General features: G+C 39.6%; 1 protein-coding gene across 1 annotated transcript; it reads right to left on the bottom strand.

Annotated features, from left to right (window-relative positions):
• Positions 1 to 10,202: 10,202 nt before the first annotated feature.
• Positions 10,203 to 37,744, bottom strand: LOC143615184 (potassium channel KOR1-like). The gene is made up of 12 exons (XM_077088377.1): positions 37,587 to 37,744; positions 13,972 to 14,196; positions 13,839 to 13,902; positions 13,398 to 13,737; positions 12,946 to 13,241; positions 12,529 to 12,609; positions 12,208 to 12,306; positions 11,888 to 12,109; positions 11,581 to 11,769; positions 11,107 to 11,182; positions 10,527 to 10,821; positions 10,203 to 10,443 (listed from the first exon to the last, which is right to left on the bottom strand). Exons 1-12 carry the CDS (start codon positions 37,742 to 37,744, stop codon positions 10,350 to 10,352), a joined length of 2,139 nt encoding a protein of 712 aa, XP_076944492.1. The 3' UTR covers positions 10,203 to 10,349.
• Positions 37,745 to 72,089: the final 34,345 nt, after the last annotated feature.

The raw sequence follows: 72,089 nt of genomic DNA on the forward strand, positions 1-72,089 counted from the left end.
CTCTTCTTACAATCATGGCCATCTGCCATTGCAGATCCATTTCCTCCAGATCATCAGCATCAATCTGGTCATAGTCTTCATCCAACATAGCTGGATCAACAACCTTCCCTTGAATGTAGTTCTCATAGGAAGCAATAAAAGAAGCATAGAGACCAAACTGCTCTTCAGCAGACTTGACACTCATAGGCATCTTAGAGTAGTTGTTGTTGGGAATACTTGGAGAGCAACTACTCTTGCTTACCTGGGGTTGAGAACCACTCGATCCACCTGCTACATAGCAAACATCACCATTTGTGTTGACTGACACATGACCCTCATGTGATGAGTTTGCACCCGACTCTCCCTTCGAGTAGTAGGCAGCAGATTCAGTCTTCGATCCTGAGCTAGTGTTGACTTTAGCTCCATAAATACCTGGATCTTGAACCTGATCCATAGGTGTCTCCTTTCTGACCATGTTAAGCTCAAAGGTTCTGAGCTTGTTGACTGCCGTTTCTAGATCATATGTGGGAAAGTCTTTGTCTTCCCTCATCAGCACAGTGTACATCTCCCATTTTGGTGGGAGAGCATCTAGAAGCTTCTCAACTATTTCTTCTTCTCGGTAGGAAATTGAATAGTTGCTCAATTCAGTCATCAGATGGTAATATCGATTGATAATATCATCTAAAGATTCATTCTTCAAATACTTGAAGACTGAGAACTGGGTTTTGAGCAATTTTATCTTTGAAGCCCGGATTCCTACATTCCCTTCAAATCTGTTCTCAAGAGCTTCCCACAGCTCTCTTGCTAATGTGTACTTTCTAAACGTATGAAGGATCTCTTGTGGAAGAGCCATAGTAATAGCAGCATGAGCCTTGCTCTCGGCCTCATACATCTTTTTCTCTTCTTCTTCCATTTTGCTATATTTTTTTATTTGATCACGACCTTCATACTCCATAACTGGTGGAATATAACCATCCTGGATGCATACCCACATCTTCGCATCCTGGTACTTGACATATTGTATGAACCGATCCTTCCATGCAACGAAATCGGTTCCTTTCAGCAATCTTGGGGCCTTAGTAGCTGACCCTGCTTCAACTTCCATCTTCACTAACTCAGAGATGTTAATCGACGACATCTTTCCCGAAAAGTAAGAAACCCGAAAAAATCAAAAAAAAAATTTCTGAAAAGTACTGTAGGCGAAGTTACGGATAACTTCGCTTAAGCCTTAACTTCGCCGCTGATTAACTTCGCTGAAGAACTTCGCAGAAGATTAACTTCGCTTAAGGTAAGCGAACTTAGGAGGTAGGCGGAGTTGTAGAGAACTTCGCTGAGTTAGGCGAACTTGAGAAGGTAGGCGAAGTTGTGGATAACTTCGCTTAACCTTATATCTTCGCCGAAACCCTACGTATCCTGACGGCAACTTCGCCTGATGAACACGGACGTTTTTGCAGATATGAAATCTGGATTTTACGAGGTTTTTGACGGTGCAAAGGCTTGACCACGATGGTAGGAGGTAAGATTGACTCAAAAACACCGAAAACACGTCCCGCGAATAGTCGAAACGGGACGAATTCTATACCCGCGTGAATATCCCGAACCACACAATCGAGCAAATGCTCTAATACCAATTGTAGGTTCCCTGGACGGATCGCACGAGATATATCGGTCTACTCAGGTGCGGAATCCCTGCGTAGATCGTTACGAGTATAGAACACAAACCAAACAAACACACGAATAACCGAACACACGTTATATGTTATAACTCAAACACATGACGTAATATCACTGTTACAGACTCTCGTCCTCACGTTACAATGAACTCGAACTACTGAAACGAACTTAAACAACTTACTCTAAACCAAGCCGTAAGCTGGTATATAAATACACGACAACTTCGCCTGGCATGTTCAGGCGAAGTTGTCCATAACTTCGCTTGACTAACAAGTTCGCCTGTTAAGCGAACTTGTCAGTAACTTCGCTTAAACATACAAAACATAATTAAACATTACAGACTCGATAACAGACACTAGATTATGAACTACTGACACTATGCACCAACATAATGTCTCTATTATTAGGGTTTCTATAAGGAATGTCAGGTGTCAGGGCAGGCCTATAAAAGAAATAATTTAGGGCACGCCTTGAGAGAGACACGAGACACACATAGACCTAAACCTGATTGTGATTTTGATGGCTGACTCATTCCTGCACGGAAATCTTCCATAAAATCCAAACATTCCATTCTGAAAACCCTAATTGATTTTCGTTGTATCTGACTTAAAACTAATGGAAAACTTTTGAGTTATGGTATGTGTTTGTTACCTTTGTGTCTATTAAGCAACATTTAGGGTGTTAGTATGTCCGCCATTAATACTCTATTGTTCTTACCCTAAATAGTAAGTTGTTAACCTTCTTGTCAACACTTAATGTGTGGGTCGTTAACCTTTTCAAATGACCAATGCACTCATTGCACCCATGGGAAACTTATCCACAAAAAATCAACAACAAATTCCTATAATAGAAGAGCCAAGTGAGCATGTTGGTGATACACCAAGGAGTTTTGTTGCTGGAAGTTCAAGTAATCACGGTGGAGAATCAAGATTTAATTTCCAGCTGATTGATGACAATGACACATCCTCTAAGGCAATTGGGCATGCTCATTATAGTGGTGGCAATTCTAATCAAGTAAATGAGTACCAAGTCTTGTTCGCAATGTTTACTGATTCATATAATGCCTTTGTTGCCAAGAATCTGGCCCATACCAGTGTTGTTCCAGAGGACCTTGAGCAAATTGATGCAGATGACCTAGAAGACATGGATCTAAAATGGCAGGCTGCCATGCTAGCCTTGAGGAGCAAGAGATTGTTCAATAGAACAGGAAGGTCCTTTATGTCTGGTCCTAATGACAGGATTGGATTTGATAAATCAAAAGCAATTTGCTACAACTTTTAGCAACCATGACATTTTGCAAGGGAGTGCAATCAACCAATAAACTTCCAAAACAATCAGTTTGCTCAACCAGGAACCAGAATCAAGGCCAACAGAGTTTAACAACAACTACAACAACCAACAACCATATAACCATCAAGTTATCCCCCAACACTAGAACTTTCAAAGAAATAATCAGAACCCTCCACAAGCTCCTACAAACACCAACAGGAACAATGTCAATCATCCCAGAAATCAAGGAAATGTTGAAGTAGCTGCTCAATAAGAAGGTGAATTTGATTGGAGTGATCATGCCAATGATATTGAGAAGGCAATGTGGCTTTCATGGCTAAAATTGAAAATGAAGCTGAATCATCTACATCTCAGGTACTTTCAAACTCAAAACTTGAATTACTTGAAATGATTGACTCGCTAAGAATGACAGTTGGTAAGCTTGAAAGTGAATGCTTTAAGAAGCAGAGTATGATTAAAGTGTATGAGGCTAGTGACATGACCTATGAAGAAAGAATAAAAAGCCTAGAACAAGACTATATGGACAGTTACATGGTACAATCTAGGTATGATAGATGGGTTGAAGAAGATGTTTCTTTAAGAGAAAGTGAAGAATACCACACTTCAAGTTGAAAATGAGTTCTTGAAAAATCTAGTTTCAACTGGAAACATCTGTGGGAAGCTTAACAAGATCAAAGAAGAAAATAAATACAAGGTTGTTCCTCCACCTTTCAATGACAACTACTCATTGAAGGTTGACAAAGAAAAGAGACACGAGACACACCTAGACCTAGACCTGATTGTGATTTTGACGGCTGACTCATTCCTGCACGGAAATCTGCCATAAAATCCAAACATTTCATTCTGAAACCCTAATTGATTTTCGTTGTATCTGACTTAATTCTAATAGAAATAGTTTGAGTTACAGTATGTGTTGGTTACCTTTGTGTCTATTAAGAAACATTTAGGGTGTTAGTGTTTTCGCCATTACTACTCTATTGTTCTTACCATAAATAGTAAGTCCTTAACCTTCTTGTGAACATTTAACGTGTGGGTTACGAAAGTGGTATATTGAGTGATTGAGTGATATATACGGGACCGAAAAGTGGTATCAAAGCTTGTTCCTGCTATTTGGGTAAAGAATTGTTGCTAAATATTGCTGATTTTAAAGATGAAGAGTGACGTCAGCTGACAACTGTTCCATTGATTTGTGACGCCAGCTGTCATGTTCTTCATTTTTACCAGATCTGCAATATTTGTGAGGTTTAAAAGTGTCTTCTTTCTCTAATCTGCATTAAAGTTTTCATTTTTATTATATCTTGCTCTAAACCGACCAGATATATCAGATCTGAGGATTTCATCCACAGATCTGATTATTTTTCAAAAGAGTGTTTAAGATTTTATTTAAGTTTATCAACTTTTCTCTGTTTTTCAAAATATATCAAAAATACAAAAAGATGCCTGGTTCTCTGGATGAGCAAGAGGTGTCTACTAACAAGATACCTAAATTGTACGGACAGGAAAATTATTAAATGGAAAGTGTTGTTTGAAGCCGCATTTTGCTATAATGATGTTGATATGTGGCATTCAATCAAGAATGAACCCTATGTGCCATATGGAACCAACAATAATCAGACTGTTGAGGCCAGAATGAAGAAGGATGGCAAAGCCTTAGCCATGCTGAAGTTGGGATTATCATGGGAGATTTTGACTAAAGTTGCTCACCATACAACAACCAAAGCCATGTATGATGCTTTGTTGGAGATGTTTGAAGGAAATACGAAACTGAAGAATATCAATAAAGAAAGGCTGAAGCAACAACTTGATCGATTCAAGTATTAAGATGGTGATAGACTGATATCTGTATTGGAAATACTTCTGACTATTGTCAATGAAATCAGGACAACTGATTATGCAGTCACAGATTCTGATCTGAATATAAAATTACTTGTTGATTCAAAGATTTGACATGATATGACTAAGGGAGATTGGAATCTTCTCTACACTCCTCAGAAATGGCTAATTATGGATACCGAGCACACTTGGACCTCTTAGCAAGGATTACTTGTCCTATCAAGGTATTTTGCTCTTCGAGCAAAGTTATCTTCTTGAAGTCTTCTTAAGTGTCAATCCGAGCAGGGTCCACTTTGTCTAGCAAAGGTGTTCTTCAAGTCGAGCACAGTTTGTTTACTAGCAAACCCTTGACTAAACAAAGCTTTTGAAGCCAAGTATTTGGAAGATCTAGCAAGGTTTGATTAATAAACAGTAATCCGAGCATACTAGTGAAAACATGATCAAGAAATATTCTAAGGACTTTCTCTAGCAAGGTTCAACTCCTAGCAAGCTACAGTGTTCATAGCACAAGTCAAACAGTGTTCCTAGCACACTTTGGCTTGCTTAATAAGTTATTCTTTAACAAAGAGTTGAAGGGATTCATGAAAAACAGTTTGCTCGTAGGACCATATGGAGAAAAGTTTGCTATGGTCAAGAAGATTGAAGTCTGCTAGGTGAGTATTTTCTAAGGAAAATACTCTAAGTAAATTCTACCCGGAGAACTGTTTAGCAGCACACTTCAAGGTTACCAGGTCTGCTCGAAGAAGACAAAAGACACAAAGTCTACCCGGAAGACGTGTTTTTACGCTTAGAATGTTTTGTAATATGTTTTATGATTACGTACCAATCATTAGGGTTTCTAAAAGAAATGACAAATGTCAGGAGGCTGGCCTATAAATAGAATGATATAGGGCACGCCTCCAACGAACAAATTTTGCCACTTTACACTTTTCAGACATACTGAATATTCCTGAGTGAGTGTGACGGTTGTTCTAAGATTAGTACGGATAAACATTCCTTACAAGAAACTCTAATTGATATACATTTGTATGAAACATTCTATAAATGGAAATCTTTTGAGTTATTATTTGTGTTTGTTACATCTAATAATCTTTAGGCAACAGATAGTGTTTGTTGGTGATTCTGCCGTTAACTAACATCTATTCTTACCCTAAATAGCAAAGTCATCAACCTTCTTGTCGACACAGTTACTGTGTGGGTTGTGACATTTATTGTGTGTTTGAGTGATCAATACGGGACCGGCAAGTGGTATCAGAGCTGGTTTGTTGTTGTTTGGGTGAAGAATCGTTGCTTATTGTTGATTATTTGAAGCTGAAGAATGACGTGAGCTAAGTATTGTTCCATTGGATCCTGACGTCAGCAACTCTGTTTTTCTTCATTCTTCCAGATCTGCAATATTTGGTGTTTTCTTTCACTTGTTTTACTAAAAGTTTGCATTTTTATTATTAGATCTTGCTCCAATCGAATCAGATACATCAGATCTGAAGATTTATCTCTCAGATCTGATTGATTTTTTAAATTTGATTTTAAATTTGTTTAAACTTTTCTCTGTTTTTCTTTAAAATCAATTTACAAAGTACCAAAATATGTCTGGTTTTGAAGAGCAAGAAGTGTCTACTAACAAAATTCCAAGATTGTATGCAAAGGAAAATTTCATCAAGTGGAAAGTGTTGTTTGAGGCTGCAGTGTGCTATAAAGACGTTGACATGTGGAACTCCATCAAGAATGGTCCATATGTGGCTGAAGGTGCAAACCCTAACCAAGCCGTGGGAGATAGAATGAGGAAGGTGGATGACAGTGCCCTTGCTATGATCAAGCTGGGTCTGTCTTAGGAAATCTTAACAAAGGTTGCACATCATACAACAGCCAAAGCTAAGTATGATGCAATCCTTGAAATGTTTGAAGGCAATTCAGAGCTGAAGAACATCAAAAAAGCAAAGACTCAAACAACAACTTGATAGGTTCAAATATAAATATGAGGAATTGAAATCAATTCTTGATAGAAGCTATAGTGAATGATCTCAGACTCACTGATTATGTAATGACTGATTCTGATTTGAACACTAAACTGTTGTCATCAATGCCAAAGGAGTGGTATACAGCTAGCAAGTTCATTCTTCAGAAACCAAATTATGAACAACTCAAGCTGGATGATGTAATTTGCTTTCTTCAAGTTGCTGAGATAGAAATGATTAAGAACAAAATGATAAAGGAAGAGAAACCATGTTTCCCGGTGTCCAAAGCACTTATTGCACCTATGAGAAACTTGTCCACCAAAAACTAGCAACAAATCCCTATCATAGAAAAACCTACTGAACATGGTGTTGATACACCTAAAGCATTTGTTGGTGGTAGTTCAAGTAACCAAGGAAGCCAATCAAGGTTTAATGTCCAACTCATAGATGACAATGATTCTGCCTCCATGGCAAGTGGACATTTACATTATGTTGGTGGAAACAATGGTCAAGATAGTGAAACTCAAGCATTGTTCTCTATGTTTACAGAGTCTTACAACGCATTTGTAGCCAAAAACATGGTCAAGGAAGATGATTTGGAACAGATTGATGTTGATGATCTTAAAGACATGGACTTGAAGTGGAAGGCTGCAATGCTGGCACTTAGAAGCAAAAGGTTGTTTAATAGGACTGGAAGGTCTCTAGTGTCAGGTCCAAATGAGAAGATTGGGTTTGAGAAGTCTAAGGCAATCTGCTACAATTTCCAGCAACCAGGACACTTTGCTAGAGAATGCAACCAACCAAGAAACTTCCAAGTGAATCAGTACCATAACCAACGACCAAGGAATCAGTACCAATACCAGCAAAACTATCCAAGAAACAACAATTACAACAACACCAATTTTAACAACTACCAGCAGCCAGAAATGAACAATCAGCAAGTTGTACCTCAGAACCAAAATTACCAAAGAAACAACCAAAACCCTCCAAATGCTCCCAACAACCTCAACAGAAACAATTAAAATCAGCCCAGAAACCAAGGAAATGTAGCACTTGCTGCACAACAAGAAGGGAATTTTTATTGGAGTGATCATGCAGATGACATCACCAAGGCCAATGTTGCATTAATGGCAAAAGTTGAAAATGATGCTGAATCTTCTTCTTCACATGTACACCCAACCTCCACACTTGATTTACTTGAAACAATTGATGCATTGAATGTGAAAGTATGTAAGTTGGAGAGTGAATGCTTTAGAAAATAGAGCATGATAAATGGGTATCAAGAAAGTGATATAATTTATGAAGAAAAGATCAGAAGCCTTGACTATGACTGTGTAAATAGTTATAGAACTCAGTCAAGATATGTGACTGAAATTGATGGCCTTAGAAAATGGTTGTTGAAGAAAAGGTGAAAAATACCAAGTTACAAGTTGAGATTGAGTTTCTAAAGAACTTAGTATCTGCTGGAAACATTTGTGGTATTTTGAACAAGATAATAGAAGAAGATAAATACAAAGTTGTTCCATCACCATTCAACAACAACTATTCTCTTAATGTTGACAAAGAAAAGAAAGATGGATATCTTCAACAACTTGAGATGTTTTTCAAGATAAAGAAGAATTCATTGACAACTACAGAATGGTTGAGGCTAATAAAGATGGAGAGTTTGTTGTGAAGGAAGAAGTAACGGATGATAAGTCAATTGGTGTGCAAGTTTCTGAAGATGACTTCAATGATGATTATCTGAATGTGGATGATTGAAGTGACTTAAGTGATCAAATCTCAGATGAAGAAATCCAAGCTACAGAAAGAAATAGAAGACAGAAGAAACCTGATTCAATTGACAAATTACCTGTTCTGCCTAATATGACTCCCAAAATGATAAAAAATAATGAAAAGATGAGAAGAGAACATGCTTCTTTTGACATATGTGAAAGGTCAAAAGTAAGCTACAATGTTGTTAGGCCACCAAGCAAGACTGTTTTAAAATAATTATTTTTAATTAAAAACAATTTTTTTGAAGATTTTAGTAGAATATTTATAAATGCTTTTAGTCAATTGACTGTTTGACTAGTCATAGTAAAGTGACTACTATATAAAAGTGACCAAATAGTAAACAGAGAAATTGACTAGATATTATATTTTAATTGTTTTATTATCTTTTTTATGTTTTCTTGCATAAGATGAGTGTTGATTTTTTTTCTTTTACTACTTTTCACTTCGATTTATTAATTATATAGTTATAAACTGTGTCTAACTGTTTTTATTATATATCTTTTTGTTATTAAAAGTACTAAAAATATGGTATGTGTATATTGAAATTACTTAAAAAAATACTATTATAAAAGTAACTACAAACCTTTTATAAAATGTTTGTAGTCCATTCAATCTTTAACTAGTCATTGTAATAATGACTACTCTATAATTAGTAATGAGTAGCAAAAAGAGACATTGACGAAGTCACTATTTTTTTTTTATTTTAATTGTCTTTCTTTCTTGAAGAAGAAGAAGAGTTTCAACTTTTTTTCTTTTTTTTTTACTATCTTTGTCTTTGATTTGCTAATTTTTATAGTTATAACTTGTGTCAAATGTTTTTGTGGTATATCTTTTGTTATTTTAAATACTAAAATTTGGTTATTGTATATTGAAATTATTTGTGAATAGTTTATAATAAAAAGAACTACAAGTTTTTCATAAAGTGTTTTTAGCCCATCTAATGTTTGAAGTCATAATTGCATTGAATACTCAATATAAATGGGTAATTAGTAAAAAAAGAAACTGACAATACATTATATTTGGTTATTTTATATGTTTTCTTGTCTGTTTTTTTTCCTTTTTTTTTTTTTGCAAAGGTAGAGTTTTGATTTTTTTTTTACTATTTTTTTCTTTAATTTGGTAATTTATATAGTTATAAGTTGTGTCTAATTCTTTTTGTTATATATCATTTGTTATTTTAAGTACTATAAATGGTAAATGTAAACAAGAATTATTTATAAACATTATACAATATAAGGTACCTTGTATACATGAAGCTCTCGCCTCACACTTGAGGCTCTCGCGTTGATGTTTGGGACTTAAATGTTTCAGAGCGCCTAACGCTCTTTTACACCAAGTACAGAACCACAGTCACAGCAGCAGTCACTGTTTTAATTTACTAGATGCAACCACAACCTTAAACGCTTGTAGATAATCAAAATGTTGGACAGGTAATGGTAACGGGATTCGTCGAGGGTTTGATGCAATATATTGGCTAAGAATTTTCCCAAAGTTTTACATGAGGTATCAACATTGACTATGAGTGCAGTCCAACCAACCGACTATAAATGGGGTTACGAGTGAATGCAGGTAACTAAGATTTTTGGAATGTAATAAAGTTTTACTTTTTTCCCAAGTGTATGCAATGTAACCTAAAGTTTTACTTTTTTCCCAAGTGTATGCAATGTAACCTACGTATGTCGTTCTTCTATTTGCATTTCTGCTTCAACAATTCAGTGACATTATCGGTCATAAATTAGCAATATTACCAACTATCTAAAGGATATATAACTTCACAACACTAGAACTTGAAACATAATTTGAATACTTTTACAATTGATGGAATATATAGAGAGAGAAACATCATGCAATCTTATCTGATATTTCATCTTCAAGTATCTTTATTAGTTTCTTACTTCCACCCACTCGAGCTTCATCAAGAGGTGTGTGACCCCATCTACAACAAACCCAAACAGTTAGCAGCTACAATTAATGAACTATTAGTTGTTTATAAAAGAAAATGTGAAACTTAAAACATACCTATCCTTGGAGAATACACTTCCCCCAGCTTCTAAGATCAACTTAGACATTGAATACAAGCCATCTGCAGCAGCAATATGAAGTGGTGTACGAAGATCATAATTTCTAGAATTCGGATTAATTCCATTATTCAAAAGTCGTTTTAAAAAATCTATGTCCCCCTTTGCAACAGCTGTACAAAGACAGTCTCCAGCATTGCTCATTTCCAAAAATGCCCCTGCTTCCACAAGCATAGAAACCACCATATCGTGACCATTCTTGATTGCTTCAAATAATGGAGTATTTCCATGATTATCTACATTAGAGGTCGCAAATGAATCATTTTTATTACAACAACAACAACAACAACAACAATAATAATAATAATAATAATATATCTTTGAATTGAGAGATGGTATGTGTGCTTTGACAATACACATTTGGTGAGTATTTGACAACCCCATTTTAGTTGTAATGTTTTTGACCCGTTTTAGATAAAACACATCCCGAGTTGACCAGTTTATAACTAAATGGGCTAAATTTTCACCTCCATTTTAAATATTGTAGCAGGACTAATGCAACATTGCCAAGAAAACCTTACCTGTAGCATTAATTATTACTTCCTTTTGCAAGAAAAACTCAACGAGGTCTGCAAATCCTTTGATTGCTGCAATATGCTGTGAATAGATCATTAGTATGTAGTGTTAGATAATTGTTTATTTACTCGCATTGCTTGAGAAAAAAAATGTTTTCACTAAGCAACAAATTATTAGACGTAATTATCAAAGCTAAAATATTATTTGTTATCTGATATAAATCGACTCAATTAAGAAATTGATATATATTTGAAGAGAGAGAAAACTTGTACTTTTTGTGTTTAGCTTAAATATTTGAAGACTTTTCATGTATTTACTGTTGCATCATACAATAAACTGAGAGAGTGACCATTTCTTTAAAATGACATATATGCTTATTCTTCTATGATATTGTACGTGACTAATTATTTCACAGAAAATGAAAAAGTCTCTAAAATAACTATCATATTTTCTTTTAAAAATAATTTTGGAACTAATACCAATGGTGATCTTCCATCATAATCTTTATTGTTAGAATTTATCCCAGCTTCAACCAAACGCTTTACACGGTAGAGGTCACCATTAAAAACAGCAGAATTTAACCTCAAAGCCAACTCATATTCATGTTTTGCTACATGTAGTGTCAAGTCAGACTCCAATATCTTGTTGTGGAGGCGTGTTTGTTTTTCCTGATAACAAAAAAATGAGATATCATAAAAGAATTTCTAACTTAAAAGCTAATTGTTTGCAATTTCATTAAATAAATACTTCAGAAATCATTTACAATGTTAAACAGAAGTAACTGACCTCAAGGAGGTTATCTAGAATGATCCTCGCATCAGCATAATGTATCTCTAGTATATCTAACAGAGATTGCTTATGAATTCGTAATAGCTTTGACAGCTCAGCAACACGAACTGTATTAGGTACTGGAATGTTACAAAGAACTGACAATTCATTTAGGGAGCTACAAGTTTCCGATATCCTAACACATTTCTCTGCTTCATTCTCACTTCTTTCCACATCCTCCTATACAACAATATTATGCTACTTAGTGTTATATCGTTTTATAACTGACCCGAATCAACCCATTTTTAACTTAATAATCGTATAGCTAAAACTCATACCAACTTCCCATAACAAACTATGTATAGCTGGTCTGCTATATTCCCTTCTGCAATAATCACTTCTCCTGGAAGAAAAAGTTCTTCCTGAACTTTAATCGCCTACAACATAAAAGAACTAAATAAATTATAAGTGAGAAACATTAGTGTCTTACATTTTTGTTGGTGCAAATAGTTTTGTATAGGTGATAAACATGTAAATATTACTTTTTAAATTAAACATGACATGTTAATGGGCATCCAGATAACCCAACAACCAATTGTGTCATCAAAATGAAGAACAAAGTTTGCATCACACTGGAAATTTATTGACAAACAACTTACTATCTGTTTGATAAATGGAAGAGAGCAACCCTTGAAAATAGGAACTTTTGTGATATAAGGATCATATAACTTTTGTGATATCTGTAAAACACAAAACATCAGTATAATATATATATATATATATATATATATATATATATATATATATATATATATATATAACTAAGGAGTTTCCTATGAATGGTAAGAACCAATAGATTTTTTGCATGTGGCATTACAACCTATGGTGAATGAACAATTTTAGAAAACTATGTCAATTTTTGGTAATTTTAAATCTCAACCATTGATTAACATGATTCAATGACTGTGATTTATTCCTAGTCTTCCTAGGAAACTACTTATTTTTAGGATAACCCTCTCATATATATGTGTATATGTATGTATATATATATATATATAGACACGCATATATAACACCTTGGCTTTGAAAGTAGCTGGGATATCCTGAAGAACAACAGCTTCATTGTAGTTGGTCTCGTATTGTAACTGCACATGGCTTTTGATCTCTTTACTTATCTGCCTCCCAAGATTATTTTTGTTCATATATTTGATCAAGTCTGTCATTTTATCCCTAAACCTTTCTGTTCTTGATCCTTTCACAATAAGTGCTGCCATATTACCTAGTAAATAAGCACCAAGAATCATGTCACCTGAAATATAGATGATTATGAATATCATTTCTCTATTGTTCACAGCATGTATATCTCCATAACCTGCAATAAATGACATAAATCAGTTACATTTAATAAAGAACATTCTTTAATTTGCAGTTTCAATGGTAGAAGATGGTGGTGGTGGTGGTGGTGGTGGTGATGATGATGATGATGATGATGATGATGATGATGATGATGATGTGTTGGCTCACTTACCAACAGTTGCCATGGTGACAATGGCAAAATATAGGGAAGTTATATAGCGTGTCCACAAGTCTATATCTCTAAATTGGGAATAACTGTAGTCTCCCATCTTCAAGCTCCCAATCCATGTGTAACCTTCTTTAGTTGGAGGCAGTGTGGTGGCAAGGTAGTAGAAGATACATGCAGCTGTGTGTGTGCAATACAGTTCAACAACAAATAGCTTTATGATTCTGGTTAACAAGTAGTTGATTCGAATATCTTTCTCCAATGTTTCAAAGAACTCAGTCACTCTGAGAGCCCTACTTAGCCTGATCCACAGCAGGTACCTCACAACTTCTTCTCTGTTACAAGCCTGCTCAATTACACAAATATACCCACTCTGTTAATAAATCGAACTGAATACAATCGCGTTGAATTAAATCAAATTGAATCGTATTGTACTAAATCATATACCTTGTAAATGGCGTCCAAGGGCAAACAACCAAGAAAATCAAGTAAGAAGCGAGATTTTAAGTAGCTGAAACAAGGCGATTCGAGTTATAAATAAAAGGAATGATTGATATTGAATTAAAGAAGAAATACCGACCGAAGGGCGATTCGATTATGAGAGCAGACAAGGCGATGGGAGTGAGGGTCCTTGTAGGCGACGAAGAAATGCAGGAAAATGTCGATGAGAAAAGCAAGCTGGCTGGCAATGTCGAGGAGGAATAACTTCTCCGGCAGACCTCGGAAGAACCCGAACTCCAGAGGTGTGAAGAAGGAGGAATAAACCGCCCATACAATTATGAAATGCTTCCATCCTAAATACAACCTGCAATTGCAACCGCATTTTCATTTGTTATATAGTAGGTTAAAAACAAACTATATATGGCGGGTTATGATTTTAAAAGTTAGTCGATTATGTGGTTTTTAGAGCGACGACACTATAAATGGCGGGTTATGATAATCCATTCGACGTGCTTTTATTATAAATTACTAGACGGGTGCCCGCGCGATGCAGCGGGTGTTTGAACCTGTTAATCACGTACAAATATAAGTGTTTATGGTTCAGTTAAAACCTTGAAATTGTTTAAATCGGTCATTGATTTGACTTCTTTTTTCTTTTTCTTTTTTACTTTCGGTTTGTTGGTCGGTTTCAAATTTTCAAAATGTAATGAACGGTTGGTCCACGGTTTATATTGGCAACCGGCCATATGAAACCAGAAAAGGCTGTAAATTAACCTAATTGCAATATGATTCATTTTGTAATCCTTGTTGTTATTATTTCACATCCTAGATCTTCCATTAATATTTACCATTTATGTGGCTAATTAAAATTATCATTTTTTATTTGTGATCATCTCAAGTATCATATTATGTTGGTTTTTAGTTAAAATTGATGGTACATTTTAATTATTAATTATTTTAAACTAAATTTATTATTGAAGTTTAACTGTGAAACCAAACTGGAACCAGGCCGTTTGCAACAATTCGGTTTCAACTTTCAATTGTTGAGTTTGGTTTTGGACGACAAAAAATCAGTATTAACGGTTGGACTCACAAGTTTTACATAAAAATCATCAAAACCAACACTGAACACCCCTACGTAACATATTAATTTATTTAAAATGAAAAAAAATTACAACAATATCATATCCAAATTAAAGAGAATAAAATGCTCGTTTTTATGGTGCAATTTGTTTATAAAAATATTAACGTATGAAAAGGCTATAGTCGTTTAAAAATCATGGGTGGGAAGTTAGTTTGTAAATTAAAAACATAATATGGTTAAAAATGAGGGAACAAACTTGTAAGTTGAATGAATTATGTTTAAAATACATATTTACCCTTACTAACACATGTACCTCATGCTTTAAGTGTTGTAAGTTACTTAAAATGGGTGTCTTAATTTGCCATTGTTTGGTGTATTATATATAGTATAAATTTTAGTGGAAAAAATTCTTGTCCTTTAATCCATTTGATGTGCTTTTATTATAAATTATCTTTTTTTTTGTTATATTAATTAACTTCATATATAGACAACATCATTTATTTAACACTACATCAAAGATTAGGTTGGAGAATCAAACAAGATCAAGAAGGAACGTAAATCTCTAATAATAAGTAATAATATAACTTATTTAAGGAGAAGTTTATAACTCCGGTAAGGTTAGCAACGATCTGTGCTACTGTTTGGTGGCTTGAATTGAGAAAAACGTAGTACCACTTTTATGTTTACTATGTTTGGTCATTTGGTAATAAAAAAGAATCTTATTATACTATTAAAGCAATATAAGGTTTTTATTTGACTTTTAATTAGCATGTTCACATATGCTTCCAACTAATCAATTTTTCATTTATATAATTTCCATATGTTAATTTGAACAGTAATATTAAACATTAACTCCTAAGTTAAAGAGAGTTTCAAAATAAATGGTTATAATTAAGATTTATTGAGTAATAAAGACAATTAATTGTTTTATTGTTATTTTTTTTTTAAATTTTGAGACTTTGTTATTTATTTATCTTTTTTATTTTGGGAATTTATTTATAAATGTTTGGTCTGGATGTATAGATGTTTGGATTGAAATGATGGTTTATTTCACGAGATTTTGATTTTATTGTTATATTCATATTTGAAGCATTCTTTATGTTGTGTGCTTATATGTTTTTATAATTTAAAAAAAACAGTGTTTATAACACACAACTTATGTTACATCTACACGTTTACGATTAGTAGTTTAAAAATACGACTTGAGCAAATGATGAAGTTTTCATCAATATGTCCTTTTTTGTTTCATGGTATAAGTTAGAATCATGTGGCATAATTGTTATTTTTTTCAATTTGTCTTTGTATGTTGAATTTTTTTAATTAAAACAACAATGTGATATCTTATAATAATAATAATAATAATAATAATAATAATAATAAAAAACACACACACACATATATATATATATAAATTTTTATATATTTTTTGTTCGTGTGTAACACAAGATCTAAACTAGTAATAATAATGTTACAAAAGTGATATATTATTTTCTTTAAATCCGCATTTATTGGAAATTACATAGTCGAATCAATTTACCGTATGGAATAACCCTTGAGTCCTTGACCAATGCGGGCTAAAACGTATGTACATTTTACATTTTGTAGTTCTTGTTTGAATTTGGCTAATGGTCATGGGATTTTATTTCAGTTAGAATAATATATTTTGAATTATTATGTATTAAGAAGGGAAAAGACTCAAATACAAGTGTGAACATAAACCAAGTGAGATTCGACCCATATCAGACCCGTTGTAAAACCCGTTATTTACAATATGGTCGGTTCTCGGGTCCTCTGAATATCATTAAATGGGTCCAGGTCAAGTCTCGTGGGTCTAACCATATTGTCTTTACATAAACCGGATAGGACGAGTGAGACCTGAACTGATCAAACTCAATTATTTACAACAGAGTCGGGTCATAGGTCCTGAGAATACCACTAAACAGGTCAAGATCGGGTCTCGCATGTCTGACCCGTAAGCACACCCCTGCTCAAATATCCTTGTCGATTTATTGTATTAAATTTTAGAAAATATGAAGTAACCGAAAAAATCAACAAAACTCACGTGGTCAAAGTTAACATATTCTGACCTATGATTATGGAAGGAAAACACAACCACCTTACCTTGAAGCAACAATAAAATTACACGAGAGGAAAACGTACGTAGTATTGGGTGTTTTTGGTATTGAAGAAACACAGATCCAATCCCCAGGTATGAGTTCTGGATCTAATGAGTCCACAAGGTAGGATACGATAATTACAACCAAGATATGAGTACAACCTCCCAAAGTCCAGTGACCGGAACCTGCAAAGCACACACCGTGAGTCTCGTTACGTGAAGGACAAGAGGGGGGTCTTCCCGTAACCACCCTCCGGCGTGAGAATAAGTACTGTTCTGTAGAAGATAAGCACTTAAGTAAATTGAGAGAGTACAGTGGGAGTGAATGAATACCTCATGGTAACGAAGAGAGTATTTATAGCCGAAGAGTGTGGGAAGAGTGATTGGGCCAGCTGCCCTTAAGAAGATGCTCTCGTAACCACCTGGACACGTGTCCTCTTTTGATAGGTTCGGTTTATACGTTGCATGCGCATGTATAACCACCTAGACACGCGTCCTTTTGGTATAGGTTGATGGGCAACACTGGCCACGTGCACGGTTATAACGGGCTTGCCAGGTGTCCTTTATTGATTGGTTGAGAGGTCACGTATTGCCCAAGAAAGCATCTTGGTAGATCTTCTAGAAGGTATTTGACTGTTGACAGATGTTCCCAAGGTAATACCTCACAGTCATTAACGCGGAAGAAAGTTCCTTCTTGCGGATGACTCCTGAGGGTGCCAAAGTGCTTCTGCATGTTCTCCGAGGGTGTTTCTTCCTCAAATGCTTATGCAGATGGTTTATATGTCCCGCGGGTGAATTGTGGTAGGTTCACGGTTGACCCGCGGGTGTTACTTAAGGGTATTTGGGTCTTTTCAGTACCCTACCTCTATAAGTCCCCTCAGTCCAGTGTTTCTTCCGCGTGAAGTACTTTATGCGGGTGAATTTTGGAGTTAATGTGTATTTGGGGGGTTTTATTCGTTATAAGTTGGTAGAAAATATCTTCTGTTTGTTGTGGATAACCATGAAAAAAAGGACAAGTTGACAGCTTGCAGGCGCGTGTGCAGGTGACAGGACGTTTGTGACGGCTGCAACTGTACCCGACTGTACAACTTTTTCACTTTTTTGAATTTTCCCGCGTCACATGGCGAGTATCTGTTGGTCGAATTTTTCTCTCTCCACTATTCGTATCCCATCGCATTAATTGCGATGAGTATATATAGGGGGGGTTAACTTCTTTTTGAAGCTTTATCGTCTTTGTATTTTGACTACTCTCTTATTTTCTTTCTCTGAAACTCTCTGCATATTCCTTTGATTTTATCATCATACCAGGGATTTGACGTTTATGACTAGCACGATGGCAGAAGTTGACGAGATAGAGGTGCAGTGGGACCAATATGAGTATCAAAAACTTATTGAAACGTATGGCATTCCACCGGAGTGGGGGTCGGAATTCCGTTCTGCCGGTTCTATTGCCAGTTTCCCCCCTCCCGGGAAGATGGCATTATATGCTGATTATTTTGTGTCAGGAAACTTCCGTCTTCCCGTCACAAAGTTTTTTATGAAGGTGGTGAAGGCGTTTGGGATTCACTTGTCCCAGCTTCACCCAGGTGCCGTCATGCGAATTTGTCACTTCGAGTTCGTATGCATGGCTCATGAGATGGTACCTCGGCTGGACCGTTTCGCCGTATTTTACAAGATGACTCGTCAAAATGGGTGGTTTTCTTGTCATTCGTCATCTGACAGGGCTTTCGGGCGCAAGGTTGGGACGATATCCAAACACTGGAAGAGGAAGTTCTTCTGGATATCGGAGGATGTGGTGTCGGAAGCCATGGTTCGTCGGTCAGGCAACGAGCCTTTAATTGACCTTACTCTGGCCGTTCATGAGAACCGCGACTGGGTCCGCAAACTGACTACCCCGCTAACACCAATGCGGGTATTGCCTGAGGAGGCCCTTGTCTGGGCGGGGATGAGCCGCCTATGGCCTGCTCCCGGTATGGAGCCTGTTTTCGTTGAGCCGGACGGTCGTAAGTTTACAAATTTTTTTTTATTTAATCCTCCAAAGTTCTGTTTTTAAACTTTGTGTTTGTTCTTCAGGTTTCGAATCAATGCTTAACTCCTTGTATGATGATAAGGGGTGCGTGGGGAAAACTATCCGCGACCTTAAGCAGGTGCCTGTCCTGGAGAGGAATGCCAAATACTTCCTCTTTCCTGTGAGTGTGCGGGCCGAGCCGGTTGTCTCGGATTCTATTTTTGAAACAAGTGCGTATATTTTGAACCCTCCTCCTCTCAATGTGCTAACCTCGGATGGAACAATCGTTATCTTAAGTGACGATTCTACCACTTCCGAGGAGGAAAGCTCAGATGACGCTCCCGAAACTTGGTCTGTTTCGCATTTGTTGGCAGAATTATACCGGAAGAGGTCTCTCCGAACTTCTCAGGCAAGTGACGCGGGTACTAGCGCCGCTGATGCCGGGAAAAGACCTAAGACAAAGAAACAGCGAACCCGACGCTTGAGGAAGCCGGAGCCTAGTCTTGCGGAACGTCTGGGAACGGTAACTGGTGAGTTTCTATTGCTAAAATTTTTTTTAACTTCTCTTAACGTCCGGATCTGATTGCAAATTTCTTGTGTAGATCCGCTGATTGTGGAGGATGACGTGGTTGAGAAGTTATCCACGCCTACTCCGATTGTTGAGAAGCAACCATCTCTTTCCCCATAAAAGGTGGTTGAGGACAAACCTGGTACTCCTCCCACCGAGGTGCGTGCGGAGGGGACCAGTGTGCGCCCAGCATCCAATCAGTCGATAGTTTTTTTTTCGATGCTGGGGTTGCTACCGGGAACGAGGAAGATAGCCCAGTTGTTGACGATGCTGGGTTTCTGGTTCATGGGTCTCCGTTTCGTCCTTCTACTGAGAAATTTTCCCCATCACCTTTGACTACTAATGTGATGAGGAGTTCGCTGTTTGGACCATCCGTCCATGAAGCCGGGAGAGGGTCAACGCAAGGTGAGCCACCACAATCCTTCTCGATGCCTATACGACGTGAAACCTCAAGATCTCAGTATTACGGGGATGCGCAATTAGGAGGGGATTTTGATTTGTTTGTCCCACCATGGGATATTATCAATGGGTCACGTTTTACCAACCCTGAAACGTGTATGAATTTTGTGAAGCACTGCATGCCTCCTGCCGAAATGACAGATCTTCAGGACCGCTCTCGCGATGATCTTCACACTGGTTTATCCGTGTCTTTGGCTAATACTGTAGCCCAGACCCAAGAGATCTTGCGGGAGTGGCGTACAATGGGTGGAAAGCTGAGTACGGCTTCCGAGGCCGTTAAGGCAGCGGAGGCATATGCTGAGGAGCAGCGTAAGGCGGCAGCTGCGGCTTGGTGGAAGCTGATTGATACTCAAGCCGCACTTAAAGCTGAGCAGGACCGGATTGCTGCCGCTCAAGGTTGGAAGGAAGCTTGCGAGAGGTCTAACAACACTCTCGAGGCTTCCCGAGCTGAGACTCAAAGGAAGAAAGATGAATTGGCGAATACTCATGACGAAGTGTCTCGCCAAAATGCCCGAATCCAAGAGCTAGAGGAGGCGTTACGATTGCAAGGGGATCAGTCTGAGCTTAAAGATAAAACTGTTGTTGATATGCAGTCTGCATATGACTCCCTTTTGCAATCTCACACTGAAGCAAGTACCCATGCCTCCGCCGAATTACAAGGACTTCGTGATAGAGCGGAGCATGCCGAGCGAGAGAGACAATACTTCCTCAACCGTGGTCTGAGCTCGGTAGGATTTCTTCATATTTATTCTATCCGTGTACTTCTATCTTTGTGCTGACATGTCTTTTATGTTTTGTTGTTAGGTCATTCATTATGTTAAAAAGAGTAGAGAACTCACTTACTGCTTTGTTAACTTGACGACTGCTGCTAAGGCAGTTGGGCGAGTGGAAGGCTTCAACGAAGGTTTGGTGTTCGCTCAGTCCGGACGACCTACTGAGAACCATCCGCTACATGGCCTTGACACGAAACAAGAATTAGACATGCGGGTTCAAGAGTTTGATGATCCTTTTTCTCCGCTAGAAAATATGCTTCCGGAGTTTGCTTTGAATGATGATGGCGTAAAACAATTACGCGTCTATATCGAAGATGAATATGAGGATGACGAGTCCAAGGACGAGGCTCCAAATGCTCCGGAAGGCACATCTGCTCCTAATCCGTAGATAGGTTTTGGGATTTAGGCTTTTGCAATTTCTTTTCCATATTTTTGTAATCACTTGTGAATATTTAAATGGAAAGAACTTTTGGTTTGATAATATCTTTGCAAGATATTTTCCTTTTTGAATTTTGAATTCGTGTATCTTGGGTAACACCAGTGACGTGGCGGGGAGAGAAATTTTAAGCGACGGTTAACGAGACGTGTGACATCCCCTTTTTGACAACCTGTCACGCTTTTCGAATCTCCCGCCTGACGTGTCGATCATCCCATGGTCCGCGTTTTCTCTTTCCTCTGTCAGTCAGAAGGGAGCATTTATTGCGATGGGTATAAACTAACCCTTTGTGAATCTAATTCGGTCTTATCACTTTCAACATCTAGATTAATCAGAAAAAACCTCCATCTTATCTGAGAGATTTCTGTAAACTTCTATCATATGGCTGGTGAGAAGAAAAATACTTTGTCGATCCATGAGCTTACAGTGCATTTGAAAGAGAAAGAGTACGAGGACGTCATCATTTACGGATTGGTTCCAGAATGGGAGCCGGAACGCCCGGCGGACGGATCTATTGCGACTAATCCTCCGACTGGGAAGATGGCCATATATACAGAGTTCTTTACAACGAGCAACTTCCGGTTACCTATAACGAAGTTTGTGAAGGACATTCTGACTTCCTACGGCCTCCATCTTTCCCAGATTCACCCACTAGGGATGCTCCGAGTACGTCACTTTGAGTTTTGTTGTCAGGCTCATACTATTGACCCGACGGTAGGTCAATTTGCAGTGTTCTACAAGCTGACGCACCGCGTTGGGTGGTTTGGATGGTCCGCTACCAAAAGGGGTCGTAATGAGGGCCCTATTGGTACCGAGTGCTACCGGAGTCTTTACGAATGGAAACCTAAATTCTTTTGGGTTCGGGAGGGTGTAATTCCATTTACGATGAGTCATCGTAAGGCTACAGATACCCTTCCTTCCGTTGCTGCTACTACGGCGACTAATATCCCGTGGTATACTTCATTAATAAAGACGCCAACGCCCATGCGGGCGATCTCTGAGGCGGCGTTAGTGTACGCCAAGATGAGCCGTTTGTGGCCGTTCCCGACCTTAGAGCCTTCCTATGAAAATTCTGGTGGAGGTAAGTTTTTACTTGTAATATTTCAAGGTCTTGTTCCTTTTCTTACCTTTGTATTAAATTTGCAGGGGAAGAATCCATTCTTTCCTCTTTAATGGATAAGGTAGGAGGCATGATGGCACGCCGTCCTATTGCTGCAACCGACGTTCCATTTCTTGAACGCACCGAGCATAACTTCTTATTTTCTCCTCTCCGCGCGGAGCCTGTTGTTTCCGAAGCAATGTTTGCGAAAGGTGAGAAGAGGATTGCTGAAGGTGAGGAGGTTCTAAAACCTCAACCTTTTACTGTTGTGACTTCTAGCGGGGTGGTTGTGCTCCTTTCTTCTAGCGAGGAGTCATCACCTCGCGTAGAAAGACCATGTATTGATACTACTGATTCTACCAATGTCTTGCCTATGACCACAGGTTTGACCCGCAAACTTGGTAAGGTTTCCACCGAGAAGACCTTAGGAGGTGGTGACGATGCTGATGTCGCCGATGATGCTGCTCCTGAGGACGAGGTCCCAATTGTTGGTGAGGGACCATCTAAAGTTGTTAAAAACGCAGATCTCAACTTGCCGAGACCGCCCTTCCTAAGAAGAAGAAGAAGAAAAAGATGAGCCAACCTGCGGACTTAGGGTCCCGTTTGCAGGAACTCGATGCCCAAGATGTTTCTATGGGTAAGTTTGTTTGTTTTTGGCATAAATAACCATGCTCCGCATGCCTTTTAATTGACTTTGATTAAATCTTTCAGTGGCCCTGAAAGATTTTTCTAAAGGTATTTTAGGTTTGAAGGATTCGGGGGCTCCGAAACTTCCAACTCCGCCTTCTTCACCCAAGAACACTTTCCAAAACCCGATCAATCTGACGGGTACCTCTCCTTTGAAGGATATGGAGAAAGGAGGTCATGAGTCTGATACTCTCCGCATGTCTCCGAACTATAACGTTCATCATTTTCGAGACCAGGGGGTATTAGTATGTTTCCTTACAAGGGTCAAAGTTCTCGTGCTGCTCATGAGGGAGAAGCTGCTCTGCATTGTCCACGTTTGACATTGCGTGAAGATTCCACATTCAATGACGCGGATCTCTGTTATGAGTTTCTTCAAGAGAGTTTTCCTCCTGCGGAAAAGAAGCGGCAGAGGGAGCGTATTCGCCAAGAGTTGTTGAATTCCAACTCTTATATCATGGCGAATCTTGTCTCCACCAATCAGGAGATAGCCCGGGATTGGTTGGCTATGAACAAAGAACATGATGACAAGGATCTTGAGCTGCTTGATGCCAAGAAAGAAACATTTGCGGCTTTGACTGAAGCTAAGGAAAGTTACCAAGCTTTCAAGTCCTCTTCAGAAGCTAAAGCTGCTCTTCAAAAACAATTGGATGAGCAAGCTGAACTGATAAGGTCTCTTCAGGCTGAATCCGCGGCTAAGGAGAAGCGTTTAGTCGACCTTTATGCCAAGAACCGAGATCAGGCTTTAGAGTGTGCTGGTCATAAGATGGAGCTTTTCCGGTCCAATGCGGACAAGAAATGGTTGTTATCAGCAGCAATTCCCAAGGTATTCAATCTTACACTTTGATTATAACGACCATTCTACTCGTGCTTATGCATGTCTTAATTATTTTATCAGGTTATTACTGATGTCCGGAATAGTGATGACCTCGGAAATTGTGTTGCGGTGCTTCTGAAGGCGTCCAAACAAGCTGGACGACAGATGGGCTTTGCGGAAGGCTATAAGTTTGGTTCCGAAGGTCGGCGTCCGGAGGAGTATACCTTGTTTGGTAAGGATACTGCTTCCGTCCTCATCGAGAAGACCAAGAATTTTGATACTCTTAAGTTCACTCTTTCAGAGCATATATCAGAGCTTGCGGATAAGGATGATGCTATAGATCAACTAAAAGAGTTATTAGGTCTTGATGAGGAGGAAGAAGAAGCCTAGAAAACGAATGATAAAACGGAAGACGAGGATGTCGCCCCGTGAATGTATAACTAACTTTGTTGTAAACGATTCCTTTTGCTTGTAATCTCTTTTGACTGGTATGATAAGAAGTCTTGTTTTCCTCCGGTGCACTTTGTCTTATGTACCATAATATAAGTGTCTATCCGGATCTTCGTTCTTGTCAATAAAAGATTACAACATATGTTACAAGTACGAGATTTTCATAGATTGGGCATAAGCCTTCTTACAATAAAGGAAATTATATGGCTTGTTAGTCTATTGAGGCACGCAGGCCAATAAGAAAACACTTGTGCTAAATATAACATCTTTTCAACTGAGCCCCATTCCAAGTTCTGGGGATCTCAGTCCCATCTATTTTCTCTAACTTGTAGGCACCTTTAGGTAACACTTGCTTGATTCTATAAGGTCCCTCCCAAGTTGGGGCTAACTTGCCCAGAGGTTCCAGACCGGAAGCCTCGTTGTTGCGGGATCAAATTCGCATTTTTGGATCCGCGAGTTATAATATTTCTGAAGCTGTCGCTTGTAATTATGCTTGTGGATCGGTGATAGTTCTCTCCTTTCTTCGAGTAAATCAAGATTCAACTTGAGTTCGTGATCATTATCATCGATTAACAGAACTCGTGCGGATGGAATCCCGATTTCAGAAGGAATCATGGCTTCGGTGCCGTAGGTCAGACTAAACGGGGATTCTGCGTTGCTAGAATTCTTCTGGGTGCGAAAAGCCCAAAGTACGTGGGGCAGTTCGTCGACCCACCCTGTCCGTTTAGTTCCTAATCTCGCCTTGATTCCCTCCTTGATAGTTCGGTTGGTCCTTTCGACCTGACCATTTGCTTGCGGATGAGCTACAGAGGTGAAAACTTGAGTGACTTGAAGTTCTTTCAGCCACTCCCGCAGTCCGCTGTCAGCAAATTGGGTCCCATTATCACTTACCAATTACTGCGGGAGGCCAAACCGGCATATGATGAATTCCCAAAGGAATTTTTTTACGCTTGATGCCGTTATTGAGGCAACTGGTTTGGCTTCCACCCACTTGGTGAAGTAATCGATGGCCACTATCAAGAATCTTTCTCTTCTCGGGGCTTCTGGGAAGGGTCCCATGATGTCAATAGCCCATTTTTGGAATGGCCAGGCAGATGTTACCGGAACCAGTTCGTTTTTAGGTCGTAGGGTGTTGGGGGCATGGCGCTGGCAAGAATCACACTTTCAGATTTCTTGCACAGCGTCCAGGTGCAAGCCAGGCCAATAGTACCTCGCGTTCATGATTTTTGCAACTGTCATTCTCGGTCCCGCGTGCAGTCCACAGATACCCTCGTGGATTTCACAGATTAGGTAATTTGCATCTTCTGCGTCAACACATCGTAACAGCGGGCCGAGAAATGATCTCCGGTACAAAATGCCATCATTCATTTGGTAATTTAAAGCTTTGTGTTTGATTTTCCGAGCCTCGGCTTTTCCTGCTGGAAGTGATCCGGAAGATAAATAAGCTTTGATGGGTGTCATCCAAGATTCAACACCAGTTTGTATTACCAGGACTTGGTTTTGTGGAACGGATGGATGGTCTAAGACTTCGACACGAATATCTTTTGCAAAATGCTCGAAATTCGTTGAAGCCAGTTTACTAAGAGCGTTCGTTGATTTATTTTCACTCCTCTTAGTGTGAATAACATTGAAAGAGGCGAACTGGCGAATCAGGGCTTTTTCTTGGGACAAATAAGAAGCCATGACATCGTTCTTAGCTTCATACGTTCCATTTATTTGTCCCGCAATTAGCATGGAATCCACCCGAGCTTCTAAATATTTTACCCCAAGCTTTTTGGCTATCCGTAAGCCTGCCAAGAAAGCTTCGTATTCTGCCTCGTTGTTGGTACTTTTAAAATCCAACTTTGTGGCATATGTAAACTCATGGCCTTTCGGGATTGACTACCTGAGGCCTGCGCCACATCCCTCACTGCTTGAAGCTCCGTCCGTGAATAAAGACCAAATCTGTCCTGATTCCGGAGGTGCTTGGGGTTGTTGCTCGGTCAAATATTCTCTTTCTTTGTGATGCGGGACTTCTGTGACGAAGTCCGCCAACACTTGCCCTTTGATTGCTGGCCTAGGTTTGTATTCTATTGCGTGCTCACCTAGTTCGATGGCCCATTTGGCCAAGCGCCCAGACAATTCTGGTTTACTGAGAACGTTTTTGAGCTTGTATCCGGTTAAGACATTGATGGGATGTCCTTGAAAGTACCTGCGGAGGCGTTGGGCAGCATAGACCAGTGCCAACACAAGTTTTTCAAGCATGGAGTATCTTGTTTCCGGGTCCGATAATGTTCTGCTGACATAGTAAATCGGTGTTTGAACGTTCTTTCGATCTGTCAGAAGGACAATCCCGATGGCAATGTCTGAAGCCGATAGATACAACGTTAAAGGTTCTCCCGCGTGAGGTGCTGTTAACGTGGGAAGTTCCATTAAACATTTTTTAACCTCTAAGAAAGCTTGTTCCGCCTCCGTGGTCCATTTAAACTGTGCTTTCTTGAGGCAATTCCTCAGAGTTGAGATGAAAGGATGAGACTTGGCTGCATTATTTGCCAAAAAACTATTCAAAGAAACCAGTCGGCCATTGAGTGTCTGAACTTCCTTGAGGGAAGACAGGGAAGGCATGCGGGCTATAGCTTGAACTTTATCTGGATTAGCTTTGAAGCCCGCATCCATGACAATCACTCCCAGAAACTTTCCCTCTTCCATTCCGAATGAACACTTGGATGGGTTAAACTTCATGTTAATACCTTTCAATGTTTCAAAGGTCTCTTCAATATCTCTCAACATCTGGTTCTCCTCAACACTTTTGATTACGAGATCGTCGATATACACCTCTAAGTTTCGACCAATTTGGTCTTTGAACGCTATATCCATTAATCGTTGATATGTGGCTCCCGCATTCTTTAGTCCGAAAGGCATCGTTTTATAACAAAAAGTGCCCTGGTCTGTGCCAAATGTTGTCTTATCTTCATCACCTGCTGCCATGCGGATCTGGTGATAACCCTTGTAGGCATCCAGGAAACACTTGAATTTGAATGGTGCCACAGCATCAACCTTGAGGTCAATCTATGGTAAAGGATAACAATCCTTAGGACATGCTTTGTTTAGATCTTTGAAATCAATTCACATCCGCCACGCCCCGTTGCTCTTGGGGACTATGACTGGGTTAGCAACCCATGTCTGATAGCAGATTGGACGGATGATCCCGGTCTGTAAGAGGTCCTGGACATGCTCGTTCGTTGCTTTTGTCTGTTCCGGACCCATCTTACATTGTTTCTGAACAATCGTCATAAACAACGGGTTTACCCTTAATTTGTGTTCCGCAATGTTCCGCGGGACACCAGTCATATCCGCGGGTTGCCACGCGAAAACATCAATATTTTTTTATAATATCTGTTTCAAGAAAGGTCGTACTATCTCGGAAATAGCAGGTCCAATTGTTACAGTTTGATCGGGGAAATCTTTGTTCAAGACCCACTTTTTCTGGTTCAGTTCTCAAAGTTTGTTTTGGGATCTTGCTAGGTTTTGAGCTCTCGGTTGCAAAGCAATGTCGATTGACATGAATTATTTCTATACCAGTGCAAGTCGGAACTCCTACTGCACTGTGTGCTGTGGACGGATGGGCGTTGAAGTCACCAATTGTGTAACATCCTAAATATTATAATGTTAAATAAAGAAAGTTACGTTTAGTGATTTCGCGTTATTAATTAATTAATATCGAGTAAGGAACGGATCATGGACTTAGATTAATTAAGGTGGATTAAGTGGTAATAGGCTTTAGGTCCATGGGCTTCAAGAGGTATAAATACCCTCTTAAACCAACCTAAAACCCTAAACCCTCATTTATATTCATCCTAATCTCTACACACTCAAAAACACACACACACCCCTACACCATAAACCTTCGGCCGAGAGTGAAGGTGAGAACCGAGCCACACAAGCATCAATTCTGGATATATTCTTGTGATGCAAGATAGATTCGAGGCCTAACTTTCGTAACCAAGCTATACCGTAACCTTCAAACGCGTTAAAGGTATGTTCTCCATGTTAAAGTTTACGTTTTCATGAACGGTTAGTCTTGAGACTTAAACCCATAGTAGATCGGGCCTAAACTAGTATTAAAGTGGCAAACTTGATGTTAAAATGAACCTAACGAATCTGCGATTATGAGTGGCCCGTTAAAGAAAACCTTATTGAACGTTTTAAGCCTAAAGGTCCAAACTTTACGCTTGTCCGGGTCAAGTCTTATCCAAAGTTGGCCATGGGATCGATTACGAGAATGGTAAAAAGGTTTATACGTTGAAATGTAGCCGATTAGCGGAGTTAAACTAAGCCAGTGGCCGTCACTAGATAACTTCGCTGAAGGCAAGTTCGCCTACTGTGAACTTCGCCTACTGTGAACTTTGCCTAGTATAAGTTCGCTTGTATAAGTTTGCCAAGCCATAACTTCGCCTGATGTTAAGTTCGCTGAATGCATAACTTCGCCTGATGTTAAGTTCGCCAAGCTATAACTTCGCCTGATGTTAAGTTCGTTGAATGCATAACTTCGCCTGATGTTAAGTTCGCTGAATGCTTAACTTCGCCTGATGTTAAGTTCGCTGAATGCATAACTTCGCCTGGTGATAAGTTCGCCAAGCCATAACTTCGCCTGATGTTAAGTTCGCTGAATGCATAACTTCGCCTGATGTTAAGTTCGCTGAATGCTTAACTTCGCCTGATGTTAAGTTCGCTGAATGCTTAACTTCGCCTAATGTTAAGTTCGCTTAACACTAAGTTCGCTTACAGTAAGTTCGCTTAATGTTAAGTTCGCTTATTGTTAAGTTCGCTTAGTGATAAGTTCGCTGGAGTTAGCGAATTAGAAAATAAATTAAAAACCTAATGGAAAATGTGTTACGACAGTTAATGGAAATAAAATTTTTCCAAGCTCGACCCCAGCCAGGGGCTCTGCCCCTTGGACCCTGCTAGGGGCTGCCGCCCCTAGACCCCGCTGCCAGGGGCGCTGCCCCCGGACCCCCGTTCGTTGTGGGTTATATAAAGATAGAAATACAACATGAGTAGTAGTAGTTAATTGATACATGTAAATATTTTACAGTTAGCCGTGCACAGCTCAAGAAGGGAATAACGATTAACGGAGAGCGTAACAGGATTCAGGTGAGTTTCTAGCCCCACTTCTTTGTTATGTTTTCGGGGCTGTGTGCATACTCGATGTGATAGTTAATACGCTTAAGTGGTAAGTGTATGCCCTGTATGATTTATGTATGATGATTGCTTGACGGGGCGTGAACGATCTTCGGATATTGCATGAACCGTCAGGTGGTAGTTAAGATATGATTGATAAGTATGATGAAAGATATGATGTATGCATGAATATATGATGTATGCATAATGTATGTATGTTATGATGATGGTACGTGAACGCTCTTCGGAGATTGCACGTATTGTCAAGGAAAGTATGTATGAACAGGTACGGTACAGTTACACGAAACAAAGGGACCAGACCCTTATAATATCTGTGATGTTAGGGACCAGACCCTTATAATATCTGTGATGTTGGGGACCAGACCCTAATAATATCTGTGATGTTAGGGACCAGACCCTTATAATATCTGTGATGTTAGGGACCAGACCCTTATAATATCTGTGATGTTGGGGACCAGACCCTAATAATATTAGTGATGTTAAGGACCAGACCCTTATAATATCTGTGATGTTAGGGACCAGACCCTTATAATATCTGTGAGGTTATAGGGCGAAAGGCTCTTTAAAACGTATGATTATGTATGTAAAGAAAGTATGAAGGTTAGAATGAAAGTATATGCACTTATGTGTGTATGAAAGAAAGTTAAGAGGTTAAGTATGAAATGTAAGAAGGTATTGTATGATTATGTGATTAACTAGAACTCACTCAGTGTAGCTGACTTTTAGTATGCATGCAGGTGAGTAGAATGAGGCAGGTAGATTGAGGAGGACACAAGGCAGAGTTGGACGAAGCTGGCATCTGAAGATTTTGCTATGATGTTTTATTTTAAAAGACCATGTTTTGTTTTTAAATGACTATGAATGCTCGATAAGACAAGAATTATGGTTATGGAATGTAATGGTTTGAATGTTTTTAATGTTCCGCGAATGTTTTAATTAACTCTGATATTTAGAACTGCGTTTATGAGTAAATCCAACGCGAAAGTAGGGCTACCGGTAACGGGGCCTTACAAATTGCTTCTCGTCCGAGAATAATGTCATGCTTCGATGATGCTTGCAAAACCAGGAATTTGACTTCCTCGGTTCTCGAATGAATTCCGTCGCTCAAGGTAACTGGGAATGAAATTACCCCTCGCGGATGCATATTTTCCCCTTCGAACCCTGATACTGAAGCATGAATGGGTTTCAATTTTTCTTTCTCTTCTTCGTCAAGCTATTCAAAGCACTTTTCATACATGATATCTGACGTACTGCCGATGTCGAAGAAGACATAATGAGAGCGATAATGCCCGAAAAGGGCAGTGATGATCTGGGGGTTCTTGTTGTTCGGGCCCCCTTTAACTCGAGGGAAGATTACTGGCTCATTCTTCCATTCTTCATCATCAGATTCTTTTGTCTTATCCCCTGCTTTGAACGTTCAAATCTTTAATTTGCTTTTTACTTGGACCTTGGTTGTCCCGAATGGGCGCTTTACCGTTATTGGGTTTCCCATTTTTCACTAAATGCTTAAGTTTTTCAGACTTCACAGCTGCCTCAATTTCACTTTTTAATGTTCTACACTCATTTGTATTATGACCAATGTCATCATGATACGAACAAAGCTTCTTGGCATCTAAGAATGACCTTCTTGTCAGTGGTTGTGGCCTTCTGAAACTTATATTTTCTGTAGTGAGAATCTCAGCGGGAGTCTTTGAAAGAGGAGTCCAACTATTGGGACCCCGGCTTGAGGGTCCCGCTTTGTTCTTGTTGCCTATGAGAGATCTTGCATCAAATGGTTTTGATACTTCCGCATTTGGCTGAAGCCTTGACCAGATAGGGCCTTTCTCCTGTCTCTTAGGTCTTGGAGTTTGAAATTCGACTTTAAATTTTTTGCTTCGGGTTATCATTCCTCAATGTTTTCTCAGTGTTAGCATACACCTTTGCTGCGGTCATAAGATCATCCCACTCTTTTGGCATTCCATCTCTGCCAGTAAGTGTGAGGACTAAGTCGTCACACTTGACATTCTTGCGAAAGGCACCACGAAGCATGTAAAGGATTATCCCAACGATGTTCAAACTTTCATCGTTGAATCTGGTGATAAAATCTTCTATGGATTCGTTACCACGGCGGACAACATCCAAAATTTCTGACTGATCTCGAGTATGTTTCTTCTGCTCGCTGGACTGTTGGGAAAACTTTTTTACAATGTCATCCCAGCTAGAAATTTGACCATCAGGTAATTTTTCAAACCATTCCCTTGCTGCCCCCGTCAGTGTCAATGCAAACATATGGCACCAATAGGGGAGCGTCCAGCCACTGACCCCACCTACTGCCACGAAATTCTGGAGATGATCACTTGGATCAGTCATACCATTGTACTTACCCACTGATGTAGGTATTTTAGCATTGACAGGGAAGGGTGCTGTAGCAATACTTGTTATGAATTTTGACTTTTCGGCAAAGGCTGCCGGACGATATGGTTTGGTGAAGTCCCGTTCGGCGTTACTGTAGTACTCAGTGTGGCGGACTATGTCCTGCGGACGACTACTTCTTGCCCGTGAACTCATCCTACTATTACCAGTGTACATACTGTATTCTCCCGGTTGGTAAGTTGAGTCGTAACTATCAAATTCTTCCAAGTAAGATGGCATCCGCATATTTATGCGAGGACGAAGACGTAACCTCGGTAATTCGCCAAACTCTGGTTCCGTCGATTTGCTGTAACGGAGCTGACTTCCTCTTACTGTTGGTGGAGGAGAAGGAGATCTCCTGGGAGATTCCTCATAATGCGGGCATGAAATCGTTCATCACGTTTTCTGCGCTCATATTCAGCCACCAAACTTTGTTGTTGCACATGAAGCCACTCCTCGGGAGTTAGCTTTTCTCTTGATTGATGGGATCTCGCCATGTCAGATTTGCCTGAATCATTTTCCAGATCAAATTCTGACTAGTTTCGGCGAGTCTCATCCGTAATCCGTCTGATATTACCCAAATTTGAACCTTCCGGTGCCGACCCACGTCCCCCGTCTGTGGGAGTGGGACCGGTTGGTGTTGTAACATTTTCTAGGGTAAAACCCCCAGGTTTTACATTGGTGATTCGTGACCCCGGAATTGTGACACGTTCAAAAGTACGACCACATGGAGTCGTAATACGTGCAAAACACAAAGACCCGGAGGTGCTTCCATGTTAGTCACACGTGAATCGGATGCAGGGGTTCCCGTCGGCCCTTCAGGAAGTTTACTCATATCAAACGAACTAAAAAACCAACTAAAACTATTGCTGTTCTAACACAAAACACGGATGGGCCCAATGAAGAAACACACCTGGATCTAATGAGTCCACAAGGTAGGATACGATAATTACAACCAAGATATGAGTACAACCTCCCAAAGTCCAGCGACCGAAACCTGCAAAACAAACACCGTGAGTCTTGTTACGGGAAGGACAAGAGGGGGGGGGGGGTCTTCCCGTAACCACCCTCCGGCGTGAGAATAAGTACTGTTCTGTAGAAGATAAGCACTTAAGTAAATTGAGAGAGTACAGTGGGAGTGAATGAATACCTCATGGTAACGAAGAGAGTATTTATAGCCGAAGAGTGTGGGAAGAGTGATTGGGCCAGCTGCCCTTAAGAAGATGCTCTCGTAACCACCTGGACACGTGTCCTCTTTTGATAGGTTCGGTTTATACGTTGCATGTGCATGTATAACCACCTGGACACGCGTCCTTTTGATATAGGTTGATGGGCAACACTGGCCATGTGCACGGTTATAACGGCCTTGCCAAGTGTCCTTTATTGATTGGTTGAGAGGTCACGTATTGCACAAGAAAGCATCTTGGTAGATCTTCTAGAAGGTATTTGACTGTTGACAGCTGTTCCCAAGGTATACCTCACAGTCATTAACGCGGAAGAAAGTTCCTTCTTGCGGATGACTCCTGAGGGTGTCAAGGTGCTTCCGCATGTTCTCCGAGGGTGTTTCTTCCTCAAATGCTTATGCGGATGGTTTATATGTCCCGCGAGTGACTTGTGGTAGGTTCACGGTTGACCCGCGGATGTTACTTAAAGGTATTTTGGTCTTTTCAGTACCCTACCTCTATAGGTATGGAAGAAGACAAGTCTAAAAATGTGAATACAGGAACCATAAGTGAATACAGATAGGGTAAATAGTCAAAGCTTAGAGCCAATACAAAACGCATAGAAGGAAGCCTCGGTAGCAGTGGTGGAACTTGAAGTATGAAATTGAGGGGGGCGAAAATCATTAATATTCAAATGGTTCAAACCTTTTTTATTTGAATCACACCCCTTGAATAACGATTGACGTTCATAAAAGACAAGCCCTATTTTTCTGTAAAATATATTTATAATAAGAAAATATTAAATTAAAAGGGTTATCATTGTTTAGAAAAAAAGTTAGCATGATTACAATTTTTTTAAAATTGTTTGAAGACAGATTCATAAATATTTAACTAAGTTAAAAAAATTTTTTTTACTATGTATTATATATATGACAAAGTAAAATAAAAAAGTTAATATACTTTTTAAAAGAGTACAAAGAAATCAATCCCTTCACTACAATAAAACATCATTTCCTTCTTATTTCATCTTCACACTCTACAACTACATCTCTAAACCATGGATGTCCTTGTTCCTTGTAAGAAAACAATAAATGTTCTTTTCATTATACTATTTTTACTATCAGTTATCTAAAACACAACGTTTCAAGGGATAAAAGATCAAACCTAGAAAAACCAACTTCTATTAAAAATCCATATTAATGAAAGTCTTGGTTGGAAAACAGGGGGGGCATGACCCCTCCCCGCCCCTATAAAGGTCCCGCCTTGCTCGGTAGACGTCTTCGTCAGCCCAAAGATAAACTCAACATATCATCCGATCTAGTAGGGTCAATGGAAGTAACCAATGTCAACAATGAAAATGTAAGAAGATAAAGACTACCATAATAGAAAGAAGCATATGATCACATAAGGAAAACCTAAAGAAACGAAGCTCCCAATAAATACCAAGACGGACCAAAGGTATAATCCTCCCGTTAGAGGTGGATCAGTCTTTCCTTCTTTAGGGCATCCATGATGAGGCGTCATATCAATCAATTTTTTTTAACTTGAAACACCCCACACTATTAGGTATGCGTAGTGGAGGGGCTACAAATTGGGGCGAATTGTGTCACGTGGCGCCTAGTTAGCAAGGGTTGAGAATTTGTTTTTGGTGTGTAATGGTGTAGGGGCTACAAACTGGGCCTACGGTATCTTTTTTTATTATTTTCATTTTATAGTTAAACTAAACAAATAAAAACCAAGTAAATTAAATAATAAAATAAAAATGTATTAAAATTAAAAAGAAATACAAAAAAAAGAATACATAACTAAAAAAATACATAACTAAAAATAAAAAAAATACATAACTAAAAAATACATAACTTAAAACAAAAAACATAACAAAAAAAACTAATATCCATAATATTCGCGCATTTTTTCAACTTTTCGTCGTTGCAACAATGCGGCCTATTCGTGTAACCCGGCCGCTTTGAGGGATTCGTATTCTTTACTCATTTTCCGCAATTTCATCATAGCGGTAATCTTTTCCTGTTGTTTGTTGGTTTCTCTCATGGTATCGTTAAGTTCCTCGGCAAATTTTTCGTGTTTTTAGATGATTTATGTCATGGTAGTGGTAAGTTCCACAGGATTAGGTTAGTTCGGGTTGTTTCTAAGATTCATTTTGCTAGATTTTTTTAAATAATTTGAGTATGAATTATGTATGAAATGAAGAAGAAGGTGTATGTTTATATATATATATATATATATATATATATATATATATATATATATATATATATATATATATATATATTTATAGTTTTAACTATTTTTTTTTAAGTTTTGACCGTTGTCAACGGTCATAATAATATTATTTCTTCATTCTTTCCGACGACAACTTCACCTCGCCCTCGTTTTTTTCGCCCAAATATTGCTGGGAGGGGGGGTGCTCCTCCTCCTTCTCGGCCTTTTACGCCCCAACCCTCGCCCCATTACACTTGTCCTATACGTAGGACGCTTTATATTTTCTTTTGTCCGGCCTGCATGCTTTTCAAGTTCTTTGGGCACACGTGTTTTTTAGGTGACGATGTTATGGACGCGATGGTTTAATTTTAATTTTATTTATAAATAAACCGTTTTTCTTATATATACAAAATAATAAGCCAAACATTCTATTATCCAAACTACCCGAACAACATTTTCAATACATATGTCTTCAACCAAATACCGCAATAACTAGTTTCAATAAGTTGATGTCAATTTTTAACTTTATTATCTTGCTAATGTTTTTTTTTTCATTTTTTATCTTATTTATGTTTTCTTTGTTTTCATCACTTCTAAAAACACTTCTTTTTCACGTTACCTCAGTGTTACGTAGGAGTTTTTTTGATTATTTTTTTTGTTAAAAGCTAAGGAAAAGGTAAAGATTGGGAGTATATATATATTGTGTTTGGTTTCTTGGAACGTAGGAACACTTAATAGTAAGATGCTAGAGTTGGTAGATGTGCTTAAAAGACATAGGGTTCAGATAGCATGTTTCCAGGAGACTAAGCGAAAAGGACATAGAGGGGATGAGTGTAATGAGTATAAATTGTGGTACTCGGGGTCTGATGGAGCTAAGAATGGAATGGGGTTTCTAGTGGATAACGAACTGCACACTAGTGTGGTGGAGGTAATAAGACATAATGACAGGATTATGGTGTTGAGATTAGTACTAGGAGAAAAAGTAATGGCGAGTAGTATGCGCCTACGCGCCTCATGTAGGTTTAGAGGATCAGGAAAAGAGAGAATTTTGGGATTGCCTAGACGCGGTGGTAGGGCACATACCTAGGGGTATGGGTGTCCAAAATACCCGAACCCGAATAAGCTAATTAGGGTCGGGTTAATAGGGTCAAAAAGTATTATTCGGGTTAACCCGATTAACCCGAATAGTTATTAGGGTCGGGTTTCGGGTTAACCCGAATAACCCGATTACCAACACATGCACTTGTTATATCAATGAGGATTTATGCCATAGTCCAAACCCACCTTCAATTTACAAATCACAATCGATACCTTAGTTTCATCCCAATGGCTTTATTAAACTATTGTACTTATAAATTAAGTTGTCTTTGCAGTATTTAGATTTGCTTTCAATATTGAATTGTAGTATTGCTATGACCCACATTAGATGGAGAGCTAACAATGGTTGCTTTTGGTGTTCGATAAAGTCGAATTCCAGAGCGGTTGTAACACAGTGTCTAGATCCGGTTGTAAGTTTTGATATCGTTATCATAACTTACATACTTCATACTTACAACTAATTATATTAATTCAGTTATGATTACACAGTCAAAGCAAAACAACTACTCCGTATATAAGTATAATGACCTGATTATAAAAAATTGTATGTATATGCACCAAAGAAAACTATACAAACCGAACTCTTTATTATTGAAAATAGTTGCATAGTTATTTTGTATGTAAACTAACTAGGATTAATGTCATATTCATCGCTGGAACAAAACGAAATCGCATAAGAGTAACCCGAATAACCCGACCCGATTAACACGAAACCCGATTAATCCGAACTCAACAAACCCGAACCTTAATAGGGTCTTCACTATTTATAAATCTACTAAACATCCTCTCCAAGAGAAGTACTAAACTTTCTGTTTAAGACAAAACCTTTCATAAACATATTATAATTGAATTAACTAAAATAAAACACAACAGAATAAACGTTAACTATATTAATAATTCAAGATTAACCTTCAGAACTCACTCGAGCTTTTTAAGCTCCGCTAAATTCGAACTTCTGATGAATAGTTACATGTTAACCTGTAGTACGACTTTTAACGAGTAATAATGTATGTCTCGACTCGTTCAGACCAATAAAAGAATCTTTACAACTACAATAATGGAAGTACATGAATCATTTGTTTATCCAAGTTTGTTGCTTTTTAATTTTCCAAAATTAGAGTACGTAAAGTTTTGGTTGATAAAAAAGTTTATAACTTCAAACATAATTAATTTAAACTAAAGATACTAGTAGTGATGTATATATTACCAATTTTGTGGATGAATAACAAATCGATTCGTGGCGGTGGTGGTGCCACTGTTGTTTCGCCACCTCGATGGGCTGTTTTGCTCCTCCTCTTCCTCTTCTTCAAACTCAACCTCTTGTCTTGTTCTTGACCCCATTTTCAAGCCTCTAATAATAATCATAAATCAACTAATATATATGTACATGCATGAGTGCATATATACTCAATTATGAAGAATCATGCCTTTATAAAAAGAGATGAATAACATATATTCTTAATTAGGGGACTTTGTAGAACTAACTTTTTTTTATATTTGGTCCTAGGTATAAGTCTATGGAAATTACAAGAAATTTGATGTTTAAAAATGTATGTTTTACCATTATTTTTTAGTATATCGATGTTATATGCGAAATAAAAAATACATTATTGGAAAGCTTTGAAATATTATTTACTTTACAATTAAAATAACTTATTACTGTATCAAAAATGAAAAAATTATCGTACTATAAAACTGATGGTAATTATGATTGTCGTTGACAAGAAGAATATATGACAAAATGTAGTGGTAATAGAATATATACTCTTTTTATCATGTCAATCTCATCCATGGAGGTGGTTAAAGTTATAAGTAGTGTGTAAACAAGAAGCGTGTTAAGACAGAACTAGTGTATAAACAACAAGCTATTTTCTAAAGAGCTTGAAACCAGCTCAAAACCATAAATTGAAGACTTTATATTTTTTTCTTCTTTTCGGTCGTTAATTAAGATTTTAATAAAAAGGCCCAATTGATATTTACCACTTTATTGTTGAAAACTATTTACTATTATGAATCTATTATTATTAGAGTGACTCTTCACATATATGTATTATTATAACTCCGTATACTTAAATCCCTCTTAAATTAATTATATATTTATTGTAATGAGCATATAAATAAAAGTGTATATTCCATATTGTTACATCAATATGATTCAATCTTATTTCTCTCAATCATCTCGTTATTATATATATATATAGATTTTGCTAATAGGTTGTTTCATAACACGTTATTAGCACGAGTCTCTATTGTCGGTTAGTTTCTCTTAATTCACCGAGCAAGTCGCTACCAACAACTATACCACCACTGTGGCCATCGTCCTTTCATTCCTTGCCACATAGATTGCTGCAACACTGTTTTGTAACTACGGTATGTGCCAATATATTTATTGATCTTTGATAAATTGACTATTTTTAAGCATCTTATAAGCATCTTGAGTTGTTTCCCCTCACAATTCGTATTCTTATAAAGAATTAATATGCACAGTTTTTTAACCAATGTCATTCAAATATTATGAAATATTAAAATAAGAATATAAATAGATTATGTTTTTCATATGGAGAATCATAATATGACAAAATTTTTTGTAAAATCTCTTATGGCACATTGCCACATCTGCACATCGTAGATGGGTTTTAGAGAACAGGAAACGTTCGATAAGATATTACAATCCAAATTATTTTGATCAACAATTATAAAATTATTAAAAGATAAGTAAATATAATAAATAAAGATGGTTTTATAAATGAACCGGTTGAAGGGGGTACAACCCATCAAAGTCCCTACTACTGCACGAATAACATTTGCCGCTGCGGTTTGAGCAGCAAACGGCGTCCCTCTTCTTGTACCTTTGAAGCCTCAACAACCAGCAGAGGGCCAAGAAACCACTCGCCCTCGTACATCTGTAACAGTCACAACTCACAATAGTATTATTGAAACTTGCATGAATATGAATAACCCCCTTTGGTATTTTACGTATACTCTTACGTGAACTAGTACGTCCACATGAACTCTTTTTCTGTATAGCTTTTGCCATATTTTATCATCACATAAATTTGAGTCAGAGATATATAAATATATCCATTTCATGTAACAAAAGATCCCCCTTCTTATTTGTATATTGGGTCTTTAACGAGTCTTATTATCCTTGTCTTTGTTTATGTCTTGGGTTGGAACAAATTACTATAATTCGTCCCGACGGCGGATTAGTCGACATTTTTCACAATTTTACGAACAAAAGCTCTTATTTTCATATTTGCCACTTTGTTTTGATACATAGATATTTCACTAGAATTAAATTATCGTTTATGTTTTATTATAAAGATTTATTTAGGGCTTTTTCTTTAGAAAATAATTAGTATATGCTTATGTTTTAGTTCAACTACTATTCGGTTAACATGTTTAGTCTTGTCTGCTTTTGTTGTCTCATCATAAATTTGAAGATGAAAGTCTTCTCTTTATTAAAATTAATTTAACCATTTAGTGATGATTATTTTGTTGATAAATTCATTTGAGTTGATGCCAATAGTAAAGGTTAAATTCTCTGTTAATTTTTCGAGTGTGAGACAACTAAGTTTTCCTATCACAAATCAATTTTCTACATGAAGGCTTAGATCTTTGTTTAATGTCAAACTCATTCGAATTCAAATCAAGAAGTTTTGATTGTAAATAAAATTAGAAACATGTAACCTCAATCATGAAACATGTCATCGTCGTAAATGAACCGACTTGGTGATCACAACTTGATTGGGAAAATGGATATTCAATAATAATATATTATATAGGTTTTGAAGCATATTATCCCACTTTCGTTTGCAATTTATCTAGTTAGTGTTCATTAACTATGGAATTTGTTGCTACAACAATTATAAACCAATGATAGTAAATAGACTGGTTAGGCTAACAGGCTTCAAGGGTTCATGTTAACCTAACGCAGGTCGTGGTGTCCCTCTACATTTGCAAAACGCAGAGAGAGGTTCACTAGTTTGTTGTTAGTTATTATAGTTCATCGGAGATCCAAGACCGAGGTGTTTGAGATCGGTTTTTGGATGAAGTTCTTGGTGAAGCTATGATGTTTGTGAAGTAAGAAAGAAACAGGCAAAGTGCTAGTTCTCAAGGAAGAAGAGAAGATCAGGGAGTATGTGTTAACTCTCCATATCTCATGCTCCCTTGTTTATGGACGAGTTCTCCTTTTATAGGGAGAGATGCAAGCCTTTTGTCAAGTGGGTAAACTAGTTAACCTCCTGTTTGCTAGAGAGTTGACCTTTTATGGGCGGGAAGCTTTTGACGTTGGTCCATGATTATAATAATATTACTTTTTCTGAACATGTCCCTTGTTCAGAGGGAACAGTGATGTGAACAGTGATTTGACGTTGTACTGTTGCACGTGGTTACTGTTCCGTACTTGTTTACATAAATTGGGCGGGAAACGAACATTTTAACCTTCTAACCTTTTTAGCATTAATGTGTGAAAGCCATTTTATTAATTCCTTGGGCTAGCCCCGTCATCAGCCCCTCAAGTCAGAGGTGTTTGAGAAGTAGGCTCAAGGGCTTCTGACTTTTACACACATTTTGATATTGCTTAAAGGCTTCGAGGCTTCGAACGGTTTTAGTTATTTTTTGAATTTTTGACAGACAGTTGATTTGATGGTTACTGCATGTTGCGGTTCCCAATAACTGCTCTTAATAATAGTTATAACTGTTCACTTTCTTCATATTTTCTTTTAAAGTTTCACATATTCTCTCAAACATCCATCAAGTTTCTTTCAATCCTTCATCAGGTTAGTTAAAATCCTTCCCTTTTCTTTCGATTTTATGGGTGCTCGTAAGGATCTGTCGGTTAGTTTTTCCCGATTAACCCAAGAAGAGGTTGAATCATCTGTCTTGAATGGGGTATAGGTTTGAAGTTTAAACCGATTGCTCGCCGGCCAATGAGTCAATCGATCGTTGTCCGGGGGGTTTAGTTGCCCTTTATTGTCGACATTTTTAATTTTCGAATCTCCGTCATCCATTTTCGATTTTTGTTTTGAATGTATTGGAGTATTACCGTGTGTCATTTGGTCAGATTCACCCCTTAGGGCTTGCTAGGGTTTTACACTTTGATTTATTATGTAGAGCCTTAGGATATGATCCGTCGCTTTTGGGTTTTCGCCGTTTCTTTCGTTTAGCGAAGAACGACGATTGGTACACTTTTGAACATACCCAGGTTACGACCCTTGGTTCTTGGAAGGACCGTTTTTTCTTTGATTCTGATTCCATTCTTCCTTTCAAATCCGTTTGAAGACAACCCGGGGCTGTTTTAAATGAACCGGAGCCGGCTGAATCAGAATTGAATGAAGCATTTTTGAAGTCGATTAGGAAGTATCCATCGCGTCTTCATCCTCTTCCCGAACTTCTTCTTGTGTTATTAGGAATTAGCAAATTATGGGATAAGCCTAATCGGGATCCCGTGCTTATGATGGATGATAAGGGTATGCGTTTGTTTATCTTGCATTTGTTTTATTTCGTTGATATGCCTGTTGATAGATTTCCTTTGTGTTTGTAGTTATGTCGGATTTGGATTTCTTGAAAAGTGACGATACTTCGGACATTGGGTTTTCGGATGTTACGGCTATTGTTGGGGAAGATGCTGTGGTTCGAGGGAAAGAGGGTAGGTTTGAAGATTTCGGGTATGTGGGAGTTCCGAACGTTAAAGGGTTTACCAAGGTTGCTGCTCCTGAGGCTTCTACTCGTCGTTCGACACGGCGTTTGTTGAAGTCTTCTGGCCCATTATCTTCTCACGAACCGGTTGAAGTTAGTGATGATGTTCAAGTTGCCGAAGATCAATGTCCAAGTGTGGAAGGGGAAAAGGAGCAGGGTTTGGTTGTTTCCAAGAAGAAGAAGTCGACTGGTAAGAAGGTTGCGATGGCGATGGTTCAAGGGTTGGATGGGAATGAGGTTTATGTCCCTGAGTAGAATGTGAAGGTTGGAGATAGCTTTAAAGATCCGGAAGTTTGTGCCGATGTCTTGGCTAATTTTTCTCTTCCAGGGGTTCGTAACACTATTTCTGAGAAGAAGGGTGATTCCAAACTGTCGAGGTTAATCTAGAGTTCTTGCAACCTTTCTGCCCTTTTGGCAGAGGGTGTCACTCGTTTTCGAAAGGGGATGCAGGAGTATGAGGAGTTTTCGAAGAAGAAGGAAAAGATGAAGGCCTCCATGACAGCCATGAAGAAAAAGGTTGACGGTTTTTCAAAGAAGGAAGAGGGTTATGTGAAGAAGATTGATGAGTTGTCCCGTGGCCACGAGGTTGAGATAGCAGGGTTGAAGAAAGCAATGGAAGCTGATAGAGCTAAGTTGGATGCTGACCGGGAAGCCTTTGAGGTGCAGAGGAAAGCCTTTGGCATGGAATAAGAATGCTTAAAGCCTTCAGTCACCCAGGTTACTAACGACAACCGGTGGTTAATTGAACACGGATTTCACCAAGTTGTGACTTACCTGCTTCATATTTCTTAGTTTAATTCGGTGTTGGGCGATGTTTACACGAAGCTGCAGGGCTATGGGAAGCATTTGGGCTTTGTTGCTGGCTTCAAACATCACGAAGCTGGTCAACCTATGGAGCAGTCGCCCATGTTCAACCGTGAAGCTTCCAAGCTCGTCTCAAACTCAGTTCGTGCAATGGAAAGGCTCACTTACCCTTATGTAGGTGAAGTTTCGTCTTGCTTTGGTAAGCCTCTTTCCGTTTTGCAGGGCTTGCAACCAGCCGGCCTTGATGAGAAAGTTTCCAAAGAGGTGTTTGAGTCCTTGTCTAAGAAGCGCTCCCGTTACGGTGATAGCGAAGAAACTCTATCTGGAGATAGCGACAGGTCTCATGTGGCAAGCCTCGAAGGTTCGGCCGTTGCTGGTGGTGGTCCGGAAGTGAAGAAATTGAAGAAAGGTAAGGGTGTTGAGGCTAGTACTTCAAAGCCTGATGCAGGTGTTTAAATAATTTATTCGTAGCTTTCTTAGCGCTCTTGAACAATATTATGTATCTTAAACAATTTAGGTTCAGCATGAAACCCTTAAGGTTTCTGCTTTTATGGCTGTGTTTGGCCTTTTTGGCCCTTTGAACATTCTCATGGGAATCCTTGTGATTTCCTTTGTTTAGCCTGAATGGCATGTCATGGATGATGCTAGTTATGGCCTTTTAAGGCCTTGTTTATGAATCGTAATGTTTTATGTACTGTGTTTTGGTTGATTGTCTTGTTAGTTTGATGTGATTTTAGCTAACTTTCCTTAATAAGATTAAGTGCTGCAGTCACTTTAGCTTCAAGGCTTCATTAGGTAAAAAGCACATGTTGGCTATCCTTTGTATCGTTACTTAATGTATGTTTGTTTCGTAAACTTTTTCAAAGTTTAAGGAACGAAATTGATGTAGGCTGTTCAGACCCGTCTATGAGACAAGTTTTGGTTGAAAAATTTTCTAAGTCTCGTGGAGTTGGATTGATATAGGAACTCACCCCTTATATAGGTTCATTTAACCCTTGAACCTTGGGAGCTCATCCCCTTACATGGCCATTGCCATGGAGTTTCTTGCTAGGTTCTCAACCTGACAAGTTATGATAAAAACTTTATCATTCATTCAAGAGTTTGTTGTCTACAACAAGGAGAATTATACATCTCTTGAAATACATTTTGAGACATTGACTAGGTATGGAACCTTTTAAGGGTTTTTCCGTTCCAGTGTCTTGGAAGCTTTTTTGCCTTCTGTGTCGGCCAGCTTGTAGGATCCACCCTTATGAGCTTCAAGGATTGTATATGGTCCTTCCCACTTTGGGCCGAGCTTTCCTTCATTTTATTTGCTGGCTGTCACACCCCGGTCGTAATTGGCGGAAAAACCGAGGTGTGGCGACGGGGTCGTGATTGATAGAGCACAATAGATTAAAAAGTCTAAATGCATAAACTTAAAACATGTCAACATTACAACAATACAACAGGTAGCAAATTCGTTCCATTACAACAGATAAAGCTAACATCAATCCTAAATGTCTTCCATCTAAGGCCTCTATCAGCTATTTGCTACTTCCTGCTTCATTTCCTGAAAACATGTAACGAAAATGTCAACTACATAAAGTAGATGAGTGAATTCATAGGTTTAAGGAAAAAGGGATTATACACAAGCATACTAGACTAAGTTGTAGGGGTTTATGTATAGGGTGTACCATCGGCTAACCCACCGCTCCCACAACTTATCCTACCATGCTTGGGTATAAAGCCCGGTTTTGAAAAGGTTTGTAAGACAAGACAAGCGTACCAGACTAGGTTGTAGGAGTTTATGTATAGGGTGTACCATCGGCTAACCCTCCATTCCTACAACCTACTCTGCTAAGCTTGTTTACATTTGTAAATCCAAGGTATAAAGATAGGTCAACTAATAATGTAGTGATAAGCCTTACACAAGACTGCAAGAGTTATGTAATATGATCCCATGTATTGTTCCCATGTATACAGGTGTAATGATATCAAGGTTATATGTATAAAGATACCAAAGAATCATATGTAATCATGTCTTGATGATAATGATGATAATGCATAATGATCACACGAGACCTGACAACAACCCACACAAGACCACACGATGCTACTTGATTTCCATGATGGTAACCCAAATCGATCACTTTGGATACCATAAGAGAATTCGAAAGCGTCCACTTTAGTATCTCTTGGATTCCTAATCGATCACTTAGGAAATTCTTCGGATTCTTAATCGAACACTTTAAGAACCCCCTAGGTCATGTGTATTCTAAATCGAACACTTTAGAATCCCACATCTAGTGACGGCCTGTCTACCAATCGACCACTTGGAGACCAAACACATGCACTAGTGTGACCTAAACTGCCTATGTTCACACAACCACTAGACTGACCAATGAATGATGTGTTTTCATGATAATGTATAACGGGCATATGACATTGATTTCCAAAGTCCAATGTTCCCTAAGCGATCAATGATTCCCATGTTTACTCCTGAATAATTGATTAGACATACACAACTTCCGAGAAAGTTAAGGTATGAGTAACCTGCCATGATTACTTGTTTTCCCCAATATTCATAGTTTGCAAAAGATTTGCCAAGAATGTTTACGATAAAGAATGTTTGAATAAATGAGTTTTGTCAAAACGTGTACAGTTACCATGTTTCCATCCCAATGATTTGAAAAGCTTAAAAGAAAAAGGGGGCTATGAACTCACCTTGTTGGCTAAGTATGGTTGCTAGGGTGGTCGAGTGCTGCCAAACGTCGATCCTCTAAGTCTAGACAAGGACATAATAGGTTAACAACACGCTTTAAGTCTAAGAGTATAAGCCTACGCGACCTCGAGCAAAAACCAAGTTTTAAAGTTGAAACAAGCTGATTCTGGCACATTCGGTCGAATAAGGGCAGGTTCGATCGAATCTGCCACCTGTTCGATCGAATATGGTACTGGTTCGGTCAAAGGGGCTGGGAAGAACACGTTCAGTCGATTGAGGACTCGTTCGGTCGAGTAGGATGTACATTCGGTCGAATACAATCATATTCGATCGAATGTATATTCTGATCCGGTTAGTCTGTTCGTTTGCCCACTGGTTCGACCGAATGGTCTCTTGTTCGACCGAATAGGAGATGGTTCGACCGAATGGTCAGGTTCGATTGGTCTATTCGACCGAATAGACCTATTCGACTCCTTCAAGCCGGATGACGGAGAAACCTACGGGATTTTGACGATTTTCATGATTTTTCGCCCAAAATCAATGTTTTATACATGGAAATGCTCGGAATCCATAGGGCTATTGATTCCTAACGTTTATAACAACAAAAGTATGCTTTTTGACACCAAAAATGACGATTTTTGACCAAGAACACACTTGAAACAAAAGTTGGGGTTTTTGCTCGATTCGAGGCCGGATTTGATGATAAAAACGTATGATTTTCAAGAAGAACTTACTAAAAACAACAATAAACAGATTGGTGGACTCGGATTTTGGATTGAATAACTTTCTCTCACTACTCTCTCTCTAGAATTGGGGTGCTTGGGTGTGGGTGTGGAAGAGATGAAAGGAAAATGGTGGAGTTTGTTCTTGCACTACGCTTATATACTTGGTTCTATCGGGTTCGGGTTTCGGTTACCTACGGGTCAAGGCTAGCTGAGTTCATAAGTTTTAACGAGCTAGAACTTTCCAGTAAGAATTTTATAAAAATCATTTTTCAAGTAATCGCTTGCAATCTTTTTAAATAAAAACCTTTTATTTTTCGAAAACACAAAATTAATATTTTTCAAACGTAAAAGTTCTTTTTATGAAATAACATCTTTTTTTAGCTGAAATAAACAGATTTTCCAATGATATGGATTCCGAACTTATCGTCCAGAACCCAAAGTGTATAGTTTCCGATGATTTCTTGATTTTAGTTTACCAGTCAAATTCCAGGGCGTTACATCCTCCCCAACTTAGAAGAATTTCGTCCCGAAATTTAGATTTTTAGTATACTTGATGCAACGATGATTTAGATTTCATGATCCCATGATGACCACTATGCGCCACTACTTCTAATATTCGTCTCAGATACCACCCAAATCAAGCTGAAGGGGCTTATATATAGGGTGTACCAGCGGTTAACCCACCACTCCTTCAACCTTACTTGAGTGTTTCCTTCGACTCCTATTAGGTCAATGACACACAGGACGACACACTATTTTTCCACTACAAGGCATCACCCTCAAGCTTTACATCAGACATATTCATTTCGGATTGAAGGGGTTTATATATAGGGTGTACCAGCGGCTAACCCACCACTCCTTCAATCTTCTGTGAATAATTCCCTCAATAATTCTTGAATTTAGTGTCTCACAGCTGCCACGCTAACTATAAGTCCCTAATTCCAAGTTTCGCTTCAGACGTATTCAACTCGTGCTGAAGGGGCTTATATATAGGGTGTACCAGCGGCTAACCCACCACTCCTTCAACCTTTGTCGAATACTTCCCTACACGAACCTTGAGTTCACGACTCCTAGTTGCACAATAGCATATTGCTTATACACGTATACACCTGTGACCTTGATACAATTATATTCCGGACTATAATTGCAAGCTCACCTTGTATCAATGTATAAACTCTATTGCGTGCGGCTAGAAAATTTGACACGACACCACACACATACACACAACCATGCTCCATGAATGCTAGAATGATAACAAATTTTTAGCTTAAATGATGTATAAATTCCCCAAGGTTTATATGATTGAGTAGATATGACTTGTGCTTTCCAGCATGAGCCCTGAGTAGCCAAAGTTTGTGGATGCAAATAAAAGAATACTTATAAGCATAACTAGGCAACATGATATTCATTGAATAACACAGTTATTTGATACATGCTGCAAATTTATATTGACTTCTAGACAATTAGATTACAAGAATATAGATTAAGAGAACAGATGAGGGTATTTCTCCTTCATCTGATCCTCGCGTTCCCAAGTAAACTCGGGTCCGCGTTTGTTATTCCATCGAACTTTCACAAGCGGTATGCGGCTGCGCTTGGTCTTCTTGACCTCGCGATCCATGATCTCGACGGGTTCTTCAACGAAAAGCAGATTGTCGCTAAATCGAACCTCGTCGACGGGAATGTGGAGGGCCTCGTCAACAAGACACTTCTTTAATTGCGAAACATGAAAAACGTTGTGAACTCTACTGAGTTCCGGTGGCAGCTCAAGACGATAGGCAACTGATCCGATCCTTTCAAGGATTTTGAATGGTCCAACATACCTAGGAGCGAACTTTCCCTTCTTCCCGAAGCGGACTACGCCCTTCCAGGGGGAAACTTTCAGCATGACACGGTCACCAACTTGAAACTCGAGTGGCTTGCGTCGTTTGTCGGCGTAGTACTTATGTCGGCATCTAGCGTCTTTGAGTCGTTGCTGAATGGAAGCAATTTGATCGGTTGTCTCCTGTATTAGTTCGGGGCCGATGATCTGTGAATCCCCAGTCTCGGACCAACACAAGGGAGAGCGACACTTGCGGCCGTAAAGAGCTTCAAACGGCGCGCATTTAATGGTAGTGTGGTAACTATTGTTGTAAGAAAATTCTGCCAGTGGCAGATGAGCCTCCCAACTACTACCGAAATCGAGGATACAAGCTCTCAACAAGTCTTCTAGGGTTTGTATGGTCCTCTCGCTCTGCCCATCCGTTTCTGGATGATAGGAAGAGCTAAGCTTCACACTTGTCCCAAAGGCCTTTTGCAAAGATTTCCAGAACCTGGAAGAAAAACTGCTGTCACGATCAGACGTGATGCCCTTAGGCACACCGTGACGGGAAACGATCTCACGAATGTATATTCGCGCCAACTTCTCCGTAGTGTAGTCTTCACGAACCGGGATAAAGTGGGCGGATTTTGTTAGAATGTCCACAATAACCCAAATTGAGTCATGACCGCTAGGCGTCCGTGGTAGCTTGGTGATGAAATCCATAGCTAACTCTTCCCACTTCCACTGAGGGATAATAGGTTGTTGAAGTAGCCCAGACGGCCTTTGATGCTCTGTCTTGACTCGCGAACAAGTCAAACATCTCATCACATACGAAGCGATATCTTTCTTCATCCCGGGCCACCAATAATGGGGTTTAAGATCTTGATACATCTTGTTGCTGCCTGGATGAATCGAGTATCTGGACTTGTGGGCTTCATTAAGAATAAGCGTCCGAAGAGGCTCAGAGTTCGGGATCCACGCTCGGTCAAGAAAATAGAGGATGCCGTCTGACTTGGTTTCGAATTTCTGCTCGGCTCCACAAGACAAAACGCCCTTGAGATCACCATTCACAAGCGCTTGATTCTGAGCTTCACGAATTAAGGAAGGAAGGTTGGATTGAATCCGCATAGAGTGCAGCTGGGTCCTTTCTTTACGACTCAATGCGTCAGCCACCACATTAGCCTTTCCCGGGTGGTAGCGAATTTCACAATCGTAATCGCTGAGAAGTTCGGCCCAGCGTCGCTGCCTCATGTTTAACTCTTTCTGATTGAAGATGTGTTGTAAGCTCTTGTGATCGGTAAAAATGACACACTTCGTACCGTACAGGTAATGTCTCCAGATTTTTAGGGCAAACACCACTGCACCCAACTCCAGGTCATGTGTGGCGTAGTTCTTCTCGTGCACCTTGAGTTGTCGAGAAGCGTAAGCGATGACCTTCCCTTGTTGCATTAAAACGCAACCGAGACCCTGATTCGAAGCATCGCAATAAACGGTAAAGTCATCGTCACCTTCCGGAAGTGATAGGACCGGTGCTTGGCAAAGCTTATTCTTCAGAATTTGGAAAGCTTCCTCTTGATCTTGTCCCCACACGAAAGGTTCCCCTTTCCGGGTCAAAGTGGTTAAAGGCAAGGCAATCCTGGAGAAGTTTGAGATAAAACGGCGGTAGTAACCGGCCAGACCAAGAAATGAACGGATTTCGGTAGGTGTTTTAGGCGCTACCCAATTTCTGATGGCTTCTATCTTGGAAGGGTCGACGTGAATGCCGTCGACATTGATGACATGCCCCAAGAATTGAACTTCCCTTAGCCAAAATTCACACTTGGAGAATTTGGCATATAGTTGCTCTTTCCTGAGAAGCTCCAAAATAAGCCTGAGATGAAGCTCATGATCGGTCCTCGAACGAGAATAAATGAGAATATCGTCTATGAAAACAATGACAAACTGATCAAGATATGGACGGCAAACGCGATTCATCAGATCCATGAAGATGGCGGGAGCATTGGTCATTCCAAAAGGCATAACCATGAACTCGTAATGACCATAACGAGTTCGGAACGCAGTCTTCGGGATGTCCTCTTCCAGAACACGCAACTGATGGTAACCAGAACGCAGATCGATCTTAGAGAAAAACGTAGCACCCTGGAGCTGATCAAATAGATCATCAATTCTCGGTAACGGGTACCGATTTTTGATAGTGAGCTTATTAAGCTCCCGATAGTCAATGCACATACGGAAAGTCCCGTCCTTCTTTTTGACGAAGAGTACTGGGGCTCCCCATGGAGACGAGCTAGGGCGAATGAATCCCTTGCTAAGAAGTTCTTGAAGCTGATTTGATAATTCTAGAAGTTCCGAAGGAGCTAAACGATACGGTGCCTTAGCAATAGGGAGAGCACCAGGAATAAGATCGATACGAAATTCCACCTGCCTGTTAGGAGGAAGTCAAGGCAGATCTTCGGGAAAAACATCAGAAAATTCACGCACAACAGGAAAGTCCTGCAGTCTCTTGTCTTCGGATTCCCTGAGAGTAACATGAGCTAGAAATGCGGGATACTTCTTTCGAAGGTACCGACTGGCCTTTAAGCAAGAGACGACCCTTAGGCATCCACCCGATTTTTCTCCTTGAATAGATAGAATTTCGCCAGAAGGTAAAGGGATACGAATAAGTTTCTCGGCGCAGATTACTTCCGCGAGATTGCTGGACAGCCAGTCCATTCCCACAACTAGATCGAAGCTTCCAAGACGAAAAGGTATAAGGTCAATACTGAACGATGTGGTGACAAGAGTAAGAGTGCAATTTCGGATGACAGACTTCACTTGCTTGGACTCCCCACTAGCAAGTTCAACAGAAAAGGCAGGGTCCAACTCGGAAATTTTTAATTTCAGCAAAGGAACCAATTTGCAAGAAACAAAGCTCCTATCAGCTCCTGTATCAAAAAGGACAGACACCCAGTTGTTGTTAAGAATAAACGTACCAGTAATAACATCGGGGTTTTGGCGTGCATCGGCAGCTCCAATGGTAAAAGCCCTTCCGCGAGCCGGAGGGATGCTGGTGACGCGGGGACATCTATTTCTGTAATGGTCCATAGCGCCACACTCGAAGCAGCCTCGAGCAGGGTTAGGCTGAGGGTTAGCATTCCCCACAGCCAGTTGGTTGCCAGGACTCCTGCATCGCTCCACCAGGTGTCCGAATCGTCCACAATTCGTGCACTTGCGGCACGACTCTCTAGTTGGGTGATGATAAGAACATAAGTTGCACTTGGGATGAAGCCCAGTATATTCCTTTCTTGGTCTTCCCTGAGTTGTTGTGGCTGGAGCGGGGGCCATGGAGTTGATAGGCGTAGCATCAGTGATTGCATCTAAGTTGATCGCCTTCCGCTTTCTATTGCTCCCCTTATTCGCCCTCCAGTCGGAGGATTTGCCCTTATCCTGATGCAGGACACCAGACTTGAGCTGTTCCCTGGTCAGACGGGCAGTGAGGTCGATCGCTGCCTTAAGTGTAGTGGGGTCAACTCCAACCGCAATGCCCCTCATGGAGTCCGGAAGACCGCTGATGTATTGCTCGACAGCGCGAGAAGCTGGGGTAACCATATGGGGCACCAATAAGGAGAGTTCATGAAATCTCTCCGTGTACTTCATGTGATCCGCGCCCTTCATCGTGTGCGCCCTAAACTCAGCCTCCAGTTTCTGGATCTCGGTTCTCGGAACGAACTCTTGCGTGACTAGCTCAACAAACTCAGCCCAGGGCAGGGCTAGAGCCGCGTCTCGTCCCCCGGTTCTTATTTAGTTATTCCACCACGTGAGAGCCCGTTTGTGGAACATACTCGCCGCGAATTTTACCCTGAGTTCATCCGGGCAGGAGCACATGTTGAATGAAGCTTCGACTTTCTCGAACCACTGGAGGAGACCAGCGGCTCCCTCGGTTTCACTAAAACTTGTAGGCCTAGTGTTGGTAAATGCCTTATAGAGCTTATCGGCCTGAAGCGTGGGATTCGGTTCTGGAGCTTGGGGTGCACCCGAGGTTCCTTCTTGCCTCATGTTGTTTACCAGACCCGGGAGAACTGCTGCAATTTGCTGCGCTATGAGGGCAGCGAGGTCAGCGGGGTCAACATTGACGGATGAGCGACGAGGAGGCATTCTATTAAAAGAATAAGAATGCGCATTAGTTAAAATCGAGAATAAAGAATAACTGGATAAGGAATTGCCAAAGAGTACGTCGCTACTAGATTTACAGTTAATGATGCAACACATAAGCACATAGCAAGCATATAAGTGTGGGCATGTGATAGTGATGCATGAATTATCTAGAGTCAAGGGTCCTAGGTTATAGTCTAGGTCGGTTTCCTAATTCCCTATAACCATTGGCTCTGATACCAATCTGTCACACCCCGGTCGTAATTGGCGGAAAAACCGAGGTGTGGCGACGGGGTCGTGATTGATAGAGCACAATAGATTAAAAAGTCTAAATGCATAAACTTAAAACATGTCAACATTACAACAATACAACAGGTAGCAAATTCGTTCCATTACAACAGATAAAGCTAACATCAATCCTAAATGTCTTCCATCTAAGGCCTCTATCAGCTATTTGCTACTTCCTGCTTCATTTCCTGAAAACATGTAACGAAAATGTCAACTACATAAAGTAGATGAGTGAATTCATAGGTTTAAGGAAAAAGGGATTATACACAAGCATACTAGACTAAGTTGTAGGGGTTTATGTATAGGGTGTACCATCGGCTAACCCACCGCTCCCACAACTTATCCTACCATGCTTGGGTATAAAGCCCGGTTTTGAAAAGGTTTGTAAGACAAGACAAGCGTACCAGACTAGGTTGTAGGGGTTTATGTATAGGGTGTACCATCGGCTAACCCTCCATTCCTACAACCTACTCTGCTAAGCTTGTTTACATTTGTAAATCCAAGGTATAAAGATAGGTCAACTAATAATGTAGTGATAAGCCTTACACAAGACTGCAAGAGTTATGTAATATGATCCCATGTATTGTTCCCATGTATACAGGTGTAATGATATCAAGGTTATATGTATAAAGATACCAAAGAATCATATGTAACCATGTCTTGATGATAATGATGATAATGCATAATGATCACACGAGACCTGACAACAACCCACACAAGACCACACGATGCTACTTGATTTCCATGATGGTAACCCAAATCGATCACTTTGGATACCATAAGAGAATTCGAAAGCGTCCACTTTAGTATCTCTTGGATTCCTAATCGATCACTTAGGAAATTCTTCGGATTCTTAATCGAACACTTTAAGAACCCCCTAGGTCATGTGTATTCTAAATCGAACACTTTAGAATCCCACATCTAGTGACGGCCTGTCTACCAATCGACCACTTGGAGACCAAACACATGCACTAGTGTGACCTAAACTGCCTATGTTCACACAACCACTAGACTGACCAATGAATGATGTGTTTTCATGATAATGTATAACGGGCATATGACATTGATTTCCAAAGTCCAATGTTCCCTAAGCGATCAATGATTCCCATGTTTACTCCTGAATAATTGATTAGACATACACAACTTCCGAGAAAGTTAAGGTATGAGTAACCTGCCATGATTACTTGTTTTCCCCAATATTCATAGTTTGCAAAAGATTTGCCAAGAATGTTTATGATAAAGAATGTTTGAATAAATGAGTTTTGTCAAAACGTGTACAGTTACCATGTTTCCATCCCAATGATTTGAAAAGCTTAAAAGAAAAAGGGGGCTATGAACTCACCTTGTTGGCTAAGTATGGTTGCTAGGGTGGTCGAGTGCTGCCAAACGTCGATCCTCTAAGTCTAGACAAGGACATAATAGGTTAACAACACGCTTTAAGTCTAAGAGTATAAGCCTACGCGACCTCGAGCAAAAACCAAGTTTTAAAGTTGAAACAAGCTGATTCTGGCACATTCGGTCGAATAAGGGCAGGTTCGATCGAATCTGCCACCTGTTCGATCGAATATGGTACTGGTTCGGTCAAAGGGGCTGGGAAGAACACGTTCAGTCGATTGAGGACTCGTTCGGTCGAGTAGGATGTACATTCGGTCGAATACAATCATATTCGATCGAATGTATATTCTGATCCGGTTAGTCTGTTCGTTTGCCCACTGGTTCGACCGAATGGTCTCTTGTTCGACCGAATAGGAGATGGTTCGACCGAATGGTCAGGTTCGATTGGTCTATTCGACCGAATAGACCTATTCGACTCCTTCAAGCCGGATGACGGAGAAACCTACGGGATTTTGACGATTTTCATGATTTTTCGCCCAAAATCAATTTTTATACATGGAAATGCTCGGAATCCATAGGGCTATTGATTCCTAACGTTTATAACAACAAAAGTATACTTTTTGACACCAAAAATGACGATTTTTGACCAAGAACACACTTGAAACAAAAGTTGGGGTTTTTGCTCGATTCGAGGCCGGATTTGATGATAAAAACGTATGATTTTCAAGAAGATCTTACCAAAAACAACAATAAACAGATTGGTGGACTCGGATTTTGGATTGAATAACTTTCTCTCACTACTCTCTCTCTAGAATTGGGGTGCTTGGGTGTGGGTGTGGAAGAGATGAAAGGAAAATGGTGGAGTTTGTTCTTGCACTACGCTTATATACTTGGTTCTATCGGGTTCGGGTTTCGGTTACCTACGGGTCAAGGCTAGCTGAGTTCATAAGTTTTAACGAGCTAGAACTTTCCAGTAAGAATTTTATAAAAATCATTTTTCAAGTAATCGCTTGCAATCATTTTAAATAAAAACCTTTTATTTTTCGAAAACACAAAATTAATATTTTTCAAACGTAAAAGTTCTTTTTATGAAATAACATCTTTTTTTAGCTGAAATAAACAGATTTTCCAATGATATGGATTCCGAACTTATCGTCCAAACCCAAAGTGTATAGTTTCCGATGATTTCTTGATTTTAGTTTACCAGTCAAATTCCAGGGCGTTACACTGGCCTCATTGTTTCAGAGTATAAGATATCCAGGCTTGAAACGTTCATGTTTCACTCTTGCATTGTAATAAGCTTCCATTTTCTGCTTGTACTTAGCCTCTTGTATTGCGGCTTGATCACGGACTTCTTCAAGGAGTTGCAAATTCAACATGGTCTCATTGTTGTTTAATTCAAGATACATGTTGAGTGTTCTTTGAGTCACAACTCCAACTTCTGCTGGGATTACAACTTCCTATCCAAACACTAGGCTGTATGGCGTTCGTTTGTGGCTTGTCTTTTCGGTTGTTCTTATTGACCATAGAACATTTGGGAGTTCTTCAAGACAATTGTTGTTATGCCTTCCCAGCCTTGCTTTGATTCCTTCCACATGGTTCTGTTTGTTCTTTCAACTTAGCCGTTGGATTGTGGAATGCAACTGAGCTGAACACTTGGGTGATTCTGAATTCTTTGCACCATGTGCTAAAAGGCTTCTTAGCGAATTGTTTCCCATTATCCATCACCAACACTCCTGGCAACCCATAGCGACAAATGATGCTTTCCCACACAAAGTCGATGACTTGTTTGCCTGTTATCTTTGCAAGTGGTTTGACTTCAGGCCACTTGGTAAAGTAGTCAACAGCTACTAGCAAAAATTATACCCCACCCTTGGCTGGTGGGAATGGACCAACAATATCCATGGCCCACTTGTGGAATGGCCAAGCCGAGGAGATGGGGACTAGATCGTGCTTAGGGCTTTTTGGGACAGGTGCATGAATTTGACAAGCTTCACACTTCTTGAGTTGTTCTGTTGCATCTCGGTGCATTGTGGGCCAGAAGTATCCGAGGTTCATCAATTTTGCAACCACCGTTCTTGGCCCAAAATGAGCTCCACATATTCCCTCGTGGACCTCTTTGATCAGATATTGACTTTGTTCGGGGCCAACACATCTTAGTAGTGGTGCAAGGTAAGCTTTTTTATAAAGAGTTTCTCCTTGCAACACATACTGTCTGGATTTGATTCGAACCCTTTCAGCCTCCGTCTGGTCCAGAGGTAACTCATCATTTTTGAGGAACCTTTCTATGGGAGTCATCCAATTGGGACCTTCTTCAGTGATTACATCTTGAACCTCCAATTCTTGAATTGAAGGAGTTTTCAACACTTCCACCAATACTTTCTTGGTGAGGTGTGCAAATGTGAAGGATGCTAGTTTGCTCAGGGCATCGGCTCTTTTGTTTTGTGATCTTAGGACTTGTTTGATGGTGCACCCCTGAAACGTAGTCATCAACTCTTTTGCCTTTTCACGATACTTCTTCATGTTGGGCTCTTTTGCTACATAGCTATCATTGACTTGACTTGAAACAAGCAACGAGTCTGTGAAGACTTGTAGCTTTTGGATCTTCATTTCTTTGGAAATTTTTAGACCGGCGTTCAATGCTTCGTATTTAGCTTCATTTTTGGTGGTCTGAACTTTGTCTCGTTCGATGGTTAGAACCACGCTTAATGCTTCTTCAGCGACTGAGAGATAGACAAATATCAGTTCTCCTGTTTCAGGGGCTGCAATAGCTGGAAATGAAGCCAAGTGTTGCTTCATCTAACTAAAGGCTTCTTCTGCTTATTCCGTCCACCTGAATCTTTCTTATTGGTGCAACCCTTTAGTGCTTTGAAAAAGGGTAGGGATTTCTCAGCGAGCTTGGAGGTAAAACGTTCAAGGCTGCAATCCTTCCGTTCAGACTTTCCACTTCTTTTTTGCTTTGTGGAGATTTAGTTTCAAGAAAAGCCCTGAATTTGTTGGAATTAGCTTTTATGCTTTGTTTCCCCACGATGTGTCATAAAAACTTGCCTTCCTCGAACCCGAATGAACATTTTCCGGGATTGAGTTTCATGTTGATCTTCCTTAGGTTTTGGAAGGTTTCATGTATGTCATCAAGCATTTGATGCTCGGTTTTGCTTTTTATTACCAGATCGTCGACATAAGCTTCCGGGTTTCTGCTAATTTGGCTGGCAAACGCTTTGTCGATCAAACGTTGATAGGTCGCCCCGACATTTCGTAGGCCAAAAGGCATCTTTTGATAACAAAAAATACCCTTGTCCGTGTGGAATGCAGTTTTTTCTTCATCTTCAACCTTTATGATAATTTGATGGTAACCCTTGTAAGCGTCGAGAAAACACTTAAAGGGATGACCGGTTAAAGAGTCAACCTTGAGGTCCATCTCGGGTAAGGGATAGCAATCCTTCGGACATGCTTTGTTCAAGTCTTTGAAGTCGATGCACATCCTCCTAGACTTTTCGGGCTTTCGAACCATGACAGGATTAGCCACCCAAGATTGATATTTGACTTCACGTAGGATCCCAACTTGTACAAGCTTTTCAACCTCTTGACATGTTGCCAAGCTTCTTTCAGGAGCTAGGCTCTGTTTCTTTTGGACAACAAGCTTGACATCGGGAGGTATTTTTAGCTCATGTTCTGCAATGCTTCGAGGGATGCCGGTCATGTCTTTCGGGCACCAAGCAAAGACATCGCTATAGTGTATCAACAGCTTTTCAAGGTGTGAAAGAGTTTCTTTGGAAAGGCTTGTGTTTACCCGTACCTTTTGTTCAGGATACTTGGGGTTTATGATTAAGCCTTGTTCCTCGTCTTCATTTTTTAAAATTTCCCCTTCAACTGTGTAAACCTCTTGGGTAGGTTGAAGGGTTGCAATTCCCCTGTCAGTGGGAAACTTCACAGCACCCTGACCAACCGAGACAGCCATGTTGAACACGCATTGTCCTGGCCTTCCTATGATTACATCATAGTTGGAAGGTGTTTTGATTACCATAAATGTGAGTGGTTTGGTTTTCTTCATCTTGTCTTCACTAAAACAGACATTAAGGGTTAGTTGGCCTAAAGGCTTCATGGGTATATCGGCGATACCTTTTATAGATGTCCCGGAGGGTTGAAGCCTTGAACGCTCTTCCTTACTTAGCCGGTTGAAGAACCTTTCATACATGATCTCTGTGGCCGCCCCCGTGTCGATGTAGGCTTTGTTTTTTTTGAGTGTTCCTACCTTTGCTTCCACCGTCAAAGGGTTTGAGAGTAAGTCACTTTGAGGTGGTGGGAAGCAGACGCATTGAAGCTCCCAAGCCTCCAAGCGTTGTCGTTTGTGGGGAACACCTTGGTTTATATTCACCATATTCACTTCTTTGCCCTTTCTTTCAGCCATCTTGTCCTTGACCCCTTTCACCAAATGGGCCAATTCTCCAGACTTGACAGCTTCTTTAATTCTTCTCTTGAGTTGAAACCAGTCATTGGTGTGGTGACCTTTTTCTTCGTGGAAGTCACAAAACTGGGTGGAGATTTCGTTCTTCTTGCTTTTGGGCAAGGGTTGAGGAGGTCGGAAGTTGCATTTCACTTATTCAGTGGCAAGGATCTCCTGAGGGGTTTTGGTTTAAGCTGTGAAGTTAACAGTCTTTTCAATGCTCGGAGGGTTCCGACCTTCAAACCTTCTTTGATCTAAGTTCTTTGGATATATACAATAGGGATTGAAGTTCCCTCTTTTTCGGTTGTGGCCGTTGCCTCGCCAACCAGGAGCTCTTTTTCTTTGTTCTTTGAAATCAACGGCCTCTTCGCCTCGGATATGAGCTTCAACTCGTTCGAGGGCTTCCTCAAGGGTTTTAGGCAGGCACTTGTTAAAGTCCATTGTGAGGTACATGGAGGTGATGGTGTTCATGAAGCCTGCCACACTCATTTTCTCGTCTGCCCCCACATATGTCAACCCTTCCTTCTTATATCTTTCGATGAAATCTCGAAAGCTCTCATCATCTTTTTTTTTATCTGAAAAATGACCGTGGCGTCCTTGACGTACCTTCTTTGTTGTGAGAAGTTGGCAAAGAATGCTTTGCTCAGATTAATTAGGGGACTTTGTAGAACTAACTTTTTTTTATATTTGGTCCTAGGTATAAGTCTATGGAAATTACAAGAAATTTGATGTTTAAAAATGTATGTTTTACCATTATTTTTTAGTATATCGATGTTATATGCGAAATAAAAAATACATTATTGGAAAGCTTTGAAATATTATTTACTTTACAATTAAAATAACTTATTACTGTATCAAAAATGAAAAAATTATCGTACTATAAAACTGATGGTAATTATGATTGTCGTTGACAAGAAGAATATATGACAAAATGTAGCGGTAATAGAATATATACTCTTTTTATCATGTCAATCTCATCCATGGAGGTGGTTAAAGTTATAAGTAGTGTGTAAACAAGAAGCGTGTTAAGACAGAACTAGTGTATAAACAACAAGCTATTTTCTAAAGAGCTTGAAACCAGCTCAAAACCATAAATTGAAGACTTTATATTTTTTTCTTCTTTTCGGTCGTTAATTAAGATTTTAATAAAAAGGCCCAATTGATATTTACCACTTTATTGTTGAAAACTATTTACTATTATGAATCTATTATTATTAGAGTGACTCTTCACATATATGTATTATTATAACTCCGTATACTTAAATCCCTCTTAAATTAATTATATATTTATTGTAATGAGCATATAAATAAAAGTGTATATTCCATATTGTTACATCAATATGATTCAATCTTATTTCTCTCAATCATCTCGTTATTATATATATATAGATTTTGCTAATAGGTTGTTTCATAACACGTTATTAGCACGAGTCTCTATTGTCGGTTAGTTTCTCTTAATTCACCGAGCAAGTCGCTACCAACAACTATACCACCACTGTGGCCATCGTCCTTTCATTCCTTGCCACATAGATTGCTGCAACACTGTTTTGTAACTACGGTATGTGCCAATATATTTATTGATCTTTGATAAATTGACTATTTTTAAGCATCTTATAAGCATCTTGAGTTGTTTCCCCTCACAATACGTATTCTTATAAAGAATTAATATGCACAGTTTTTTAACCAATGTCATTCAAATATTATGAAATATTAAAATAAGAATATAAATAGATTATGTTTTTCATATGGAGAATCATAATATGACAAAATTTTTTGTAAAATCTCTTATGGCACATTGCCACATCTGCACATCGTAGATGGGTTTTAGAGAACAGGAAACGTTCGATAAGATATTACAATCCAAATTATTTTGATCAACAATTATAAAATTATTAAAAGATAAGTAAATATAATAAATAAAGATGGTTTTATAAATGAACCGGTTGAAGGGGGTACAACCCATCAAAGTCCCTACTACTGCACGAATAACATTTGCCGCTGCGGTTTGAGCAGCAAACGGCGTCCCTCTTCTTGTACCTTTGAAGCCTCAACTACCAGCAGAAGGCCAAGAAACCACTCGCCCTCGTACATCTGTAACAGTCACAACTCACAATAGTATTATTGAAACTTGCATGAATATGAATAACCCCCTTTGGTATTTTACGTATACTCTTACGTGAACTAGTACGTCCACATGAACTCTTTTTCTGTATAGCTTTTGCCATATTTTATCATCACATAAATTTGAGTCAGAGATATATAAATATATCCATTTCATGTAACAAAAGATCCCCCTTCTTATTTGTATATTGGGTCTTTAACGAGTCTTATTATCCTTGTCTTTGTTTATGTCTTGGGTTGGAACAAATTACTATAATTCGTCCCGACGGCGGATTAGTCGACATTTTTCACAATTTTACGAACAAAAGCTCTTATTTTCATATTTGCCACTTTGTTTTGATACATAGATATTTCACTAGAATTAAATTATCGTTTATGTTTTATTATAAAGATTTATTTAGGGCTTTTTCTTTAGAAAATAATTAGAATATGCTTATGTTTTAGTTCAACTACTATTCGGTTAACATGTTTAGTCTTGTCTGCTTTTGTTGTCTCATCATAAATTTGAAGATGAAAGTCTTCTCTTTATTAAAATTAATTTAACCATTTAGTGATGATTATTTTGTTGATAAATTCATTTGAGTTGAAGCCAATAGTAAAGGTTAAATTCTCTGTTAATTTTTCGAGTGTGAGACAACTCAGTTTTCCTATCACAAATCAATTTTCTACATGAAGGCTTAGATCTTTGTTTAATGTCTAACTCATTCGAATTCAAATCAAGAAGTTTTGATTGTAAATAAAATTAGAAACATGTAACCTCAATCGTGAAACATGTCATCGTCGTAAATGAACCGACTTGGTGATCACAACTTGATTGGGAAAATGGATATTCAATAATAATATATTATATAGGTTTTGAAGCATATTATCCCACTTTCGTTTGCAATTTATCTAGTTAGTGTTCATTAACTATGGAATTTGTTGCTACAACAATTATAAACCAATGATAGTAAATAGACTGGTTAGGCTAACAGGCTTCAAGGGTTCATGTTAACCTAACGCAGGTCGTGGTGTCCCTCTACATTTGCAAAACGCAGAGAGAGGTTCACTAGTTTGTTGTTAGTTATTATAGTTCATCGGAGATCCAAGACCGAGGTGTTTGAGATCGGTTTTTGGATGAAGTTCTTGGTGAAGCTATGATGTTTGTGAAGTAAGAAAGAAACAGGCAAAGTGCTAGTTCTCAAGGAAGAAGAGAAGATCAGGGAGTATGTGTTAACTCTCCATATCTCATGCTCCCTTGTTTATGGACGAGTTCTCCTTTTATAGGGAGAGATGCAAGCCTTTTGTCAAGTGGGTAAACTAGTTAACCTGCTGTTTGCTAGAGAGTTGACCTTTTATGGGCGGGAAGCTTTTGACGTTGGTCCATGATTATAATAATATTACTTTTTCTGAACATGTCCCTTGTTCAGAGGGAACAGTGATGTGAACAGTGATTTGACGTTGTACTGTTGCACGTGGTTACTGTTCTGTACTTGTTTACATAAATTGGGCGGGAAACGAACCTTTTAACCTTCTAACCTTTTTAGCATTAATGTGTGAAAGCCATTTTATTAATTCCTTGGGCTAGCCCCGTCATCAGCCCCTCAAGTCAGAGGTGTTTGAGAAGTAGGCTCAAGGGCTTCTGACTTTTACACACATTTTGATATTGCTTAAAGGCTTCGAGGCTTCGAACGGTTTTAGTTATTTTTTGAATTTCTGACAGACAGTTGATTTGATGGTTACTGCATGTTGCGGTTCCCAATAACTGCTCTTAATAATAGTTATAACTGTTCACTTTCTTCATATTTTCTTTTAAAGTTTCACATATTCTCTCAAACATCCATCAAGTTTCTTTCAATCCTTCATCAGGTTAGTTAAAATCGTTCCCTTTTCTTTCGATTTTATGGGTGCTCGTAAGGATCTGTCGGTTAGTTTTTCCCGATTAACCCAAGAAGAGGTTGAATCATCTGTCTTGAATGGGGTATAGGTTTGAAGTTTAAACCGATTGCTCGCCGGCCAATGAGTCAATCGATCGTTGTCCGGGGGGTTTAGTTGCCCTTTATTGTCGACATTTTTAATTTTCGAATCTCCGTCATCCATTTTCGATTTTTGTTTTGAATGTATTGGAGTATTACCGTGTGTCATTTGGTCAGATTCACCCCTTAGGGCTTGCTAGGGTTTTACACTTTGATTTATTATGTAGAGCCTTAGGATATGATCCGTCGCTTTTGGATTTTCGCCGTTTCTTTCGTTTAGCGAAGAACGACGATTGGTACACTTTTGAACATACCCAGGTTACGACCCTTGGTTCTTGGAAGGACCGTTTTTTCTTTGATTCTGATTCCATTCTTCCTTTCAAATCCGTTTGGAGACAACCTGGGGCTGTTTTAAATGAACCGGAGCCGGCTGAATCAGAATTGAATGAAGCATTTTTGAAGTCGATTAGGAAGTATCCATCGCGTCTTCATCCTCTTCCCGAACTTCTTCTTGTGTTATTAGGAATTAGCAAATTATGGGATAAGCCTAATCGGGATCCCGTGCTTATGATGGATGATAAGGGTATGCGTTTGTTTATCTTGCATTTGTTTTATTTCGTTGATATGCCTGTTGATAGATTTCCTTTGTGTTTGTAGTTATGTCGGATTTGGATTTTTTGAAAAGTGACGATACTTCGGACATTGGGTTTACGGATGTTACGGCTATTGTTGGGGAAGATGCTGTGGTTCGAGGGAAAGAGGGTAGGTTTGAAGATTTCGGGTATGTGGGAGTTCCGAACGTTAAAGGGTTTACCAAGGTTGCTGCTCCTGAGGCTTCTACTCGTCGTTCGACACGGCGTTTGTTGAAGTCTTCTGGCCCATTATCTTCTCACGAACCGGTTGAAGTTAGTGATGATGTTCAAGTTGCCGAAGATCAATGTCCAAGTGTGGAAGGGGAAAAGGAGCAGGGTTTGGTTGTTTCCAAGAAGAAGAAGTCGACTGGTAAGAAGGTTGCGATGGCGATGGTTCAAGGGTTGGATGGGAATGAGGTTTATGTCCCTGAGTAGAATGTGAAGGTTGGAGATAGCTTTAAAGATCCGGAAGTTTGTGCCGATGTCTTGGCTAATTTTTCTCCTCCAGGGGTTCGTAACACTATTTCTGAGAAGAAGGGTGATTCCAAACTGTCGAGGTTAATCTAGAGTTCTTGCAACCTTTCTGCCCTTTTGGCAGAGGGTGTCACTCGTTTTCGAAAGGGGATGCAGGAGTATGAGGAGTTTTCGAAGAAGAAGGAAAAGATGAAGGCCTCCATGACAGCCATGAAGAAAAAGGTTGACGGTTTTTCAAAGAAGGAAGAGGGTTATGTGAAGAAGATTGATGAGTTGTCCCGTGGCCACGAGGTTGAGATAGCAGGGTTGAAGAAAGCAATGGAAGCTGATAGAGCTAAGTTGGATGCTGACCGGGAAGCCTTTGAGGTGCAGAGGAAAGCCTTTGGCATGGAATAAGAATGCTTAAAGCCTTCAGTCACCCAGGTTACTAACGACAACCGGTGGTTAATTGAACACGGATTTCACCAAGTTGTGACTTACCTGCTTCATATTTCTTAGTTTAATTCGGTGTTGGGCGATGTTTACACGAAGCTGCAGGGCTATGGGAAGCATTTGGGCTTTGTTGCTGGCTTCAAACATCACGAAGCTGGTCAACCTATGGAGCAGTCGCCCATGTTCAACCGTGAAGCTTCCAAGCTCTTCTCAAACTCAGTTCGTGCAATGGAAAGGCTCACTTACCCTTATGTAGGTGAAGTTTCGTCTTGCTTTGGTAAGCCTCTTTCCGTTTTGCAGGGCTTGCAACCAGCCGGCCTTGATGAGAAAGTTTCCAAAGAGGTGTTTGAGTCCTTGTCTAAGAAGCGCTCCCGTTACGGTGATAGCGAAGAAACTCTATCTGGAGATAGCGACAGGTCTCATGTGGCAAGCCTCGAAGGTTCGGCCGTTGCTGGTGGTGGTCCGGAAGTGAAGAAATTGAAGAAAGGTAAGGGTGTTGAGGCTAGTACTTCAAAGCCTGATGCAGGTGTTTAAATAATTTATTCGTAGCTTTCTTAGCGCTCTTGAACAATATTATGTATCTTAAACAATTTAGGTTCAGCATGAAACCCTTAAGGTTTCTGCTTTTATGGTTGTGTTTGGCCTTTTTGGCCCTTTAAACATTCTCATGGGAATCCTTGTGATTTCCTTTGTTTAGCCTGAATGGCATGTCATGGATGATGCTAGTTATGGCCTTTTAAGGCCTTGTTTATGAATCGTAATGTTTTATGTACTGTGTTTTGGTTGATTGTCTTGTTAGTTTGATGTGATTTTAGCTAACTTTCCTTAATAAGATTAAGTGCTGCAGTCACTTTAGCTTCAAGGCTTCATTAGGTAAAAAGCACATGTTGGCTATCCTTTGTATCGTTACTTAATGTATGTTTGTTTCGTAAACTTTTTCAAAGTTTAAGGAACGAAATTGATGTAGGCTGTTCAGACCCGTCTATGAGACAAGTTTTGGTTGAAAAATTTTCTAAGTCTCGTGGAGTTGGATTGATATAGGAACTCACCCCTTATATAGGTTCATTTAACCCTTGAACCTTGGGAGCTCATCCCCTTACATGGCCCTTGCCATGGAGTTTCTTGCTAGGTTCTCAACCTGACAAGTTATGATAAAAACTTTATCATTCATTCAAGAGTTTGTTGTCTACAACAAGGAGAATTATACATCTCTTGAAATACATTTTGAGACATTGACTAGGTATGGAACCTTTTAAGGGTTTTTCCGTTCCAGTGTCTTGGAAGCTTTTTTGCCTTCTGTGTCGGCCAGCTTGTAGGATCCACCCTTATGAGCTTCAAGGATTGTATATGGTCCTTCCCACTTTGGGCCGAGCTTTCCTTCATTTTATTTCTTGCTGGCCTCATTGTTTCAGAGTATAAGATATCCAGGCTTGAAACGTTCATGTTTCACTCTTGCATTGTAATAAGCTTCCATTTTCTGCTTGTACTTAGCCTCTTGTATTGCGGCTTGATCACGGACTTCTTCAAGGAGTTGCAAATTCAACATGGTCTCATTGTTGTTTAATTCAAGATACATGTTGAGTGTTCTTTGAGTCACAACTCCAACTTCTGCTGGGATTACAACTTCCTATCCAAACACTAGGCTGTATGGCGTTCGTTTGTGGCTTGTCTTTTCGGTTGTTCTTATTGACCATAGAACATTTGGGAGTTCTTCAAGACAATTGTTGTTATGCCTTCCTGTAGGTTCCTGGACGGATCGTACACGGGATGTCTCTAACAACGCAGGTGCGGAATCCCTGCGTAGGTAGATACGAGTGTAGAGTATGTAGAGATCGAACACACAAGCAATAAACCAACCACGTTATATTGATAACAAACACGTGACCCGAGGTCACCGTTACAGACTATGACACGTAACTCGGTTAGTGAAAACTGAAACGAAAACCCTAAACGAACAACCTTAAACTGTTTCGTCTGAAACAGTATATAAACACGACAACTTCGCCACAGGCGAAGTTGTCAATAACTTCGCTGATTCAACAAGTTCGCCATAGCGAACTTGTTGACAACTTCGCGCATTACAAAACAAACATAAACAAAACATAATTACATTACAGACTCGATTACAAATGCTAGACTATGAACTACTGACACACATGTACCAACAGACTCCCCCTTGGCAGTAGCTTCATATCTTGATCTTCAAATCTTGAGTCTTGTAATCTTTACCTCTACGCGTGCGCCCCTTCTCTCACACATACCGACACTACCCTTTGATATTTCCTAGCTTGATCCTTCCAAGCAGGAATGTAGAAGATCTTCTTCTCGTTGAGCACTTTCAAATCATCCTTCGATAGATTAACAAGATGCATCGGGTCGTACACCCGAAGTACTTCTTGTTCATCCTCATCTTCCATTACCGCCTCAGCTGTCTCACAATCCACGTACCACCATTTTAAATCTTTTAGGACGTTCTTGGGCATAACTTTCATCGGTACTTCTTTCAAATGACGGACTGGTTTATACTTCATTACCATCCAAGGTTTGCCGTCAGCCCTCATTCCACGATCTTTGTCTTCTATCAACTTTCCTTTTTGAGGCTTTAGGAGTTCAAACTTTTTGTCTTTAATGGCTTCTTTCCAGACGATCTTCCCAATGATTCTTGCCATATCATCATTACTTCTATTGATCAGCCCCAATCTCGCTAAATCTCTCACCTCACATTCTGGTAAGGAATTCAGAGATCTCAACAATCTCTTAAAGTACTGAATGCCGTCGTACCGTTTGATCACAAATAGTTTCAGCTCTTTGTCGTACAACCAGCATATGATTCCTTTCTTTGACTCTGCATAGCCCTTTATATTATAAGTCTTTCTGAACATCGTTGGCACTGCAGGCTTCTTGGTTTTAACAAACCACTGAGCACAGCCTTCTTTCCAGTTCGGCTGCTCCTCCCATACTGTATCTTCTATCACACTCTCATCCCCCAATTCTGATCTCTCAACAGCTGGAATCTCATGTTCCACTGACTCATCTACAATCTCACCTTCTTCTAACACATCTTCCACATTAATCTGTTCTCCAATCCTCTCAATCTCATCCATAGGCAACACGTCATCATCATCCATCAACTCATCGTCCTCCTCCTCATCCAACTCCTTCAACGCATCAATAACGTCTTCAACATCAGCGTCGTCATCCACAACTACAACATCATCACCATCTGCATTTGTAGACTCCCCCTCAGTTGTGGAAGCTCCAAGAGCCTGAGAGGTTCTTGGCAGCTCATCACCTGCACCTGAAGGTGCATTGGGATCATCGTCATGATCTTCTCGTCTTTTCGTTCTCAACTCATCGCCCCTACACGACTTCTCCCCCTGAGATGCCAAGTAATCCTTGAAGGCATCTATTATTCGTCCATGTTCTACCAGGAGGGCAGCTTGTAGTCGATTGGATTCCACTAGGCGGTCAATAGTCTTTGACTGTTCAGCAACAATCCGCTCTAGCGAAAGAATCCTCTCGGTATCTGAAGTAGTCAATGGAGTTGGTGGAACATCAGCAGAAGTGACCGCAGGTGGTACACTTGGTAACCCTGCAGTAGAGGTGATTGTCGACTCCACAAACCGTGCAACTACCACCGGTGGATTAAGCGGTTGAGGTGGTAGGGACACAATTGTTGGTGCCGACGTCTCGATCGCTGAAACTTGTGCAGTAGTAGGAATAAGAGACATACCAGATAGGGCAGGTGGAGCAAAACGTACTAGTCTTGAAGATTCTCCAGCTCCCGAACCTATCCCTCTCTGTTCTCTTCTTGAGCGTCTTAGCACAATCTGTACTGCCTCCTCTTCATCCACTTCATCCTCATCCTCCCCCACAGTTCTCGGCCTCTTTCCCGTAGTCCGTTCTCGAGACACCATAAGTCTTCTTGCCTCAGCAAACGTCTCGTCTAGATCAGAGTCAGCTACCGAAGTAGCTGCTCTGGTAACATCCATAAACTGAGGACCCGAGACATCCATATCAAACAAACCATGTCCACTAAAAGCAGCATCTAGATCAACGTTTTCAGCAGTGGACACAGCCTGAGATATAGTAGCTGGCACAGCAGCAGAAGATACAACAGGCGCAGCTGATACAGCATGAGGTGCTGCCGCCTGATGTGGTTGCGGATCCCTGAACTCGTCCCCTCCTGCAGGAACATACTCCGGGTTAATGAGATACCCGAAAAGTGGAGTATGCCTGGGACGCCGCTCAGGGTTGCTTCGAGTGCTCGACGTTCTGCACTGAGCAAAGATACGTTTTGTTACGCACTCAACGTATCTGATAGGGCGTCTTTGCGGTACAGACGGAGCGACATGATTGATAATCATTTGTAGGAACCGAGGATACATAATAAAACGCTCGCGCGCCGTCGCCCGTCTCTGACGATCAATCTCGTAAAAGATTAGCTGACTAAACGAATATCTGCGATTGTAAGTCAGCGCAATCATAGCCGATTGCATCGTCGCACCCATCCCATCTGTTCCTGCCTTTCTGCCGGACATGCATACTATCAACACATGCATCAAAAAGCGCCATTGATCCAGCAGAAAGCCTTTCCTCCTCTGCGAGTCCCCCAGCGGACCCGAATAACCCATCCTTAAGTAAGCTCCGTCACGGAAAGGAGCTACGAATTCCGTTGGGTCGTCTCTCGTTTCATCACCGAACTGCAGAGCCAACCGTATGTCTTCCGAGGAAAACTGTATGTCTTGACCATTGACAGTTGCTCGCATCACTGGAGGCTCAGGTCTGCAATCATAATACACCGTCTGCCAGAAATCTTGAATGTTGGGCAGAGATATGGGTAGTGTATTAGTGATCGCGTGAAAAACTCGTGATCGTTGGAGAAATGTGATAATCTCCCTATAGTCTTCAACGCCTCGTGCGTCTGGATCCAAAGTGATGTATTGGTTATGAGCTGGGAAGAATTGTCGTTGCTCATCACCATCATCACCTCCAGCACCTCCAACAGCAGCCATATCTGCACAAAACAAATCAAGTTAGAGACCATATAATCATCTCACAAGTTCGCTGTGAACCATATGCGAAGTTGTGATGTACAGGTGAATTTAAAGTTGAGGCGAAGTTGGGAACAACTTCGCTTCATCTGTAAGTTCGTCTATAAACTTATAAAAAATTTGAAATAGGCGAAGTTATGTTCAAGGCGAAGTTATGGATAACTTCGCCATAGGCGAAATTAAGCTTCAAGCGAAGTTGTGGATAACTTCGCTGAAGGCGAACTTAAGCCACTGGCGAAGTTGAGAATAACTTCGCGTAAACCTTAACTTCGCCTGAATCTGAAACGGCGACTGTTCAGATTCAAACAAGATTTATCCGATGTATCGGACCGATTTAACGATCTAACAATGAAGTCCAACATATTTCAATGGTGTTAGGACGAAAAGGTCGTCCATGAACACGTAACGTGAGGTCGGAAAACTTGGTTTCTAAGGTTCGACGACCCGAGGTCTCGAACCGGGTAGAACTATAACGAGAAAGATAGGATGTTATTGACTACACATACCACTAGTATAGGAGAAACAAGGAACACAAGATCGAAATCGAAAGTGAAGAATAAGATCCGGATGAATTGATTAATCGAACAAGTTCGCTGGTAAATCGAGAAAAAAAAATACAGTTTACTGTTTACAATCCCTTATATAGGGCAGAGTTGGTTCAGGCGAAGTTACGCTTAACTTCGCCAAGGCGAAGTTAAGCACAACTTCGCTGAATTCAACAACTTCGCCCGTAATTTTCAAAATCAGCCCTTTAAGTTTGAATAATCTTGAATTTAACCTTAAAAATTACCAAAAAGAGTTAAACAAATATGATCAAGACCCAGTAACCAACAATAAAATAATATAACTACAAAAACTAAAAAGAATTTTAGAAAAATTTTAACGAAATAAGGGATCAAATTTCAGTCTAGTCAGGGACCACTACGTTTTAGAAAAGATCCTAACAGGAATTATACTAACGATGTGACTGTCACTTAGATCCGTGTTTGGCTGTATTATGACATAGAGAAACAGGTTGTAAGCATGTAAATAACTTAAATGGTTTTCATCGTTTCTGTAATACGGATTAAGGTTCAGTTAAGCTCAAAATTTAAGTTGGCAACATCTCAGAGATAATGGTGTCTTCTATCTATTCTCAAAGCGTATTTGGCTATACCCAAGTCACCCCGAATTGACTTCGACCCATAGTGTCTGATTAACTTGTATATACTCGTTGACTGCTTCCCGTTCTCTTCTTACTCCAGACATGAGAAGTCTTGATTGTTACTATGTCTCATAAGTACTAAAAATATACATGTTTTTTTTTTTTTTTTTTTTTTTTTTTTTTTTTTTTTTTTTTTAACCAAACATTCTTATTGACTTCGGAGTATTAAACTACTGCAAGTCCCGAATCTGGATCACTGCAGTGTCTTGAAATGCTTTCTTCACGGGAATCAGATCACTCAGGGGCTCGTGTATGACTGGGTAGTTGCTTTTCTGCCTATCCTTCGAAAAGATATGTATGAAGACATACAAAACTCTTAAGGAGTTTCCACGTAAATTCGAGTAGTTTAAGTTAGTATCACATACACTTTTACGCACCATAAAAATTACCACGACATACAATGACTGTTCTAAAGCCTAATAACTTCACTAGTTAAGCACACACGATCAGTATATATATCATTTTCCAAGGTTGGATCAATTTTCTGTTAAACACAGCATAGAACTTCATACGAAGTAACAGACTTGAAAATTAATTTCATTTCCCTTTAAAAAAAACTTTAAATTCAATCGCCCCAATCACGTCAAAGTCGTCAGGTAAACGGCTATCCTGAAGATCCAATGGATCAACTGGACCGACCACATACAAGTATGTGTCCTTCTTACTAAGTATGACCGACTAATTTTCAGCAACTGAAAGAACACACGTCATAGCTGCACCGGTCACTTTCAGTCTTCCGGTTAATGGCTATCCTCATTCTCTAAGTTGAAACGAGGACCAAAACATATCCTAGGATATGTCCATCAAACTGAGGTAACCGACTAATTTTAAGCAAAAATGACCCATGTTTTTTTTTTTTTTTTTTTTTTAAATCAAAGACATGGTTACTCGGGATTGATCATCCCGTTTAGCTCAATTAGGTTTTGAAATCTGGATTTATCAAACGCTTTTGTAAACAAGTCAGCAAAATTTTCAAGTGTATCAACTTTTTCGATCTTGATCAGTTTCTTCTCAGCACAATCCCGTATGAAGTGATGACGAATGTCAATATGCTTAGTTTTACTGTGCTTCACGGGATTGTTAATTACTGAGATGGCGGCAGTGTTATCAATTAAAATAGGAGTAAGTAAGAAATTCAGACCATAGTCGCGCAATTGTTGCTGAATCCACAAAACCTGAGAGCAGCAGTTGGATGCTGCCATGTATTCAGCTTCGCATGTTGAAATTGCAACTGATGTCTGTTTCTTGCACTGCCAGGAAACTAATCTTCCTCCAAGAAACTAACAGCCTCCTGTTGTTGACTTCCGACTCTGATTACAGCCACCATAATCAGAATCTGTATACGCCACCAGTTCAACGTCTCCCCCCTTTGGGTACCACAACCCTAGTTTCGGCTTGCCCTTAAGATACCGCAAAATCCTCTTCACACCTTTCATGTGAGATTCCTTTGGGTTTGCCTGAAAACGAGCACAAAGACAAACAGAAAACATTATATCGGGCCTAGAAGCAGTTAAATACATTAATGAACCTATTATCGCCCGATACAGAGTAGGGTCCACATCTGCGTCACCATCTGATTCAGCGCCCAATTTGTGATTGACGCAGATTGGGGTGTCATATGGAGAACTGTCCTCCATCTTGAATCTCTTCAGCACATCATGAACATACTTTGTTTGATGAATGAACATCCCATCCTTCTTCTGATCAACCTGCAATCCTAGAAAGAAGGTTAATTCACCCATAGCACTCATCTCGAATCGTTTCTTCATGACAGCCTCAAAATCCTGACACATGGATACTCTTGATGCAGCAAAAATGATATCATCCACGTAGACTTGAACCAGTAAGAAGTCACATCCTTCTCTCTTCACAAACAGCGTACTGTCAATCAATCCCCTTTCAAAACCAT

The sequence above is a fragment of the Bidens hawaiensis genome, unplaced genomic scaffold (assembly GCF_021521415.1).
Source record: "Bidens hawaiensis isolate Kalapana, Puna unplaced genomic scaffold, B.hawaiensis_p1.1 tig00042047_1, whole genome shotgun sequence".
Lineage (NCBI taxonomy): Eukaryota > Viridiplantae > Streptophyta > Magnoliopsida > Asterales > Asteraceae > Bidens > Bidens hawaiensis.

What these genes read in the sequence shown, in the direction of transcription:
- LOC143615184 (XM_077088377.1), bottom strand. Translation starts at nt 37,744, where the DNA reads ATGATTATTATTAGAGGCTTGAAAATGGGGTCAAGAACAAGACAAGAG. An exon ending in CATAATCGAATCGCCCTTCG is followed by an intron (nt 13,903 to 13,971) that starts GTCGGTATTTCT and finishes GCCTTGTTTCAG; the next exon opens with CTACTTAAAATCTCGCTTCT. An exon ending in AGTGTATTCTCCAAGGATAG is followed by an intron (nt 10,444 to 10,526) that starts GTATGTTTTAAG and finishes GGTTTGTTGTAG; the next exon opens with ATGGGGTCACACACCTCTTG.